Below are 72,089 nucleotides of genomic sequence, written 5' to 3' on the forward strand. Positions count from 1 at the left end.
TAATGGAGTTCTGTAGATGAAAGTACAAGCAAAATGAGTGTGGGAACCACAGCAATCAATCTATCAGAAAATGAGGAGAAGTCTAAGCAAAGAATTATAATTCGGGTAGGTGGTGTGATGGTCACTTTAGAGACAGTGGTCAAGGGAAGACCTAAGGAAGTGAACTTGAAGCTAAGAACTGTAGAAAGGGAAGGAGCCAACTTGCAAATATCTAGTAGAATTTTCCAGAAAGAGCAGAAAATGAAAAGACCTTGATCACGTGGGATTTGGAAGTAACAGGAAAAAGTTATCATATTGATAAGAGTACAATGGAAGGAAGTATTCAGCAAGGGAGTGAGGTCATTTCTCCTCTAAAAAAAATCTTCACAGCAACATCCAGACTGATGTTTAATCCCATACTTGGGTACCACAACATAGCCAAGCTGACAAATTAACCACATGTAGTGTGGGATCATATACTAATTTTGTGAGTTACTCTACTTTAAAAATTAAAGCCCAGCTATATTGTAGAATTCTCAAGTAATTCTCAGACAATATTACTGGCCTGCACATAATGATTTAACATTATAAAATAAACAGCCTGGACCTAGTCAGTAGTGATTCAAGTTGCTCTAGATGCCTTTGAGAGCCACAGAGAGGGCAGTATTGCTGCACACCCACCTGCTTCCCTGAGACCAGCTTCAGACCTCTGGCCAGGGAGCCTGGAATGTTTAGGAAGGAGATGACCTCCTAGGGCTTTATACCCAAAGACCACACTAGAATCAGGGTCTTCATGTTGAGTGTGTGTGCAGAGGGGGCTGACCTGGGAGTGGAGGGATAAATGTCATATGCAGAATTGAATAGTGCCGAGAAATGGCCCAGAGATGACACAGCCATGCTTTAAATTTATTTGGGCTGTCCTGTGCAGGAGTGATTTGTTTTGTTTTATGGGTCCCAGAAGGCAGAAGGCATGAAGATCATGAAGGCGGGAGGTGACTCCAGCTAACATGTATGACCCTGGGGTCCCAGCAGCAGACCGTGCCTTCCATACTCCTGCAGGAACACCTAGGGGATGTGATGGTGGGGATGAGGCCAAGTAGCCCTTGAGATCCCTTCCCCATTATGCGATTCTAGGAGACAATGGTGTGGATAAAGAATAAGGACCAGACATGTGAAACCTTTCTAAGGGAAAATGATAGAGCCAGATCCCACAGATATTGGAGAGTTGGAAGGAAAAGATAGTCAATCTGGGCATGCTGAGTTTGGTAAAATGTCATCCAAGTCGTACGGGCCTCTGTAATGTGGCATTGGAGGGACTCGAGGGGCAGGTTGGAAGATGGGTTTCATGGTCACTTCATAGAGAAGGCTATGCTAGAGGCTGGGTCAGCTCCTCCAGGGGCTGTTAGAGGGTGACAAGGGAGAGCAGAGAGCTATGGGGTCCCATTGCCCCTGAGTCCCAATTTTAACATCACCTCACCTACATCCCAGTAAAGAGAACTATATCAGATCTTACCAGAAGATGTGCTAAAGGAGATGCTACCTTGGCACAGTTCAGGAGAGGGAGAAAGAGAGAGGAAGGGAGGGAGTGAGGAAGGACGAAAGAGAGGGAGGGAAAGAAGCAGGAAGGGAGGTCTCCTTATCTTTCCTTTGACTTACTCATATATATTTAGTTATCCAAAAATATAATGAACATTTTCATAGAAATTAAACTATCTATAAAAGTAAGTTCTTACTGCTTACTGCTCACTTCTATTTTCTTCTATTCTGACTTTCCTGGGGCTTGAACCTGGAGGCCGGGCAGGTGGTGCTGGGCAGTGACCTCAATGCAGCATCGCAGGTTTTGTTTGTGGGATAGAGACAGAGCCTTGGTGTCCCTGGGCTGGTTGGTTGTGTACCCTTCTGGGCCCTGGGAACTCTGAGAATAGTTACTTCTTTCCAGGACTGTTATTTATTGCATCTTTGGGGCAGGTTTATAAATGTGTTATTTGCTTGAACATTGTTATTTATTTTACAAAATTTCAGGCATATCCTGTGTGTCAGCACCATAAAACTATAAAAAATGTTTTAAATAAACGATGCTTGGCAGGAGGGGTCAAGATGGCTGAATAGAAACAGCTCCGTTCTGTAGCTCCCAGCAAGACCAATGCAGAAGGCAGGCGATTTCTGCATTTCCAACTGAGGTACTCAGTTCATCTCATTGGGACTGGTTAGGTGGTGGGTACAACCCACAGACAGTGAGCAGAAGCAGAGTGGGACGTTGCTTCACCCAAAAGTGCACGGAGCCGGAGGATCTCCCTCCCCTAGCCAAGGGAAGCGGTGAGGGACTGTGCCACCTGCCCAGGGTACTATGCTTTTCCCATGGATTTTTGCAATCCTTGGATCAGGAGTTTCCCTCATGAGCCTACACCACCAGGGACCCGGGTTTCAAGGACAAAACTGGGCAGCTGTTTGGGCAGGCACCAAGCTGCAGGAGGTTTTTCGTAATCCAGCAGCACCTGGAACTCCAATGAGACAGGATAATTCTCCACTCCCCTGGAAAGGGGGCTGAATCCAGGAAGTCAAGTGGTCTCACTCAGCGGGTCCCACTTCCACAGAGCCCAGCAAGCTAAGAACCACTGCCTTGAAATTCTCACTGCCAGCACAGCAGTCTGGAGCTGACCTGGGATGTCTGAGCTTGGTGGGGGGAGGGGTGACAACCATTACTGTGGCTTTAGTAGGCGATTTTCCCCTGACAGTGCTAAGGAGGCTGGGAGGTTTGGACTGGGCAGAATTCACCAAAGCATGGCAAAGTGGCTGTGGCCAGACTGCTTCTCTAGATTCCTCCTCACTGGGAAGGGCATCTCTTCAGGAAATCCAGCAGCTACTCAGGGGCTTACAGATAAAACTCTCATCTCCCTGGGACAGAGAACCTGAGGTGAGGGGCAGCATGGTCTCAGGTTCTGCAGACTTAATCTTTCCTGCCTGCTGGCTCTGGAGAGTCTAGGTAATCTGGATGAGAGAGATTCCTTCAGCACAGCATGCCAGCTCCTCTAAGGAACAGTCAGACTGCTTCCTTGGGTGGGTCCCTGACCCCGTGCCTCCTGATTGGGTGAGACCTCCCAACAGGGGTCTCCAGACACCTCATATAGGAGAGTTCCAGCTGGCATCATGTCAGTGCCCTGCTGAGATGAAGCTTCCAGAGGAAGGGGCAAGGAGCAATCTTTGCTGTTCTGCAGCCTCCACTGGTGATACCCAGGCAAACGGGGTCTACTGTGGACCTCTAGCAAACTGTAGCTGACCTGTAGAAGAGGGGCCTGACTGTTAGAAGACAAAATAACAAACAGAAAGCAACAACATCAACATCAACAAAAAAGACCCCCACACAAAAGCCCCATCCAAAGGTCATCAGCCTCAAAGATCAAAGGTAGATAAATCCATGAAGATGAGGAAAAACCAACGCAAAAATGCTGAAAATTCCAAAAGCCGGAATGCCTCTTCTCCTCCAAATGATTGCAACTCCTCTCCAGCAAGGACACAAAACTGGATGGAGAACAAGATTGACAAATTGACAGAAGTAGGCTTCAGAAGGTGGGTAATAAAAGACTCCTCCTAGCTAAAGGAGCATGTTCTAACCCAATGCAAGGAAGCTAAGAACCTCGATAAAGGGTTACAGAAAGTGCTAACTAGAATAACCAGTTTAGAGAGGAACATAAATGACCTGATGGGGCTGAAAAACACGGCATAAGAACTTCCTGAAGCATACACAAGTATCAATAGCTGAATTGATCAAGTGGAAGAAAGGATATAAGAGATTGAAGACCACCTTGCTGACATAAGACACGCAGACAAGATTAGAGAAAAAAATAAAAAGGAATGAACAAGCTACCAGGAAATATGGGTCTATGTGAAAAGAACAAACCTATAATTGACTGGTGTACCTGAAAGTGATGGGGAGAGTGGAACCAAGTTGGAAAACACACTTCAGGATATTATCGAGGAGAACTTCCCCAACCTAGCAACACAAGCTGACATTCAAATTCAAATTCAACATTCAAATTCGGAACACCGCTAAGATACTCCACAAGAAGATCAACCCCAAAACACATAATCATCAGATTCCCCAAGGTTGAAATGAAAGAAAAAATGTTAAGGACAGCCAGAGAAAAAGGTAAGGTCACCTACAAAGAGAAGCCCATCAGACTATCTCTGCAGATCTCTCTGCAGAAACCCTACGAGTGGATCTCTCTGCAGAAACCCTATGAGCCAGAAGAGAGCGGAGGGCCAATATTCAACATTCTTAAAGAAAAGAATTTTCAACCCAGAATTTCATATCCAGCCAAACTAAGCTTCATAAGCAAAGAAGGAATAAAATACTTTACAGATAAGCAAATGCTAAGGGATTTTGTCACCACCAGGCCTGCCTTACAAGAGATCCTGAAGGAAGCACTAAATATGGAAAGAAAAAACATACTGGACATTGCAAAAACACATCAAAATATAAAGATCAGTGACACTATGAAGAAACTGCATCAACTCGTGTGCAAAATAACCAGTAGCATCATAATGATAGGATCAAATTCACACATAACAATATTAACCTTAAAAGTAAATGGGCTAAATGCCCCAATTAAAAGACACAGACTGGTAAATTGGATAAAGAGTCAAGACCCATCAGTGTGCTGTATTCAGGAGATCCATCTCATGTGCAAAGACACACATAAGCTCAAAATAAAGGGATGAAAGAATATTTACCAAGCGAATGGAAAGCAAAAAAAAAAGCAGGGCTTGCAATTCTACTCTCTAACAAAACAGACTTTAAACCAACAAAGATCGAAAAAAGACAAAGAAGGGCATTACATAATGGTAAAGAGATCAATGCAACAAGAAGAGCTAACTATGCTAAATATATATGCACCCAATGCAGGAGCACCAAGATTCATAAAACAAGTTCTTAGAGACCTACAAAGAGGCAGACTCCCACACAATAATAATGGGAGATTTTAACACCCCACTGTCAATATTAGACAGATCAATGAGACAGAAAATTAATAAGGATATTCAATACTTGAACTCAGCTCTGGATCAAGTGGACCTAATAGATATCTGCAGAACTGTCCACCTCAGATAAATAGAGTATACATTCTTCTCAGTGCCACATGGCACTTATTCTAAAACTGGCCACATAGTTGGAAGTAAAACACTCCTCAGCAAACACAAAAGAACTGAAATAATAATAAACAGTCTCTCCAATGACACTGCAATTAAATTAGAACTCAGGATAAAGAAACTCACTCAAAACTGCACAACTACAGGGAAATTAAACAAACTGCTCCTGAATGACTCCTGGGTAAATGACAAAATCAAGGCAGAAATCAAGAAGTTCTTTGAAACCAATGAGAACAAAGAGACAATGTACCAGCATCTTGGGGACACAGCTAAAGCAGTGTGAAGGGGGAAATTTATAGCACTAAATGCCCACATCAGAAAGCTGGAAAAATCTCAAATCGACACCCTAACATCACAATGAAAAGAACTAGAGGAGGAAGAGCAAACAAATTCAAAAGCTAGCAGAAGACAAGAAATAACTAAGGTCAGAGCAGGACTGAAAGAGATAGAGACATGAAAATCCCTTCAAAATATTAATGAAATCAGGAGCTCGTTTTTTGAAAAAATTAACAAAATACATAGACTACTAGCTAGAATAATAAAGAAGAAAAAAGAGAAGAATCAAATAGACACAATAAAAAATGATAAAAGGGATATCACCACTGATCCCACAGAAATACAAACTACCATCAGAGAATACTATAAACACCTCTACACAAATAAAATAGAAAATCTAGAAGAAATGGATAAATTCCTGGACACATACACCCTCCCGAGACTAAACCAGGAAGAAATCGAATCCCTGAATAGACCAATAGCAAGTTCTAAAATTCAGGCAATAATTAATAGCCTACCAACCAATAAAAACCCAGGAGCAGATGGATTCACAGCCAAATTCTACCAGAGGTACAAAGAGGAGCTGGTATCATTCCTTATGAAACTATTTTAAACAACTGAAAAGGGTGGACTCCTCCCTAACTTATTTTATGAAGCCAGCATCATCCTGATACCAAAACCTGGCAGAGAAACCACTGAAAGGAAAACTTTAGGTCAATATCCCTGCTGAACTTCAATATGAAAATCCTCAATAAAATACTGGCAAACCAAATCCAGCAGTATATCAAATAGCTTATCCACCACAATCAAGTCAGCTTCATCCCTGGGATTCAAAGCTGGTTCAAAATACACAAATTAATAAATTTAACCTATCATATAAAGAGAACCAATGACAAAAACCACATGATTATCTCAATAGATGCAGAAAAGGCCTTCAGTAGAATTCAAAATCCCTTCATGCGAAAAACTCTTAATAAACTAGGTATTGATGGAACATATCTCAAAATAATAAGAGCTATGTATGACAAACCTATAGCCAGTATCACACTGAATGGGCAAATGCTGGAAGCATTCCCTTTGAAAACCGGCACAAGACAAGGATGCCCTCTCTCACCACTTCTATTTAACATAGTATTGGAAGTCTTGGCCAGGGCAATCAGGCAAAAGAAAGAAATAAAGCATATTCAAATATGAAGAGAGAAAGTAAAAATGTCTCTGTTTGCAGATGACAAGATTCTATATTTAGAAAACCCCATTTTCTCAGCCCTAAAATTCCTTAAGCTGATAAGCAACTTCAGCAAAGTCTCAGGATACAAAATTAATGTGCAAAAATCACAAGCATTCCCACAGACAAGCAGAGAGCCAAATCATGAATGAACTCCTATTCACAATTGCTACAAAGACAATAAAATACCTAGGAATACAGCTTACAAGGGATATGAAGGACCTCTTCAAGGAGCACTATAAACCACTGTTCAAGGAAATAAGAGAGGACACAAACAAATGGAAAAACATTTCATGCTCATGGATAGGAAGAATCAATATCGTGAAAACGGTCATACTGCCCAAAGTAATTTATAGATTCAGTGCTATTCCCACCAAACTACCATTGACATTTTCACAAAATTAGAAGAAACTACTTTAAATTTCATATGGAACCAAAAAAGAGCCCGTATAGCCAAGACAATCCTAAGCAAAAAGAACAAAGCTGGAGGCATCACACTACCTGACTTCAAACAATTCTACAAGGCTGTAGTAACCAAAACAGCATGGTACTGGTACCAAAACAGATATATAGACCAATGGAATGGAAGGGAGACCTCAGATATAACACCACACATCTACAACAATCTTATCTTTGACAAACCTGACAAAAGCAAGCAATGGGGAAAGATTCCCTATTTAATAAATGGTGCTGGGAAAGCTTCCTAGCCATATGCAGAAAACTGAAACTGGACCCCTTCCTTATACCTTACATAGAAATTAATTCAAGATGGATTAAAGACTTAAATGTAAAACCCAAAACTATAAAAGTCCTAGAAGAAAACCTAGGCTATACCATTCAGGACATAGGCATGGGCATATACTTCATGAGTAAAACACCAAAGGCAATTGCAACAGAAGCCAAAATTGACAAATGGGATCTAATTAAACTAAAGAGCTTCTGCACAGCAAAAGAAACTACCATCAGAGTGAACAGGCAACCTACGGAGTGGGAGAAAATGTTTGCAATCTACCCATCTGACAAAGGTCTAATATCCAGAATCTGCAAGGAACTTAAACAAATGTACAAGAAAAAAACAACCCCATCAAAAAGTGGGCAAAATATATGAAGAGATACTTCTCAAAAGAAGACATTTATGTGACTAAAAAACATATGAAAAAAGCTCATCATCACTGATCATTAGAGAAATGCAAATCAAAACCACAATGAGATACCATTTCACGCTAGTCAGAGTGACGATTATTAAAAAGTTAGGAAAAAATAGATGCTGGTGAGGCTTTGGAGAAATTGGAACACTTACGATGTTGGTAGGAATATAAATTAGTTCAAACATTGTGGAAGACGGCGTGGTGATTCCTCAAGGATCTAGAACCAGAAATATCATTTGATCCAGCAATCCCATTACTGGGTATATACCCAAAGGAATATAAATCAGTCTACTGTAAAGACACAGGTGCACCTATGTTTACTACAGCACTATTTACAATAGCAATGACATGGAATCAACCCAAATGCTCATCAATAATAGACTGGATAAAGAAAATCTGGTACATATATATCATGCAATACTATGCAGTCGTAAAAAGAATGAGAACATGTCCTTTTCCAGGACACGAATGAAGCTGGAAGCCATCATCCTCAGCAAACTAACACAGGAGCAGATAACCAAATACTGCATGTTCTCACTCATAAATGGGAATTGAACAATGAGAACACATGGACACAGGTAGGGGAACAACACACACGGGGGCCTGTCAAGGGGTGTGGGGCGAGGGGAGGGAGAGCATTGGGACAATATCTAATGCATTCGGGGCTTAAAATCTAGATGACGGGTTGATAGATGCAGCAAACCACCATGGCACATGTATACCTATGTAACACACCTGCACATTCTGCACATGTATCTCTGAACTTAAAGTAAAATTTAAAAAAATGCTTATGGTTCCTTCCTAGGACTCTGATTCATAGAAAGATACATATTGAAGGAGAATTCATAAACTTCTAAGATCCTTCTAATATTTACATTTTTGTAGAGGTCGAAAATGAGGCCAACAGACTGGAAATGTTCACCATTGCATGAATGTAGCATGGCCAGGTCACTACTCAGTTCTGTGTTTTCTGGCATTAGAAATGCCGCTTATTATTCATATAATGATCATGGCATATTATTCTCACAGTATAGTAAGGGCCCCGATCCACAGGGGTGTGAAACGTCAAAGGCAAGGGCCTAGAGCTCACGGTGAGTGCCGAAGGATGGCGCACAGCCTGGGACAGTGTAGCTTTTACTCCATGCCAGCCTGTCCTTGCTTATTCCTTTCACACTCAATCAAAGGTGGCCTCCCACTAACAGACGTCTTTCCTGTTAGGAGTCGGGTGATATTGTGATGAGATTAGATGGTGTTTTAACTGAACAGAAATGCTCAAACTCTGTCCCATAGCACAGCTACGCCTGTCTGGAAAATTCTAGAGGGCAATACACACTGAAGGATGTACCTTCAGGAAGTATGTTGGCTCACAGGCTCTTGTGCAGGATTGCCTGGACAAGGGAGACCGAGCGTCCTCCTCCTCCATGGAGCCCAAAGACCCTGGAGAACCACGAGAAATGGAAGAAAGCCCTGAGAAAGCCATAAGAAGGCAGAAGGTACCTGAGACACTGGATAATGACATGTGGGCTGGCAAAGAGTTAGGGCACCTGCAGGGAGAGGAGGGAAAAAGGGTGGGGCAGAGGGAAGGATGAAGCAAGGGAGGTAAGGGCAATACCAGGCACTGCAGAGACTGCCAAAAGCACGTGGTACATACGGCGTGAGGCCTAAGCTGGCACAAATCAGAGATGACACATTGATATTAGGTTTTTTATTTTTTTGTGACGGAGTCTCCACCCAGGCCGGAGGTGCAATGGCGCGATCTCGGTTCACTGCAAGCTCCGCCTCCCGGGTTCATGCCATTCTCCTGCCTCAGCCTCCCGAGTAGCTGGGACTACAGGCGCCCACCACCACGCCTGGCTAATTTTTTGTATTTTTTAGTAGAGACGGGGTTTCACCATGTTAGCCAGGATGGTCTACGATCTCCTGCCCTCGTGATCCGCCCGCCTCAGCCTCCCAAAGTGCTGGGATTACAGGCGTGAGCCACCGCGCCCGGCCTGATATTAGGTTCTTTAAAAGGACCGTGAGGAAGAGGCAAAATTGGAGAATCTCAGGAAGAAGCAATTGAGCACTAATTGAAGACAGGTTCACCTGTCTGCACAAATTTGGGTCAGAAGTTCATCTCCCAAACCTCTTTTAAAACATTGACATGACTTGCTTGTGAAAAGCAAAGAGGAACATCTTGATGTGACTTGACCTCTTCCTTCCAGAGGTGGCCCTGGGAAAGCACATTTATTAGCCGCCTCCTCTTTAACTTGTCCGAGTTGGCCGACATCTGTCCTGTATGCCTTGCTTACTGGAAGTTCTCACCTGCTTAGAGGGCTCTTACACACAAACACACACACGCACGCACACAGGCCTCTCTGGACAGGGAAGTGAGGGAATTGGTGCCAGATGTGCACACGCACCACAGGACGGATGTGTTGGGATACTAGCTTGTCTCTGCACACCTCGTAACCAGCGGCTCTTTCCTTCCGGGCTGGCCATCTGTGACTCTGTGACAGTGGACTGGTTCTGCCTCGTCAGGCTTACCTTCATTGGACCAAGTCATACACTCAGTTACCTGGCTGGGTTTTCTCCTCTGTGCGTTAAACAGGGATGCCCTCAGACTGTATCCTAGAAGGAAGGGATGGACATTAGAAATGTGGGCAGATGGGAAGTGACTTCCTCCTTTTATTCTCAGAAATTGGCAACAAATTTGTTTTGGCCTTCTCATTCCTATGTATTTGGATTTGGAAATTTAAAGCTCTCTTTGGAAAAAAAATTGACAGGGAGCAGGTGGAAGTGGAGTTGCATAACTGGATGGAGGCAGCCCCTATTAAGTAGACTATCTTTATCATTACTTTGCTATCTTTATCATTATTATATGGACAATCATTTATTCTTATTTTTTAAGATTAATAAATGTGGTGTCATTTTCCTTCTAAAAATATTTTTGTTGTAGTGAAAAATTGACTACAACCTAAGTTTCTAGCAATGGAAATTTAGGAATCCATGTAAGCACTTTGGTCGCATTCATGCATTTGCTTGTTTTTGTTCCTTCTCCTTAAGTGAGGTCTAACATACATACATTTCAATGAGTAAAGGGAAATGATCCTAAAAGTACAGCTCAATAAATTCATATATATATAAGTATATATATATCCACATATATATCCACATATATATGTGGATATATATATCCACATATATATCCACATATATATGTGAATATATATATCCACATATATATCCACATATATATCCACATATATATGTGAATATATATATATATATCCACTTCCCAGACCTCTTAGAACATTTATCCTCTAACTTTTCATTGTGCATTTTCATTGTGCATTCCCCAGACCATATACTCCTTCCTTCAGAGATAACACCTATTCTAATTTCAATCACCATTGATTAGTTTTAACTCTTGTTAACCATCATATAAATAAAATTATAGAAGATGTACATTGCTTTGCCTAGTTCCATTTTCTCAATATGGTGCCTGTGAGATTTATTCACGTATTGCATGTAGCAGTGATATGTTCTGAGTCATTTCCAGATTTAGACTACTTTATGTATTTAAAGCTGCTGCAAACATTCTTATGCAAGTCCTCTGATTGATATATGCAATAATTTTCCTTGGGCCGTTTAATTTTAACCTATCTGTCTCTCATATTTAAAAAATGCCTCTTTTAAAGGGCGTATACTTGTTTTTTTTTTTTTTAAATCCAGTCTGAAAATTTCTGCCTTTTAATTGAAGTGCATAGATCATTTACATTTAACATCATCACTGATATAATTGGGTGTAGGGCTTTCGTTTTGGCATTTGCTTTCTAATTATTGTATCCATACTTTTTTATTTGACTCTACTTTCCAGACTTCTATTGGATGAATCAAGTTTTTTCATATTTTATTTCATCTCCTTTACCAGATTTCTAGTTTTATATTTGTTGCTTTGCTCTTTTAGTGATTATTATGAATATTTTAATACACATCCTTGAAATATTGTAATCTACCTTAAATTGGTAATTTTATTGTGTTGAAAATAACGCACAACTTTATAACTGTTATATATATATATTTCCTCCACTCTTTGTGCTATTGTTGTCATGTATTTTACTTCACAAATGTGATGGACCCCACAGGACACTGTTATTGTCATTATTTTAGTCAGTATTCTTTTGTGTTTTCCCCCATTTTACTATTTCTGGCAACCTTTATCCTTTTTAGCACTTCCATCTGAGACCATTTTCCTCCAGACTGAAATATTTTCTTTAATATTTCACTTATTACAGATTTCATGGTAACAAATTCTGCCAGGTTTTGTTCACATGGAAATATCTTTATTTACCTTTCATTTGTGGAGCTTGTTTTCACTGAGTATACCTGTCTTACTTAGTAGTCACCTCCCCCCATACACACCCCGCATTCTTTTAAAGATGGTTTTCCCCTGTCTTGTGGCAAATGCATTCACTTGAAAATATTAGGATTTGCCAATCTTAATATTGGCCCTTTGCAAGTAATAAATGTAACCTTTCTCCTGGCTGCTTAAAATTTTTTGTTTCACCCTGTATCTGTGGTTATCCAAAGCTTGACTATTTTTTCGCCCTGTATCTGGGAAAGCTTGATTTACCTAGTTGTTGGCTTTCTTTTTTCCTTTTCCTTTTTGAAACTGCTTACGCTTTGTCTTAAATGTCTTAAATCTGTAGTCTGATATCTTATACCAGATTTTGAAAATTTTAGTTCGTGTCTTGTTTTTGCCTGTTCTCTCTCCACACCTTCTGAACTTAAATTAAATACATATTAGACCACCTGAAAGCTTTCCTAATGTCTCTTATATTCTGTTCTCTATTTTCAATCTTTTTTCTTCTTTCTATTTCAGTGTGGATGTTTTCTATTTACGTGTTTTTTACTTCATTATTTCTGTCTTCTGCTCTGCCCAGCCTGCTCTGACATGGACTCAATGAATTCTTAAGTTTAGATATTATGTCTTGAATTTTTATAATGACAATTTGATTATCTTATATATTAAAATGTTCTTTTAGACTTCCCATCTTTCATCCATTTTGTTCAATTTTATTTTCTTTTTATATTTATAATAGCTATTTCATTGTTCTTGATTTTTATTATGATTATCAGTCATATTTTTCTCCTATTCATCTGTCTCCTTTTAAAAAAATTTATGCCAGAAGTTGTATATAAAATAATGTTAGAGAATAAAATTGATCATTTTCCTCAGAATGTTCATTTTTTCCTCAGTTAGACAGACAATATGAACAAATGATCACTTCACTCTAATCATAAATTGTGCTGTGTCAGGGCAAGACTGCAGTTTTAGTGAGAATAGGTCAACCTCTATTTTCTTTTTAGTTAATCTAATTGAGATATATTTTACATATCATATAATTCATCAATTTCAAGTGTACATTTTAATAATACAGGGATTTATTGATACACTTTTAATTTTTGTCTATTGATCTATATTCCTAGCCTTATGCCAGTATCACACTGTCTTGATAACTGTACCAGTAAGTTTGCAAATCAAGAAGTGATTACTATCACTTCAACTTCATTATCTTTCAAAATTATTTCGGGTATTCTAGGTTTTCACATTGTTATATACATTTCAAGATCTAATTGTAAGTTTCTGCCAAAGCCTGCTGGAATTTTGATATGAATTTCCTGTAGATCAATTTGTGAAGAATTGCCATCTTAACAATATTGACTCTTCCTATCTATAAACATGGGATATTTTTCTATTTATTTGGTTCTTCTATAATTTTCCTTAAAAATAAGTTGCAATTTTTAAATGTAAAAATATAATATAATATTCTTTTGGTAAGCAGATTTTTAAGTATTTTATTCTTTTTTATTTTATTGTGAAACAAATTATATTCTTTTGTTTTTGAATTTTGACTGCACTTATTTAGTGAACCTAGAGATGAGCCAAGAAATAATGCAAGTCAACATTACAAATTGTATTCTTAATTTTATATTTACTTATGTATTGGAGGAATACAGCTAATTTTTGTAAATTGATATTGTATCTTTCAACCATGCTTTCCTTGTAAAAGTACAGTTCTACATGTTTCTGTATGTGTATGTGTGTGTTTGTGAATTTCTTAGGATTTTTCTACATACATACATCATCTTGTATGTAGAAGAACATTATTAGTTCTTCCTTTCCAATACGAATGCCTTCTGTTTCTTTTCCCTGCGTAATTCCCCTGTATAGAAACTCCAGTACATTGTTGAATAGAAGAGGTGAGAGTTGCCAACCTGTCTTTGTTCCTAGTATCAGAGTGAAAGCTTTCAGTCTTTCACCATTAAGTATAATGTCCTCTTTAGGTTTTGCACAGATGCCCTTTATCAGGTTGAGAAAGTTTTCTTCTTTTCCAAGTTTGTTGAGGGTTTTGGTCATAAATCAGTGTTGCATAATGTCAAATGTGTTTTCTGCGACTATTGAGATAATCAGGTGTGGTTTTTCCTTCCATTCTATTAATACAGTTTATAACATTACTTAATGTTTGGATGTTCGATCAGTCTTGCCATTTGGGATACATCCTTCATGGCCATGGTGTATAATGGTCTTTTGTATGTCCTCAATTTGGCTTGCTAATATTTTTCAAGAAGTTTTGTGCTGTGTTCATGAGGGAATTGGTATGCAACATTCTTTTCTTGTGATATCTTTGTCCAGCTTTTGTAAAAGGATAATAATAGTCTCATAAAATAAGTTGGGAAGTGTTCCTGCCTCCTCTATTTTGTAGAGGAATTTGTGTGTTGAGTAAAACATTATTTCTTATTTAAATACGTGTTTGATTTGCCATTGAAGCCCTCTGGATACTCACCTATCCCTCTCCCAGGACCGTTGTTATTGCTTATCTGTTTAGTGACTTGGTTGTTTCAGTAAAGTCTATGTTCCTCACAGTGTGAAACCTATGATGTTTCTTAGAGAGTGAAGTCTGGGGATACACACAGACCCTGTGGGATAATAGATTTTAGTAGGGCTCCTGTTGGCTCCTGTGTGCTAAGTTGTCTGCCTCTGTTAGTATCACACTCAGCAGTTAGCCTTCACTAATTGCAGGTTAATTTCTCTATTGTTCTCAACAATGTCTGGGGTATAAATCGCTTCATAGTCTGATTTAATTATTTTGGGCCCCTTTACAGGGGTAGTTTTTGAGGTTTCTTTTGACTCCTGGGGGCCTTCTCTTGTCTGCCTGTTTCCCAGTTTGATGAACTAGTTGGTGTATGGTTTAGCTTGTTGCTGTATGGAGCCATCACCCTCTACTCAATTGCCTTAGCTTCTCCACACTCAGCTCCAAAATAATTTCATTTCCTTTGAAGAAAGCTTCAGAGATCTCTGTTCTTATGGTCTACCATCCCCTGGAAAACCATTTTTGAATCAATGCCCTGGAGCTGGGAACAAGCACAATGTCACCCTTCTCTCTGAATGACACCCTGCTTCAGAGGCAGGGCGCTGGGTACTGGTTTCTGGTCTTCTCAGTTTTGCCTCTCCCAGTGTGAAAGTGTTGCCTTTGAGCCTGCTGGATGAGTGTAGTATGGGACTCCAGTGTTCATCTCCTCTGCCTGGGATAGGGCCTCTATCTTGTGAGTGCAGTCTTGGTGGAGGAAGGGAGCTATCACCCTCTCAGTCACACACACATGGAATTTATTCTCTACAACACAAATGGGGGTGGGGTAATAAAAAATGCTGGCAACTTGCTCTTTCCAGGGAGATACAGTAGCCTACTGTAGCCTTTGATTGGAAGCTGGGGTAAAGGGAGCCCCATCTTCTTGGCCACAGCTTCCCATAGAGGACTGAGCTAAGGGGAAGGAGCGAGTGTTGGCTCAAATGTCACAGACTCTCACTGTTCTAGCTGAGATTTAGTAAATCTGCTTCAATAAGTGTTTCTTCATTTGCTGTATGCTCTAAGAACAATTTCAAAAGACTTTAGATGGTTGCTTTTTAAAAAGCTCTCAACAGTTGTAACTATTTCACTGGAAGGCATATTTACAGAGCTTCTCACACCACCATTCTGGAAGAGAGATAATACCTCGGAAAATGTCTAACTAGAACAGCAGAGCTTTGAATACATTCTTGGTATAAATAATACATACATTTCTAGAGAGTATTAAAAAATTGAAGAGTAAACTTTTCTGAAGTATCTTCCTGTATGTCCTCTCCTTTAATCATCACTGCCCTGAGATAGGTATGGCTAATAGCATTTTTCACCTTTTTGCAAATAAGACAATGACAGAAATAGGCATGAAGAAATAACTCAATGTAGAGGTAGATTATAACTCAGTCCTTTGAGATCTCACCTTCCCAGTCGTTCCTCAGTGAATACCATACACCCACATCACAAAACAGCACCCTACATTCTAAGTCAGGCTAACGGAGCCAGGACATGGATTCTTGGACACACATTACAGACGCGTATCCTCTATGTCTATTCTGAGTCCTAAGCATGTAATAAGACTGTATAGAGAAATAATTACTGAGGTTACAGTTCTCATTACTGGGTTCAAAGGAGGCAATAGAGAAAAGGGATAGGAAATTATCCTGGATTATGGGTTCAAAAGGTCAGAAAAGAAACAATGCATTTGACATTTTAAAAAATGATATAATTCTTGGAATAATGAAATGTTTCTATTATTATTCCTCTAGGAAAACTTGAAACTTTTATGATAAGAATCCCCAAGAGTAGATGGGAAAGGTGCAATCTCACCATGGTGGGTTCATTTTCATTGTGTAATTTTATTTACCTGCTCAGAAATCCTCCCTCAACACTTCCACAGAAGCTCAATTAAGATGATCTGGAAGTGAACTTAGTTTCCTGATGCCAAAGCTCAATGAGTTGACAGCATGCATAGTTAGAGATGGCTCCCGCAGTGCAGGTGCCATCAAGGGAGAAAAGTTCAGGAATTTCTTCTCCCTTTTGCCAAAGATGAGACTTTATGTGGGGCTTACATGAAATTGGATACAGAATATGTGCTATATTGGAATAAGGAATTTCTACACTGTTGTCAGAAATAATGGCAAAAGCAAGAGCAGAGAGCTCCTGCAGCTATAGTTTGATCATTGAGCTTTGAGGACATGGATGACCATATTCCAGGCCCATCACCAGGGAGACTGACCTAGAGTTTTTGTGAAGATGTACAGGCTAGAGCTGGCTCAAGAGCAGGACCAAGCATGTGTGGAAGGGTCTGGATATTGTTAGAGAGCACACAGTCACAGCCTGCCCATTCTAGAGCTCTTCCTTGGCCTTCTAAGGAAGACTTCATGGCTGCTCACTTAACCCTTAGGAACTAAAGCTAGGCAGAATGGAGGGGGAGGGTGGTAAAAGTTATACTGGAGGAGATTCTTCAACAGGGATAAAAAATAATATAAACTGGGAGGCAGGGAGTTGGGATTGATTCAAGAATCATTTAGGCTGGATTTAAGAGAGTCAATTTTTAGAGGGCTTGAATTTGAGGATACAGTTGCCTTCTAAGGGGATGATTTTGAGACTAGCGAAAATGAGAAGATTCTAAGTAGATTTTATTATGATTCTTTGTAAAAAACAGTAGGATTGCTCCAATTATTTTTAAAAAATATTTTGGATTGTTGTTCTTTGACTTGACATTGAACCTTATCTTGGCAATAGGGACTCAAAATTATAGCTGGGTTATCTGTGGTTTTGGTATATGTGGCTACGTATTATTCTTCTTTGAGAAAAATTAGCCCAATAAAATCCTTGTCAATGGTGCCACATAATATTGAGAAAAAATATAATAAACACTAAGTAATTAACCAAGGAATTTTTAAAATGCGAATGATTTGTGATGAAATGACATATCTGAAAACTGACTTGCACTTGAGAAGGCACTGTCAAATTTATTGTCATGTTATGTCTTCCTAGAAAGTTGGTGAGAATGCAGCAGATAATATGGTAAGAGTGCTGAGAACAAGGCAGGCACTGTATTAGAGCTTCAAAAATCATGTTGGTTTCTCAAATTCTATGTCTAAGCAAAAAATAAAATCTTGACATGGCAGTTAATTATCATGTGGTGGGATGTAATATCAGACAGTATTAAATTTTAGTGAAAATCTCAAGTACAGCAGAATTAAACAGAATACTACAAACTAATTCCCTTAATTTAAAAGTGAGGTTTTCACCATGTGCACAGACCCTCATACAAATAAAGTATATGATTCCAAACTACCTTCTCAAGAGATGACATCAGCAAAATGGCAGAGTAGGCATTGCTGAGCCTTCATGTCCCCATGGGAACATTAAAAACAAGCAGAAGCGGGTTGGGCACATTGGCTCATGCCGGTAATCCCAGCACTCTGGGAGGCCAAGGCGGGCGGATACCTGAGGTCGGGAATTCAAGACCAGCCTAACCAACATGGAGAAACCCCGTCTCTATTAAAAATACAAAATTAGCTGGGCATGGTGGCACATACCTGTAATCCCAGCTACTTGGGAGGCTGAGGCAGGAGAATCCCTTGAACCCAGGAGGCAGAGGTTGTGGTGAGCTGAGATTGCGCCATTGAACTCCAGCCTGAGCAAAAAGAGTGAAACTCTGTCTCGAAAACAAAAACAAAAACAAAAAAACAAGCAGAAGCTTCCATAACCAACTTTTTTGTTTTTTTTTTCTTTTCTCTTTTTAATTGGGCAATAATTGTACATATTCATGGGGTACATAGTGATATATTGATACATATAATGTGTAGTGATCAATCAGGGCAATTAGCATATCCATCAACTGAAACATTTATCATTTATTTGTGTTGGGAACATTCACTATCCTCCTAGCTATTTAAAACTATATATTATTGATAACTAGAGTCATCCTACAGTGCTATAGCACACCGGAACTTATTCCTTCTGTGTAGCTGTAATTTTGTATTCTTTAACAACCTCTGCTTCTGCCTCCTTTTTCACCACCCTTCCCAGCCTCTGGCATCCTCTGCTCTACTTTTTACTTCTATGAGATCAACTTTTTAAAGCATCCACATATGAGTGAGTACATGTGCTGTTTAACTTTCTGTTCCTGGCTTATTTCACATAACATAATGTCCTCCGGTCTTATCCATGTTTACATGAATGACAGGATTTCATTCTTTGTTTTGGCTGAATAGTATTCTATGATGTATGTATACCATATATTCTTTATCCATACATCTGTCGTTGGACAACTAGGTTGATTTCGTATCTTCGCTGTTACTTGTTGGAACTCTGGAAAAAAATCAAAGGCTTACAGCAACCAATAGAATGCTGATCTAAGGAAAAAAAGCAACTTAAAAATGTTAGGAAAGCTGTGTGATAGGAAACTCCATCTCCTTCCCAGTATGGCAGTGGTGATGAAGTGGCAGCAGCATGTATTTCCAGTGTGAGATCCTGGTCTCTGATTCCAAAGAAAGAACATATCTTATTAACAAATTATTGTGTATGTCTGTTCTACCATGACTGGAGATACCTAAAATACCAGTGCAAGGTGCTTGTCTCTGTTTTGCCTAACTCAGAACTCAGGCCAGAAAAGTGGTGGGCATCGCTCAAAAACAGTGCAAGCTAAATTAATACTCATCATGTGCTTGGGGCAAAAAAATTATGGTTGAAACATAAAATAGACTACCTAAGCCCTAAGAAAAAAGCTGGGGAGAGTTTCTTTGGGAAATTAAGACATTAAAAAGTAGCTGCGTATATAGGGGGGTTTCAAAAGCCATTTGCATGCACAGGAAAAGGTGAAGGGTCACAAAAGACCTATGGCAACCCTAAAGTTTTACCCCAGTGTGATCCCTAGGCATGGAGTAAGCTAGCCAAGTGTAGAAGAAGTTGCCTGACACAGAGACAGTCTTTGAAAAGGGTGGGAAATTTTAGCTTGTTGTAGCTCCTAACATTCAAGGAAATCTCTGAAAATGTGCAAGGTGAACGCAAGCTAAGAAATACAGACTTCAGTGACCACACACAAGAAATAAAATCTTTGCAAAAGTAGTTTTGTAAAGTCACTAAACAAATGGAATACTACAACCTTTAACAACAACAACAAAAAGATAGACAGCCCTGGAGAAAGGGAAGAATCTGATTTCCAGTGAGAACACATTGTAATATTAAAATATCCACTTGTCAACAAAAAAAAATCACAAGTCAAGGAAACAAGAAGGTATGGCCAATTTAAAGAAATAAAATAAATCAACATAAACTATCCTTGAAAAAGCTCAGACATTGGACTTACTTGATGTACACTTTAAAGCAATGCTTTAAATACACTGACAGAGCTAGGGGAAAACATAGAAAAAGAATTAAAGAAAACATGAAAACCAACATATAAACAGAATGAGAATATCAATAGATAGAAATTATTTTAAAAAACCAAACAGCAAGTCTGCAGCTGAAAAGCACTATCTATAAAATGTACACTAGAGGAGTCCAAGAACAGATTTGAGCTGGCAGAAGAAATAACAAAGATAGGACAATCAAAATGATTAAATCTGAGAAGAGAAAATAAGAAAGAATGAAGAAAAATGAACAGAGCATAAGTGAACTGTGCACCATCAAGGGAAACAACACATGCATTATTAGTGTTCTAGAAGAGAAAGGGGCCAAAAAGGTTGAATTATTTTATGGCTGAAAACGTCCCAAATTTGACAAAATACATGAATTTACAAATTCAAGACACTCAATGAACGCCAAGTAGGATAAACTCAAAGTTATCCACAGTGAGACACATTATAATCAAATAGTCAAAAAAACAAAAAACAAAAGGAATTTTGAAAGCCATAAAAGGGAAGTGACTCATACATATCAATGACCGTACAGGGCTCATTGATAAGATTAAAAGATCATTTTTTATCAGAAACCATACAGTCCAGAAGCACTGGGATGACACATTTAAAGAGCTAAAATAAAATCACCCTGACAATCAAGAATTTCTGCGCCCAACCCAGAAATCACTGTGAAATGTCACGATTGGCTTAAAGTGAAGGAAGTAAAAGTAAAATCACTTCAGATCTCTAAAAAATAAATATATAAATGAAGATATCCAGTAAAGGTAACTTAATGGGTAAATATAAATGCCAGTATTATTATTTTTTGACTGATAATTCCACTTTGTGTTTGTTACATGATTTAAATACAAATGTGTAAAATATGAATCTATGTTATGGCTACACAGTGTATAAAGATGTAATTTGTGGCAACAATAACATAAAAGGAGAAGACGGAGATGTACGTGAACAGAGTTTTTGTATGAAATTAAAGTTAAGTTGGTATCAATTCAAAGTATATTGTTGCAAATTAAGGATGTTAAATGTGATCCCCATAGTAACAAAAAATAAAATATCTCAAGAATATACACAAAAGTAAAGGAGAGGAAGATCAAATTGGTTTACTAAAATTGAAAAATTAAAAATGTAACTAACCCTAAAATGAGGCAATAATGGAATAATGGAACCAATGTATAAGACATACAGGAAACAACAAATAGCAGATATCCTTCCTTATTAGTAAATGTAAATGCATTAAACCCTCTAATCGAAAGGTGGATATTAGCAGAATGAATTTTGTAAAAAATGATACAATTATATGCTATCTACAAAATACTCAGTTTAGAACTAAAAACACAAATAGGTTAAAATGAAAACTGGGAAAGTATATCCCACACAAATAATAACCAAAAGAGAGCTGGAAGCCTGTAATACAGACACTCTAGATTTATAAGAGACAAAGGAGATAAAACAATCGGCTAACAAAGGGGATAAAAAATTATAGGCATATATACACCAAACAAGAGCGCTTATGTATATATAAGGGCTTTCAAAGGGCTGTGGGGTGAGTGTGTGTGTGTATGTGTGTGTGTGTGTGGAGAGAGAGAGAGGTAATACTGACAGAATTAAAAGGAAAAATAGTTCTATAATATTAGTTGGAAATTTCAATACCCCACTTTCAATAATGTATAGAACATCTGGACAGAAGATCAATTATAATATGGAAGACCTGAAAGATATTATAAACCAACTAGTCCTAACAGACATAGAGAACACCTTACTCAACAACAGAAAAATATGCATATGTCTCAAGTACACATAGACTATTCTCCAGGATAGATCATATGGTAGGTCACAAAACAAGGATTAAGATGTGTTAAAACATTGATATAATACAAAGTATTTTCTCTAGCCACAGTGGAATGAAGCCAGGAATTAATAACAGAAGGAAAACTTAGAAAGTCACAAATATGAAGAAATTAAGCAACACTCTATTAAACAACCAATGGGTCAATGAAGATATAACAAGGTAAATTAGAAAATACTTAGAGATGAATGAAAATGAAAATAACAACATACCAAAACTTATGGGATGCAATAAACGCAGTGCTCAGAGGAAAACCTAAAACCATAAATTCTTACATTTAAACAGATTTCAATTTGACAACCTAACTTATACTTTGAGGAATAAGAAAAAGAAGAGAAAATTAATTGAAGTCTAGGAGAAGAAATGTAATAATAAAGATTAGAGTGGAGATAAATAAAATAAAGAATAGAAAAAAATACAGAGAATCAATGAAAACAATAGTTGGTTCTTGGAAAAATATCAACAATATTGACAAATTTTACCAAGACTGACAACAAAAAATAGAGAGGAGGCACAAATAACAGTGCTGAACTTACATAAATTAAAAGGAATATATAAGAATACTATGAATATTTGTACACAAAAATTAGGTAATCTAAATAAATTCTCAGAAGCATAAAATTAATTGAACTCCAGAAAAAAAGAGGCATCTGAAGACATATATAACACAATTAGATACATTGAATTAGTTACCAAAAACCTTCAAAAAGGTCAGGCGCGGTGGCTCACGCCTGTAATCCCAGCACTTTGGGAGGCTGAGGTGGGCAGATCACTTGAGGTTAGGAGTTTGAGACCAGCCTAGCCAACATGGCGGAACTCCATCTCTACTAAAAATACAAAAATTAGCCAGTGTGGTGGCGAATGCCTGTAATCCCAGCTACTCAGGAGGCTGAGGCATAAGAATCACTTGAACCTGGGAGGCAGAGGCTGCAGTGAGCCGAGACTGTGCCACTGCACTCCAGCCTGGACGACAGTGCAAGACTGGGTCTCAAAAAAAAAATTTTTTTTTCAAAAAAAGAAGTCCAAGACCAGATGGCTCAATTAGTGAATTCTACAACTATTTAAAAAAGAATTAAAATCAATCCTTCTCATAGTACTTAAAAAACTAGAAGAGGAAAGAAACATTTCTTAATATATAAAGCCAGCTTTACCCTGATTACAAAGCTTTGCCCTGATTACAAAACACCATAAAAGAGTAAAGATCAATACCCTTTGTAAATACAGATGCAAGGCCGGGCGCGGTGGCTCACACCTGTAATCCCAGCACTTTGGGAAGCCGAGGAGGGCGGATCACCAAGTCAGGAAATCGAGACCATCCTGGCTAACACAATGAAACCCCGTCTCTACTGAAAATACAAAAAATTAGCTGGGCGTTGTGGCGGGCGCCTGTAGTCCCAGCTACGCGGGGAGGCTGAGGCAGGAGAATGGCGTGAACCCGGAAGGCGGAGCTTGCAGTGAGCCGAGATCGCGCCACTGCATTCCAGCCTGGGCGACAGAGCAAGACTCCGTCTCAAAAAAAAAAAAAAGAAAAGTAAAATAAATAAGTAAATAAAGATGCAAAAACCCTCAAGAAAATACTAGCAAACCAAATCCAACAACATATTAAAAGAATGGTACACCATGGCCAAATAGGATTTATTTCTACAATGCCAAGATTGCTCAACACATGAAAATCAGTCACTATAACACCTTCATTAAAAGAATCAAGGGAAAAACGCCACACAAACTTCTCAATCGATGTGGGAAAAAAAGGATTTAACATAATTTAACATCCTTTCATAATAAAAATACAATAAATTTTGAATAGAAGAAAATTATCTCAACATAATAAGAGGCACAGATGAAAAATACACAGTCAACATCATACTAAATTGTGAAAGACTGAAAGCTTTTCCTCTAGAACACGACAAGGATGCTCACTTTCACCATAGTTCTGAAAGTCTTAGCCAGAGCAATTAGTCATGAAAAAGATATAAAAGGCATAATGCCCAGGTGCGGTGGCTCACACCTATAATCCCAGCATTTTGGGATGCCAAGGCAGGTGGATTGCTTGAGGTCAGGAGTTTGAGATCAGCCTGGCCAACATGGTGAAACCCCATCTCTACTAAATATACAAAAATTAGCTGGGCATGGTGGTGCATGCCTGTAATTCCAGCTACTCAGGAGGCTGAGGCAGGAGAATCTCTTGAACCTGGGAGACGGAGGTTGCAGTGAGCCGAGATCGCACCACTGCACTCCAGCCTGGGTGACAGAGTGAGATAAATTAAATAAATAAATAAATAAAAATGTTTTAAAAGATATAAAAGGCATACAAATTGGACAGAAATAAGTAAAATTATCTCTGTTGCAGTTGACATTATCTTATATGTAGAAGACTACATTTTTTCTCAAAATAGAATTAATTGAATTAAGTAAAGTTGCAGGATTCAAAATCAGCACACCAAAAAAAAAAAAAGTTGTATTTTAATACACTAACAATGAATGATCTTCAAAAGAAATTCAGCAAACAATTCCATTTGCAATAGCATCGAAAAGACTAAAACCCTTAGGAATATATTTAACCAAGAAGGTAAAAGACTTGTACACTGAAAACTATAAAATATGCTGAAAGAAATTAAAGACACAAATTAATAGAAATCCCATGTTCATGAATTGGAAAATTTAATATTAGTAAGATATCAATATGACCCAAGATGATATAGAGATTCTGTGCAACCCCTATCAAAATCCCAATGATGTTTTTTTTGCTTAAACAGAAAAATCCATCATGAAATTCATATGGAATTTCAAGGGACAAAGAGCACCAAACAATCTTGAAAAAGAAGAACAAGTCAGAGGTTTTACACTTCCTGATTTCAAAAGTACTACAAAATTATGGTAATCAAAACAGTGTTTGACTTTCATAAAGGCTAACATGCTGACCAATCAGATGGAATAGACAGACCTTTAAAACATCCTTGCATATGTGATCAAATTATTTCCAACAAAGGTACCAAGGCTATGCATTGGGGAAAAGCCATTATTTTCAACAAATGGTGGTGCTGGGAGAAGCAAATATACACACATGTAAAGATAAAGTTGAATTCTTACCTTATACCAAATGATTAAAATGGATCAAATATCCAAATGTAAGAGCTAAAACTATAACACTCTTGGAAGAAAACAAAGGAGGAGGCCTCATGACATTGGATTTGGCAATTATTTCTTGAATATGACTCCAAAAGTACAGTCAATAAAAAATAGTTAAATTGGGCTTCCTCAAAATTAAAAACCTTTGTGCATCAAAGTACACTATCAACAGAGTAAAAAGGCATCCCACAGAATGAGAGAAAATATTTGCAGTCATATATCTGATAAGGGATGAATGCACAGAATATCTAAAGAGCTCCCACAACTCGACAACAAACAAACAAATAGATTAAAACATGGACAAATGACTTGAAGAGGTATTTATCCAAAGATGATGCACACATGGCTAATAAGCAGTTTTTAAAAGATTCTCAATATCATTAGTTATTGGGGAAATGCAGAACAAAAACATAATGAGGTGCTACATCACACCTGCTATTATGACTATTTAGAGAAACAGAAAATAACAAATAGATGTGGAGAAACTGGAACCCCCATACATTGCTGCCTGGACTGTAAAATGGTGCAGCCACCATGGGAAAGAGTTGTCTGGTTCCTCAAAAAGCTAAACACATAATTTCCTCGTGACTGAGCAATTTCACTGCTGCATATATACCCAAAATAATTAAAAACAGGGACTCAAATGCTTATATGCCATTGTTCATTGCAGCATTATACACAATATCTAAAAGGTGAAGCAACCTAAGCGTCCATCAGATGAGCATAAAATGGTATATACATTCAGTGGAATATTATTTAGCCATAAAAACTGAAGAAAGTTCTTATACTTGTTAAACTATGGATGAACTTTGAAACACGACGCTAACTGAAATAAGCCTGACATGAAAGAACAAATAGTTTATGGTTTCTGTCAGTCCATCTGTGTTGCCATAAGGGAATACTTGCGGCTGCTGGGTAATTTATAAAGAAGAGATGTATTTGGCTCAGAGTTCTGCAGAGTTCTGCAAGAAGCATGGCACCAGCATCTGCATCTGGTGAGGGCCTCAGAAAGCTTCCATTCTTGGTAGAAGGGAAAGAGGAGCTGGCATATAAAGATCACACGGAGGATCGGAGGAGGTTCTAGGCTCTTTCTAATAATCAGCTCTCACAGCTGTCACAGGAACCATTGCAGCAAGAACTTACTTATATCAAGCGCAGCACCAAGCCATTCATGAGGGATCTTCAGCCATGACCCAAACACCTCCCATTAGGCCCCACCTCCAACACTGGGGGGTAAAATTTTAACATGAAGTTTGGAGGGTCAAGTATGCAAACAATAGCAGTTCCCTTATGTGAAATATCTAGAATAAGAAAATGCATAGTGGAAAAAGTAGGTTAGAGGTTATCAGGGGATGGGTGAAGGGGCAATATGGGGAGTCGTTGCTTAATGGTTACAGAGTTTCTGTTTTGAGCTAATGAAAAATTTTGAAAATAGGTAGTGGTAATAGTTGCACATCACTGTGAAAGTCATTAATGCCACTGAATTGTACATTAAAATGGCAAATTTTATGTTACATATATTTTACCAAACTAAAAATAATTTTAAAAAACATTTCACAATGAAAATGGTGCTTAGAATCTGGAAGAAATTACGCCACAAGGAACATTGGGTTTTGCTTCCAGACCCTTCAGCCTACTAACCACGTGAACCTGGTCATATCACTTACATTTTCTGAGTCTTAGCTTTATTAGACACAAATTGTGTTTCATGATGATTTGTAGAGAACTAAATGTTCAAGTGTTCACTGGGTTCTTTTTAATATAAGATACACTATTTGCCATGCTTACTGTCGCAAATACAGGGAGAAAGGATGGAGTATGATGATAACCACCCTCCCATTCTTGTTTCCTGTTTTAGACTAAGTACTTCTTAATCCAGCCTTTTTTTGTCCAAACCTATATGTAACCCAGCTTACAATGGAGCAGCCTTATTGCCAAGATCATTTTTTTCTCACTGATATCATTAAATGCAGTATTTTTCATTGCCTCTCTGAGGGCCTTTTCATTTCCTCTATGTCTCCAAAATGGTCCCAGAACATTAGCTGGTCCTAACTTCTACTAGGGACACTGAAGGAATTCCTTCTTGTAATGTTGCTAGTGAAGATTTATTTCTAGTTTCTGAACGGAGGTTAGGTAAATCGACCTCCAACATATCCTTTAGCCACGTGATTCAATGATTCTTGGATTCTATAATCTATTGAAGGAATGAGATATGATCCCCTTCCCTCCCCATCTGTCCACCAATAAAATGAAGCTGACAGGGGCCCCAGGGGATCTCACATTTCCTTTCGTGGAAAATGGAATTCAGGTTTTTGTAGATACTGATCTTTATGACTCTTTTTATGGAGCCTGAAAGGGTCTGACCTATTATTTGGACCAAAATCTCCTGTCAACCACCTTGCATTTGATTTACATCTAGCTCAGATATGTGGTGCTGTTGCTTAACCATGCTCTGCTGGGAGAAAGTGAAAATCTGAACTGTAACATGTTAGAACTGCCTTCTGCTAGACTTGCCAACTACAAGGAAGGCATTCAGGGCCAAGGTGACCATGTATCATCCCAGGTACCACGTCTTTTCATCCCTCTTAGACTCCCAATCTTGGGTTCTAGGCGAGTCCTAAATGTAACCCACCTCAGCAAGAGTTTTCCCTACAGCGCTCTCCCACTGCCCAGCAGCAATCCAATTTAGAATCTCCATGGTGGCTGTGCTCATACTCAGGCCTGACTCAATGCTTGCCTTCTTGCTCACCTACCAAGTGTTGTTTCTTAGGCCCCTCAAGTGCCACATATCCAGAAATGAGCTCTCCATTTTATCTCTAACTTATTCTTCTCAACCTTCCTTCTGATCTCTTTCAAACTATTCTACACATGGCCTCCATAATATTAATTGGGTAATTCAAATCAGATTATGTCACTCTTCAGCATCAGCTCTTTGGATGGCGTCCCAGGATTTGATCAAATGAGGTTGTTTTTGCTGTTTTTATTCATTTGTCTCAGTGTCTTTTCCATATTGTCCCTTCTGTCTAGAATGCTGTTCCTGTCTTCTTTACCTGTTTAATTTGTATGAATTGCCTAATGTTCAACTCAGAGCCTTCCTCAAATCTCTACTCTCAGCTTTTTCCCTTCCTCATTAGATTACATATTGTTCTATTTCTATAATATTCTTTGGATGATTTTATCACTGGATTTACCACATTGTGTTGCAACTTTCTTCTTAAGTGTATGTCTCAATTAACTGAGAGTCTTTGAGGGATGAGCAATCTTATATTTATCATGTTGTCCCCAGAGTCCAGCATGATATTGACACATGAAAGGTCTTGATGAAGGTTAGTTAAATGAATGAATGAATCAGTGAGTGATTACCTAACTTGGCACTGCTTTTTCCCTTGTGGCTCTTCCTTGCCTCCCCCACACTCTGCTGAGTTTCTTTGCAGATGGACCTGGGCCTCATTCAACTCTGTGCTTCCCCACCCCTCTCCCAGCAACGGCACACAGTAGCACATCAGCAAATGTCTGCTGAATCAACAAATCAACAAGGCTACTGCTTAGATTCCGTGACTACTGGAGTAAAGGAGACATAAATGAAAGCCGAGCAACCTTTCCGTGCCTAGTAGAGGGAAGGCAGTAAGATTTTTCCCATGAACCTAATGGTTGGACTCATTCACATTAGATTTGCTATGAAATAGACTCAATGCTCTCTTGAAACTTTAATTGGTCCTCCTCAGAAACCATGCAAGCAAGAAGAGAGTGAGTTAAATATTTAATGTTGAAAGAAAAAACCACACCAACCTAGAATTACGTACTCTGTGAAATCATCCTTCAAAAGTGGATGAGAAATAAAGACTTTCTCGGTGAAATATAAATTTAGGAAATTTGTCTCCAGTAGGCCTGCCTTGCAAGAAATGTTAAAAGAAGTTCCTTAGAGAAAAGGACAATAATATAGGTTGGAAACTCAGATATACTTAAAGAAGAGTAGTGAAGAAAGAATAAGTGAAAATAAAATTAAAATGTTATTTTTCTTATTCTCAATTGATCCATCAGATAGCAGTTTATTCAAAATGATAATAGCAAAATTGTACTTGAATATATAGATACATATAATATACATGTGTGACAATATATAAGCAAAATAAATGACAGAAATGATACAATGAACAGGAAGGAGGATTTAGAATTATTTTATTATTATAAGGTACATGCACTACCCATGAAGCAGTATAGTGCTGTTTGAAAGTGGTCTTGCTTAGTTGTAAACATATATTGTAAACTCTAGGTCAACCACTAAAAAGAGTAAAAAAAAAATATATTGCAACTGATATGCTAAGAGAGGTAAGAAAATGGAATCATATAAAATGCCCAATTAAAGCCACAAAGGCAAAAAAAAAAAAAAAGGAGTAAAAGAAGAAACAGGAAGAACAAGGGCAACAAATAGAAAAATATGGCAGATATTATTATTATTATTATTATTATTATTATTATTATTATGTCAGAGTCTCACTCTGTCACCCAGGCTGGAGTGCAGTGGCGCCATTTCAGCTCACTGCAAACTCCACCTTCCGGGTTGAAGCGATTCTCCTGCCTCAGCCTCCTGAGTGCTGGGATTACAGGCACCCCCACTACACCTGGCTAATTTTTGTATTTTTGGTAGACACAGGGTTTTGCCATGTTGGCCAGGCTGGTCTCAAACTCCTGACCTCAAGTGATCTATCCACCTCAGTCTCTCAAACTGCTGGGATTACAGGTGTAAGCCACCATGCCCAGCCAAAATATGGTAGATATTAAACCAACCACATCAATAGTTGCTTTGAATGTCAGTGGTCTAAAGGCATCAAAGAAAAGAGAGATTGTTAGAGTGAATCAAAAAACAAACCCAGCTATAAGCTGTGTACAGGAACACACTTTAAATATAAAGATACATATATAGATTAAAAGCAAATGGATGGAAAGAGATTACTGTAGTAACACTAATCAAGCTGGAGTTGCTGTAATTATTTTAAATAGAGCATACTTCACAGCAAGGAAAGTGTCAGAAATAAAGAGGGGTATTAGATAATAAGAAAGAGGTCAAATCTTCAGGAAGACATAACAATCCTTAAAATGTATGTGCCTAACAACAGACAATCAAAATATGTGAGGCAAAAAACTGATAGAACTGCAAGGAGAAACAGATTAATCTACTATTACAGTTGGAGAGTTCAACACCCCTGTATTGGAAATGGACAGATCGAGCAGGCAAATTGTCAGTGAAGACAGAGTTGAACTCAACAACACTATCAATTAACTGGATGTAATGGATATCTATAGACCACTTCATCCAACAACAGCAGAATACACATTCTTCTCAAGCTCACAAGGAACATTCATTCACAAGAATAGATCATACTCTGGGCCATAAAACATACCTTAACAAATTTAAAAGAATGGAAATTATACAATGTCCACTCTCAGACCACAATGGAATTAAACTAGAAGTCAGTAAAGATAGCTGGAAAATCCCCCCAAATAATGGCAGATTAAACAACATGCCTTTAAATAACACATGGATCAAAGAAGAAATGTCAACAGAAATTTTAAAATATTTTTAAGTAAATGAAAATGAAGATAAAACTTAAAAAAATGAAATGCAGTAAAAGCAGTGCTTAGAAATTTACAGTACTCAATGAATACATTAGAAAAGAAGGAAGAGCTAAAATAAATAAAATAAGCTTCCACCTTGGAAAACTAGTAAAACAAGAACAAATTAAATTGAGAGTAAGCAGAAGAAAATAAATAATAAAAATCAGAGCAGAAATCCATTAAATTGAAAACAGAAAATCAATAGAGAAAAGCAACAAAATCAAAAGCTGGTTATTTGAAAATATCAATAAAGTTGATAAACCCCTTGTCAGGTTAACTAAAAAAAATAGATCACAAATTATTAATATCATAAGTAAAACGTAGGAATTTACCTCAGATCCCATAGTCATTAAAAGTAGAATCAAGGAATACTATGAACAAATCTGTGCTCACGAATGGGATAATCTAGATAAAATGTACCAGTTCCCTGAAAGACACTATCTGCCAAAATTAATACAAGAAGGAATAGACAATCTGAATGGACCTATATCTATTAAAGAAATAGATTCAATAATTAATAATATTCCGCAACAGAAAGCACCAGGCCCAGATGGGTTAACTGGTAAATTCTACCAATTCAAATTGAGGGCTATAGACTTTCACTAAAATTCATCAATATTACATCAATATATTCTTGTACTCAAGACAGAAATCCTGAATACCAATGAACTAAGATAATTATTCATTTGCTTTATCTCACCATGTATGGTGGACACAAGTCTTCAGATAACAGACAGCAACACTACCACAAACAATGTTTCCTAAAATCTGTTTAAGATTTTTGTTTGCATCTTTTTGTCCTTAGAGTTTATCCCACTAAAGTTAAATGACTGTGTTTTAAAGTTTTTGAAATAGTTTCTCTATGCACAGGTAGGCCACCAGTGCAATACATAGCTAAGTACAGTTGTTTTATTTTGCTTTCACTTTTCAGGGCTTTTTTTTTTCCAAATATAATTTTGTTTTGTAATTATGCAAAACATTTACATGGTGTCAAAGGCAAATTTATAAAACCAGAGACTTTCTTTTTTTTTACAATTTTACTTTAAGATCTGGGATGCTTGTGTGGAACGTGCAGGTTTGTTACATAGGTATACACGTGTCATGGTGAAAACCAGAGACTTCCAGGCAGGTAGATTTTAACCTTGTCTCCTGCACCTTGTTTCTTCTCTCCCTCACAGTAAATTGTACTTTTTTTATGTTTTAAAAATTATTGGCCGGGCATGGTGGCTCAAGCCTGTAATCCCAGCACTTTGGGAGGCCAAGGTGGGTGGATCACTTGAGGTCAGGAGTTCAAGACCAGCCTGGCCAACATGGTGAAACCCTGTCTCTACTAAAAGTACAAAAATTAGCCAGCCATGGTGGTCCGCACCTGTAGTTCCAGCTACTCAGGAGGCTGAGGCAGGATAATCGATTGAACCTGGAAGGTGGAGGTTACAGTTAGCCGAGATCACACCATTGCACTCTAGCCTGGGTGACAGAGCAAGACCCCATCTCAAAAAAAAAAAAATTTCTTCTAATTTTAATATGGGAAAATATATGCATTTATTTATATACTCCTATTTCTTTGGGAAATAGTAGCATACTACACGTAATTTTTTAAATTTTCTTTTTCTCTCAACTATCTACCCTGACATTTGCTCTGTAGCAGTATATAGGGGTATTATATTTTTTCAACTGCAGAATCTGTGTGAAATATAGTTCATTCAATCAACAAACTACTGATGGATATTTGTGTCTTTTTAAAAACAAGATGCTACAACAAAGACCTTTGTGCATACATCTTTTAGAATATTTACTAGAATTTTAGAATTTAGTTTTTGTAATAAATGAGTTTCAAATTTTGTCAAATGCCTTTCTGCATAGTGGAGATATTTACTGACTTTTTTTTTTCTTAGCTTTGATAGTATGATGGGTTATATAAATGCTTTTCCAACAGTGAATCCATCACATATGTAGACTATATCATTATTTGCTACCATGATTTTAAAAAATATGCTATTAGATTCTGTTTGATTTTGTTTTATTTAGGATTTTTGTATCTACATCCATAAGCGAGACTGGTCCGTGGTTTCCTATTTTGGTTCAACCTTGGTCAGGTTTGGGGATAAATGTTAGACCCATGTTCTAGTTTTAGTTGTCATCCGTAAACTGAGCTCTCACAAATGTTTACCAGACCTCTGCCCCCGCTTCCAGACCCCTCTGTCCAGCCATCTTTTTCACATCCTTCCCCGGATATGTGACAAGCACTTCAAACCCAGCACGTCCAAAACTGAGCTTGCCCTTCTCCCCACACTTGTTCCTCCACAGTCTCAGCATCTCCTGAAATGTCAACTCCATCATATTAGTTGCCCGGGGCATAAGCCTTGGAGCTCTCCCTGGCCTTTCCTTAATTCCACAACAGTTCCATTGGCAACTCTTGTCAATTCCACCTGAATGTATCCGGAAGATGATCTCATCACAGCTGTTGTGCCATTGAATCCTTCCTCACAATCCTCTGTCTCCTCCTCCTTGGATAATTGTGCTCCTCATTTTTCTCTCTGCTTCTGTCCAGACTATTCTCAACACAGCAGGAGGGTGATCCTTTTTAAATCAAGTTGCATGATGTCTTTTTAAAATTTCAACTCTGCAGTGGCTTCCCAACTGATACACTCACTCTTTGCATTGGCCTGCAAGGCCCTATGTGACCTGTTCTTTGTCACCTCAAGATCTTTTCCTGGAGGTCTCATATCCACTTACTCAGCTCCAAATGCACTGCCTTACTGCTACTGCTCAAACACACCAACTCCTCTGCCCAGAAGGCTCTTTCCTCTTCTATCAACGCAAGCTCTGTTCCTCACACTCTTAAGATGTTTGATCAGATGCTGCTCTCTCAGTGGGGTCGTCTCCGGCCAATCCTTCCCTTGCAGGGTCATCTCAGGCCAACCCTTCCCTGTCTCCCCTGTTTCATTATTCTCCAGAGCATTTACCCTGCAGGGCTGGACTATGGATTGTATTTATTGGTTCATGGTCTGCCTTAGCTCCATGTAGGCAAGGGTGTTCATTTTGTTCACTGCAACATTTCCGGGCACCTAGGACAATATTACTTACGGCAGCATTCAGTAAATATTGATTGAACTTGCTTTCCAGGGATTAATCCATGTGAGTCATTATTTCATTTATAATAATTATTCAATTAGGTTTGCTAACACTTTAAGAATATTGTTTCTATGCTCATGAGTGGAATCAGTCTATACAATCTCTCCTTATGTGGTTCTTGTTTTGTTGTCAAAAGGAATTTGAGAAATATTTCCTCTTTATCTACTCTTTTTGAACATTTTGTGTAATATTGGAATTGAAAGTGAAACACTTGGGCCCGGTCTTGCTTCTCTAGGAAGATTTTTAAATAAAGATATACTTTAAATCTTTCTCTTTTTATGAGTAGTTTAGCAAATATATTTCTCTACAAATGTGTTTTTAATTAAGGTTTTATATTTATTGACATACTCATATGACTAAATTTAAATTAATTAAAATTAAACAAAAATTAACAACTTAGTTTCTCAGTCACACGAGCCACATTTCAAGTGTTTGACAGCCACATGTAGTTAGTAGTGACCACATCAGACAACACAAACATAGAAGATTCCTTCATCACAGAAGTTCTACTGGCCAGAACTGGCTTATAATATTCTCCCTAGATATTTTCCTAGATGGATCTCTTTTGCCCATAATAACCTAGCACAGACATCTCCACCTGAGAGACAGTCTTCTGACTACTCAGTTTGAGGTAGCCCCCATAATCCACAATGACATTACTCTTTTTTATTTTCTTCCTGGCCTCCCACTTTCCGAAAGGATCTTACCTCTGTCTCCCCTTTATTGATATATACAATCCATAAGAACAGGGACCTTTCTGACTTGCTCACCAGGAATCTCTGAAGTATAGAACAGTGCCTTGAGGTATTCAAAAAATATATATTAAATGAATAAAGTAGATAGAGTAATTGGAAAATCTTCCTAAAGAAACAAACAACACTACGCCCATGTTTTACTTTCAATTCCAGTCTTATACAAAATGTTTACAAAGAGTACATAAAGAAGAAATACTTCTTAAATTCCTCAAATAAAGTAGATTGAGCAATTGGGAAACTTCATCAATGGCAAACTAAGCTTAAAAAGGTAATAAAATGGTACATAATATTATAATATTTTCCATCTCAAGTGTCTCCTCATTTTATTTTTCATTTGTTTTCTTACTCTCTTATTTTTCTCATATTAATCAGTTTCATCAAAGGCTTGCTTATTTCATTAGTTTGTTAAAAAACACAATTTTGATTTAATTAATGATACCTATTGTATATTTGCTTTTTCTGTCATTAACATTTGCTTTTTTGTTATTTATTTTCTTCTGCTGTCTTTGGCTTTATTCTACTGATCTGATGCTAATTTTTAAAAACTTGGCCAGGAAGGGTGGCTCACGCCTGTAATCCCAGCATTTTGGGAGGCCGAGGCAGGCAGATCACCTGAGGTTGGGAGTTCGAGATCAGCCTGACCAACATGGAGAAACCCCATCTCTACTAAAAATACAAAAAATTAGCCAGGCATGGTGGTGCATGCCTGTAATTCCAGCTACTCAGGAGGCTGAGGCAGGAGAATCGCTTGAACTAGGTAAGCGAGGTTGCAGTGAGCCCAGATCATGCCATTGCACTCCAGCCTGGGCAACAAGAGAGAAACTCTGTCCCAAAAATAAATAAATTAATAAATAAATAAATTAATTAATTAAAAGCTCAATAACATAAGGCTTTTTGGTTTTAATATAAACAATATAATTTATATCTCTTTTGAGGTAATGCTTCACTGGATAGTATGTTTAGATATGTTATTTTATTTTTACTAATTTTCAGTCTTTAAAAAATTTCCATATCTTCTTTGACCCATGAAGCAGTTAAAAGTTTTTTTGGGGGGTGCAGATATTATTTTTCTTACAAAATGTATGAAGTTGCTTCTGATTGTCCTGCATCAGATGATTTTTTTCTGAAGTTACAAACTCTGGAATTTGCTAGAACTTGCTTTAAAACCTGACACTTGGTCAACTTAAATATATGTACATACATGTATATATATATGTATATTTTTCCATGTATGCTTAAGAAAAAATGTTGATTCCATAATCATTGGGTAGAGTGTTCCATACATCCATTGAATATTTAATTGGGAATTTATTATCACTGCTCTCCTAGAAATGAGACTGGGATGACCCTGATAGGAAAAGAAGCAGCAGGCAGGAGGAAGAGCATCCTCTTTTCCAGCTCTACAGCCTTCCTGAAGCTCCATCTATTGGCAGAGCCCAACAGGAAGCTGCCGGCCAAGGAACAATGCAGTTTCTAAGTCCCTGCCCCAGCCTTGCAAAGATAGACGGGTGGGTTTATCCGCACCATAAGACAGGGTGAGAAAAAAAAAAAAGAGGGTGGGTTCAGAGCCAAGAGACAATGTCTCAGTAATTGTCATACTTGCCAAGAAATAAAAATTGTAATTAGCTTATGTGCATCTGAGGTTCTAAAATATTGCTACAGATAGCATCAAGCCATGATAAATCCATAGTAGTAGGGCCAAATCTCTAATCTGGATTTGTTAAAACAGTGCCTGAAGGAAATGATGGTGTGGTGACTCAATAATTCTTTTGGAAATATTTTTCTTTTCTCATGTTTTATCTTCCCAAGTATCTCTGTTAGCCTACAACTATCTGAAGTACAGTCATGTGCTACTCAACAACAGGGATCCATTCCGAGAAATGTGTCCTTAGATGATTTCTTTGTTGTGTGCACATCACAGAGTGCACTTACACAGTCCTAGAGGATAGAAGCTACTACACATGTCAGCTGTAGGGCATAGCCTATTGCTCCTAGGCTACAACTTGTACAGCCTGTGACTGTACGGAATACTGCAGGCAGTTGTAACACGTGGTAAGTATTTGTGTATCTAAACATACCCAGACAGAGGAGAGATACAGGAATAGATAGAACAGGAATTTTTCAGTTCCATTATAATCTTATAGGACTACTGTCCTATATGCAGTCTATCATCGAGCTAAACGTCATTATGAGCTGCATGACTCTATTTCACAGTCAGTAATAAAAAACCCTTGATCCAAAAAATATATAGGATTTCCTCAAGAGGGAAGAGTCACCAACACAGTGGGTTTGGATTTGTCTGTGGGGTCTGCACCATCCTGTCCACATGGCATTTCTTGGATCTCATTGATGGATGTTACTAATCTCAGGCACTCATGGCTAATGAACAGAGCCATTGCCACACTTTATGAACTACAACAAGAGATGTTTCCATTATACTCTGTTAGGTGCACTGTGCCAGGCATAAGGAGCGGCAGAGACAAAACAGAACCTGCCTTTAGGGGTCCTACAATCAAACAAATGAGACAAGACATGCTCAGCGTTGTCTACAATAGAATAACTTCCATTGCTTTCCAAGGTAACATCATATTTCCTTGTTAGTTTGGCCGGAGATTTCCGAGTTACCCAGCTCTCCTGCTGTCTCTGTAGTCAGCTAGTCATCAGATGTAGCTTATTTTCATTACAGCATCTTCAGGAAGCCCCAGATATTTTGTTGCCAACCACCCCTTTAGAAAGCCTCATCCACCCAACCCTAGTTCTGTCTTTATTTTCCAGCTCCTTACTCCTCAGCAACCCCCGGAACACCACTTTCTGATTAATCTGCATGACTCAGCACTTTCATAATGTTCCTTCTTGCAACAGAAAGCCTCGGGAGCTTTTCCTTGACTTGAGTAGCTGACCCTCCCATCAGCATAGCCAGAGAAGAAAAAAAAATGCTGATTATTAATTTAGACATCTTTCAGAATACATATTTTTAGGAAAATAGTCCCTTGGGATCCTTGCATTCACAAAGGACTTATCCTGATGATCTTATCCAATGCTTTGATTTTTGACTTCTAGAATGATTTCTACATGAAAGAACTTGCTTTTTCATTCTCTGGAACAAAATGCATAGTCATTATTACCCACAATTCCAAAAATAAATACCCATATATCTGAGAAATGCTTCCTTGGATATTTTATATCTTTTTCAAGAACACTTGCATAATTTTCAGGGTCCAGAGCAAAATAAAAATGCAAGACCTCGGGTTCAAAAATTATTAAGAATTTCAAGATGGCAACAACAGAGCATTAGGATTTCTGAGTTTGGTGCCTGAGACAGCTGCGCACGTTGTATGCCCATGAAGCCAGCCCTGATCCCTCTATTATGTTTAGAGTTTATTCCTTGGAGAATAAGAAAAAATGAACTAAATGCAATTTTGAAGCACATGAACTATATTACCTAAGGCTTCTGATATCTCTGACAGTAGCAGACAACCCTCTTGGTGAAGGGAACAACCTGGAAACAAGATTATGTGCACATAATTTTGATGTCACCACTTCCCAGAAGGTTACTTAATTTCTCTTTGACTCAGGTTCCTCATCTGTAAAGTTGAGATAGTAATAATAACACCCACACCGTAACATAGGGTTCTTATATGGATTTAATGAAATAATACAGGTAAAGTACTTAGGACAGTGCCTGGACAGAGAATGCTCTATCACAGTTTGGGCTATTAAAATTATCTCTTTCTTTACAAAGTTTTCTGATTTCTGTTTTTATTCTTAAATTATCTCAGTATGTAGCTACATTTTATTATAAGGCATGAAAGTATGACTTAGAAAAAAACCATGCAAATTACAAGAAACATAAATCTACTTAGGGTACTAGGATTGGGGCATAAACAAAAAGAAGCATGTAAACCTTGGTGCCAAGCTTAATCAATTGATTGGTTGATTCGAGTATTCATTCTTTCAAAAAGCATTCACCTTTGCCCATTAGTTTCCAAGGAGTTGGAAAGGCACAGATTAACAGATTATAGTCCCAACTCATATTACAGGGTCATGCAGTACCACAAGAAAAGTAAGAAAATACAGTTTGAGTTGCCCAAAGGAAGGAAACTTGATTAGGTCCTGGATCAGGGTATGGTGGAGAGAATTTGGGAATTTGTTTTAGAGAAAGTGATGGTTATCTCTAGAAAGATGAATAGGCAGTTCCTAAGGTAGATTCCTTCAGGATGAAAGTATATTCAAAAGGCTGATGATACAAAAGAATAAGGCATGACTGGGATTCTCTGGAAGTTTAGTGTAGTGGAAGTTTAAGCTACAGGTAGGGTGGGGGCAAAGAAGTGAGACACAAAGTTGTCAGCTAAGTGGTTTCCAGACCTCAGGAATAGCTTCACACTCCACATTCAGGAATCTGTCTGCCATCTCATGCACCATGTGGAGCCTGAAAGGTGTGGAGCAAGAAGGAAGGGGGTGCAGGATTGGCAGTGGGATACAGCAATGTGATTGCTTAGAAGGCAATGAGCTCTCCTTGTCTAACAGTATCTTGAGACTCTGGGACCCTGTCCACTGCAGGTGACCCTGCTTCCCTCCTCTAAACAAGTGCTCTTGTTTGGTGGATTTGATTTAATTTTTGCAATAGAGGAGACACTTATTGCACTAGATCCAGTACCATATAAAATTTTGAATTAAAATAACCATTATAATTGATGTTACCATAGTATAAAAACTAAATTAATAAAATTATTTTTAGTAGACTGTACATGATATTTTCTTTTTTGATCATAGAATTTGAACAGGAATTTTGGCCTGGAATAGTAGAAAAGGATGTTGTGTGATGTATATTTGCACTGAAAACAGGTAAGTTTGTTTTTTTCATCAAATGTCAACTATTTGACTGTAAGTGTGCATTGAGTGTTCTGCTTCAAAAAATTAATTTGTAAAAAAAAAAATAGAAAGAATGCATAGAAGAAATCCAATCTACTTGCCAAGGATGGATGATTTCTACTGTGGATTTGTACTCTTGCTCTCAACTCCCTGAGAGCTTCCACGCTGGCTGTAGACCCCATCAATTCAGTTTTCAGTGGACAATTCAATACAAGGCTGCCTTTTGAGTTTTGGAATGGTTTCCAGTCCACATCGTGGTGATTTCTGTTGGTAGAATATCACTGAATACTGCTCTCAGAATCAGGCGAAACATACAGCAGGGCCAAGAACTTATGGGGAATTAGGTACCTGTAACATAGGTGATCCTGCGTATCATGATCTCAGAGCAGATGAAAAGGGAGTTGGGGGTGAATTATGGGTGCTGAGTTCTTTTCAGTGTGATTACCAAAGCCCCCTGCCAAAGTCTGCAATATCAAGGCCTTGCTAATGTCAGGTTTTATACGCTTTGGAAGTCACAGATTAGTTGGAAATTGCCATTTCTTATCAAATCAATTTGGATATTAGTTGGGAAAAGTCCTTTACGAAGTGCCTTTGTACTGGTCATGCCAAATGCCCATGGGATTAAACAGTTGCACATATATCTGGCTATATAGATATATGGATCCTGTATGTATAAACAAGAGATAAGGATCCTATATGTATAAACACAAATCCAGTTTTCAATTATCTTTGACAGAGTTGTGGCATAGCTAATACAAGTTATTTATCTTTGCACATAGTTCATATTAGATTAACTTCTGCATTCGTGGAGAAGGAAAAGCCTGCATTTGAATGCCAACACCTATATTGGTTCACTTGCTTTACTACTTCCCAGCTTTGTGATCTAAATGTCTTCATGTTAGAATTTCATCTGTGAAATATGATGTTTTGAAGGTTAAAAGTCATTAGGAAATTTTTTATTTTAATGAAACCTAATTTATTAGATTTTTCTTGTGTTGTGCTTTTGTGTTCTAAGACATTTTTGCCTAAACCAAGATCACAAAGATTTTTCTCCTAAATTTTATTCCAGAATTTTGCAGTTTTAGGTTTTAGGTCTATAATTCATTCCAAGTTCATTTCTGTATGTGGCACGAGGCAAGAATTAAGGTTTTAGTTTTGCTTTGTTTTGTTTCATGAAGTTGGTCATCTTTTCTGGCACCATTTATTGAAAATACTATCATTTCTCAATTAATTACCTTAAATTTTTTGTTGAAAATCAATCGACTGTCTATTCTATATCATTCGTCTATTCATTTATCTAATTTTACCTTGTCTAGATTACTGTAACTTATAGTAAGACCTGAAATTGGGTAGCATGAGTCAACTTGGCTCTTTAAAAAAATATTACTGGGTGGGTGTGGTGGCTCACGCCTGTAATCCCAGCACTTTGGGAGGCTGAGGTGTGTGGATCACCGAGGTCAGGAGTTCGAGATCAGCCTAACTCTACTAAAAATACAAAATTAACCAGGCGTGGTGGTGCAAGCCTATAATCCCAGCTACCAGGGAGGCTGAGGCTGGAGAATCACTTGAACCCGGGAGGCGCGGTGAGCCGAGATTGCGCCATTGCACTCCAGCCTGGGCAACAAGAGTGAAACTCCGTCTCAGAAACCAAAACCAAAACCAAAACCAAAACCAAAAACAAAATAGTATTAAGAAAATGAAAAGGGCTGGGAGGTGGCTTACACTTGAAATCCCAGCACTTTGGGAGGCCAAGGTCAGTGGATCGCTTTGAGCTCAGGAGTTCGAAACCAGCCTGCCCAACATGGTAAAACCCCATCTCTACAAAAAAAACAAAAAAAAACAAAAATTAGCTGGACCTTGGTGGCACGTGCCTGTAGTTCCAGCTACTTGAGAGGTTGAGGCTGAAGAATCACATGAGCCTAGGAGGTGGAGGCTGCAGTGAGCCGAAATCACACCACTGCAGTCCAGCCTGGGTGATTTAGTGAGACCCTGTCAAACAAAAAGAAAAAGAAAGGAAAAAGAAAAGATAAGCCACAGACAAGGAGAAAATATTTTCAAAGCACTCATACGATAAAGGGCTTGTAACCAGATTATCCAAACAATTCAGAACTCAGTAAGACAAACAGCCCAATTAAAAATGAGGAAAATATTTGTATAGAAGAGATAACAGATGGCAAACAAACATATGAGATGCTCACTATCATTGAACATTACAGAAATGCAAAAAAAATTATAAAATGAGATACCTCTACATACATGAATACCTAAAATTTAAAAAGACTGGCAATACCAAGTGCTGTCAAAGACACAGAGCAACTGCTGGAATGTTCATATATTGCAGGTGGGAATGTATGTATGCTTATATAAGATAAATGTTTTTCTCTCTTTTAATGCTTGGGGAAATTCTGTTTTGAACCCATTTGAGTCTAGAGTTTTCCTGTAGGTTCAATGTCTTTACAAATGTTCAATCAATCATATTTCCTATTTCTTCTTGTTAATTTGTTGATCTGTTTTTTTGTGTGCTTTTTTTTTTTTTTTTGAGACAAAGTCTCACTCTGTTTCCCAGGCTGGAGTGCAGCGGCACGATCTCAGCTCACTACAAGCTCCACCTCCCCAGTTCACACCATTCTCCTGCCTCAGTCTCCTGAGTAGCTGGGACTACAGGTGCCCGCCACCACATCTGGCTAATTTTTTGTATTTTTAGTAGAGATGGGGTTCCATTGTGTTAGCCAGGATGGTCTCGATCTCCTGACCTCATGATCCACCCACCTCGGCCTCCCAAATTGCTGGGATTACAGGCATGAGCCACCACTCCCAGCCATTTTTGTAGTTCTTTAGTAACTTGTCTACTTTATCTAAATTTTCAAATTTACTGGAATAACATTTTTACAATAGTCTCCTATTTTTATGAACTTATGAACTAATGATATCCAATTTTTTACTCTTGATATTAGAAATTTGTGCCTTACCTCTTTTTCTTTTTAAGAATTTTCAGATGGTTATCAATTTTATTTTCCTAATACCAAATTTTGGCTTGGTTAATTCTCTCTGTATTTGTTTTCTAATTAGTGTATTTCTGCTATTATTTATTTTATTTCTTTCCTTTTACTTTAATTAGGTTTATTTTGGAGTTCTTTCTAACTTCATAATATTTTTTCTTAGATTGTTAATGTTTGACTTTTAACCCTACCTTTTAAATAAATGCTTTTATATTGCTTTAATTGGATACAATGTTTTGTAATAGTGTTCATTCATTATTAAATTTAACATTTTCTAATTTTTCTCATTAATCTTTCCTTGACATATGAATTACCTAAAAATGTACTGCTTAAATTTCAAACATTTAAGAATTTTCTTTTTGTTGTTATGTTGCTTAATCTCACTCTGGTCTGTATAATTTCAACATTGAAATTTGTGAAATCTCACCTTATAATTCAGCATATAATCATTTTTTTAGGAAGTGTCACGTACACTTGAAAATAATTTGCATTCTGTATGTGCTGGGTGTAGTGTTCTACATACCTTAATCAGGTCATGTTTGACAATCATTTGTTTATGCATTATTTGTCTTTAACTGAGTTATTTTTTTCTGCAAGTTTCTCAAAGACGTATAGCCAACTCCCACATAGTCAAAAATCCACCTATAACTTCTAACTCTTCCCAAAGTTTAACTACTAATAACTTACTGTTGACTGGAAGCCTTATTGATAATATAAACAGTCGATTAACACACATTTTTTATGTTATTTGTATTACATATTGTAGTCTTACAAGAAAGCAAGCTAGAGAAAAGGAAATGCTATTAAGAAAATTATAAGGAAGAGGAAATATTCACTACTCGTAAAGTGAAATTGGATCCTCAAAAAGGTCTTCGTTCTCCTCATCTTTACAGTTGAGTAGGCTGAAGAGGAGGAGGACAAGGAAGGGTTGATCTTGGTGTCTCAGGGGTGGCAGAGGGGAAGAGGTGAGGAGATGAGGCAGGAGAGGCTGGGAAACTCCATGTCACTTTATGGAAATACATAATAATTTCTGTCTTTTTTGCTTTTTCATTTTTTTAAAAAATGTTTTTATACAGCACCATGGTTTACTTTAGTTTCACTGCCTGTATCATAGAAAGGTCTGTGTCATAAAAGAAGTCAAAAGCAGTCTTGACTCATTGGAATGCTCCTGCTGGATTGTCTAAGATCAGCTTGTTTCCTAGAATTGCTTCTGTTTTGTGGTCTTCTTCATCATCTGGCACCAAGTTGTCTTCTGTTAATTCCTCTGGTGTGGTGTGTATTAGCTCTTGACTTTCTCCAAGAAATCTTGAAATCTTTCACCCCATCCCCCCCAACCCTTTTTGCCATATCCACAATCTCTTTCATGATTTCCTTGATTGGCTCTCTCGTAAATCCTGTGAAGTCATGTGTAACATCTGGACACAGTTTTCTCCGGCAAGAATTTATTATTTCAGGCTTGATGGCTTTCACAGATTTTTCTATAACAACAATGACATCTTCAATGGTGTCATCTTTCCATACTTTCTTGATGTTCTCTCTCTCTAGGTTCTCTCCCATAGCTTTGACCATCCTTTCCATAGAGTACCATGTGTAATGAGAGTTAGAGGTCCTTTTTACTCCCTGATCTAGAGACTGAATTAGAGACATTAGGTTTGGGGACAAGTAGTCCACTTTGATGCCTTCAGTGTCAAAATCATGGGGTCCTGGGTGGTTGGGGCATTGCTCAATATCAAAATAACTTTAAGAGGAGTCCCTTACTGGCCAGGTACTTCCTGTCTTCAGGGACAAAGCATCAATGTAATAAATTCAGAAAAAGGGTTCTCATTGCCCAGGCCTTCCTGTATACAATCAAAAGACTGGCAGCTGGTGTTTCTTTTCCCTTCAAGACTCAAGGGTTAGCAACTTTATGGATAAGGGCAGTCCTAACCATAGGCCTGATTGCATTTGAACAAAACAGTAGAGTTAGCCCATCCCTTCCTGCCTCAAATCCTGGTGCTCGCTTCTCATCCTCACCAATAAATGGGTTTTTTTTGTGGCATTTTTTTCCCAAGAATGGAGCACTTTCACTGGTATTCAAATTCTGTTTAGGCAGATATCCTTTCTCCTCAATGATTTTCTTAATAATGTCTAGGAACTTGTCTGTTTCCTCTTAGCAAAAGCTACTTCTTTTGCTATCTTGACATTTTTTAAGCCAAACTTTTTTTTCCATAATTATTTAACCCTCCTTTTTCTGGCATTAAATTCTCCAGAATTAGATTGTTCACCTGCCTTTTGCTTTAAGTTGTCATATGATCTCTTCACTTTTTCTTAAATCATATGAGAGTCTACAGGTATGGCTTTCTTATAGCAATCCTGCACTCACATTAAAGCTGATTTTCAATACTAGATAAAAAGTTATTACACAAAAAAGTGCAACATTTTTGCATGTGCTGGTGTAGCTGCAGTGATGGCTTCACAAACCTCCTTTTCTTTTTTTTACAGTGATCCTTATGCTCAATTCATTTATCTTGAAATGGTGGGCAACCACAGCCGCAGACTTCAACCTATGGTACATAACAAGCAATTCAACCTTTTCTTGTGATGTCATGACTTTTCCCTGCTTTCTGGGAGCACTTCCAGTATCACCAGTGGCACTTTGCATAGGTCTCATGGTATTATTCAAGGTTTATGACGTTGCACTAAACACGATGAAAAGTACACAAGAACTGCAATAAATCACTATTTACTGTGATACCTGATTTACTGGAAAGACAAACTGCTCATATGGAAGTGATTTAATGTCACTGGGCATTTAAGCAGGTACTTGCAACACTGCTCAGTGCAATAGCAACAGAAGATGTGTACAAAATTATTATAGTAGTGCAATATGTACTACAATTAATTTCTGCAGTTATTATTTAATACTGACTGCCTCTTTACACTTGTTTATATTCCCTTGACTGCAAACAGTTTTGTGTATAATCTGTGTTTGTGTGTGTGTATGTTTTGATAAATTTTAACTTTTATACTAGATTTGTGTATATTTTATAATAATAAATGGTAAACTGATATCTACATATATATACATATATTTTATTATGACATACTTAACTTCTTCTTAATATTTTTATAGTTTTAGGCTATGTAGTTCATCTGTGAATTTTTTCGAATAGTCACAAATCTCCAAAAAATGTTCCAATATATTTACTGAAAAAAATTTGCATGTAAGCAGATCTGTGCAGTTCAAACCCATGTTGTTTAAGTCAAGTGTATTTTAAAACCTCCCACTATATTGCTTGATTGGTCTATTGCTTCTTTTAGTCCAGTTAACTTTTGGTTTATATATTTTGAGGCTATGCTATTAGATCCATAAATGTCTTGAATTTTTATATTTTTTTACTTTTTTAAATGTTTTAAAATCACCTTTAAGTATATTATCTGCAGTAGTGCTTCTTGCCTTAAAGTCTACATTATCTGATACACTGGCTCTCTTTTGGTTAGTGTTTTTATATGTCTATTCTTTATTTTCCAATTTTTTGTTTCATTATATTTAAACTGTTTTTGAGCACTGTGCCATTGGATATTATTTTTTCCTAGCCTGACAATCTTGGACTTAAATTGTAGTTTTCAGTCAATTTACACTTAATTCCTGAAATATGTGTAGTAAAGCCTATTGTTTTAATACTTGTTTTCTACTCCCTCTGTTCTGTTACCTGTCTACTCCCTTTATTCTATTTCCCTCTCTCCTTCTCTCTTCTTATAGATTAAGCAAGCATTCTTTTATTATTTCATTTTCCCCCTACATTAGCTTGTCAGTTCTGTATTTTTCTAATGGCTTTAATGTATTTTTTCTAGAGATTAAAATATAAATTTCTAGAGTCTAAAATAACTTAGTACTTTTATACTATTTACCAGAAAATTGCAGAGGAGGAATCTTAAAGCCCTTTAACCCCTTTAACTGCGTTTACTTTCCTGGTCTCCAGTATTACTGTTGTGTATTGTATTCTTTAAATATAGTTTAATTTCTATATGACATGAATTTATATATTCAACATTAATTTATAAATATTATAATTCCTTTATTCTTCTTTTTCTCCTGCATTGCTATATCCTTATCTAGGATCATTTCACTTCTTTCTGAGTAACTCCCTTTAGTCCATATTTTTAAGTGCAAATCTGCTGGTGACTACTTCTCTTTAGTTTTGTTTTCTGAAAATGTCTTAATTTTATCTTCATTTTTAAAGGTTATGGCTGATGATTTAAAAATTCTAGGCAGACAGTTATTTTCTTTATCCTCAAATATATCATTTCATTGTCTTCTGGCTTCTTTAGTCTTTGTTGAGAAATCTTTGTCAGGCTTACTGTTGCTGCTCTGTAGGTAAAATGTTTTCCCACTTCTGGCTTATTTTAAAATTTTCAGTTAATTATAATGTTTCAGTAGTGTTACTATGATGTGCCTAGTGATTGTTCTGTTTATGTTTAATCCTTATTTGTGCCCTTTGTCATTCTCAAATCTGTAACTTAATGCCTTTAATTGTTTTAGAATATTCTTGGTCAGTATTTTTCAAATAGGGTTATTATACCATGTTCTTTCTTCTTTCTGGTCCTCAATTGCTGTGTGGTAATTCATACCTTAATCCTATATTTCATTTGCGCTTTTCTTTGGATTACACCTTTCGAGATCTACCAGGCTTTAATGTGTATATTTCCCTCTGACTTATCTTCCATTTAACTAATTGTCTGCTTAGCTATTTCTAAAATACTGTTAAATCCATTCCTTGAGTTTTAATTTCTGATATTTTATTTTTCATTCTAGAATATCAAAAGTAACTATTTGTAGTTTTCAATTCTCCAGGTTGTTACTTAATTCCTTGATCATAGTAGTCACATTTATCTTAAGTTTTGTATATAATAACCATGAAATTTCCATCTCCTCTGGCTTTCTATTTTCTAATTTATTTTCTTTTTTATCTGCTCTTGTCTGTTTGTAAGCATCAGCATTTTAGACTTAATATTTGTCTTTGAATATTCTAGAGACAATTCAAAGCTCTAGAGATTACTACCATCATCTAGAGAGGATTGCTTTTGCTTCTTTGGACAGCTAGGTAAAGGTTTGATTATCTTAATGATGATTGCAAATGCATGTTTTCATCTTTTTAAGTTAACCTCAGTGTAGTTCATCCATGAGCTATCTGGCTGTCACTGGAAATGTTATTCCCCTCTTCAGTGTCTTTTTTTGTGCTCAATTCTTAGCTCACTTATTTTTCAGGCTTTTTCCTAATATAATATTTAAAGATAAAAATTTCCTCTCTATTATGCTTTCTGTGCACTAATATTTTCTGATATCCTATATGAGTTCTTCTTTTACTCCCATTTTTAAAGATATGTTTATGTTTTACAAATACATGAAGTTTTTGGTTATCTTTCTGTCATTGACATCTAAACTCATTTTATTGTAATTAGAACATGTACTCTAAGTGGTAACAATCCTTTAAAAATGTATTGAGAATTTCTTTCTTGTTTTTAAATTTTATTTTAGATAAAGAGTCTCACTCTGTCATCTATCCTGAAGTGGTGCTGTGGCATGACTATAGCTCACTGCAGAGTTGAACCCCTGGGCTCAAGTGATCCTCCTATCTTAGCCCCTTGAGTACTTCTGGCTTCACAGGATCCTCCTGCCTTGGCCTCCCAAAGTGCTAAGATTACAGACATGAGCCACCATGCCTGGCCAGGAATCAATTTAGTGGTCTGGCACATTGTCATTTTTTAAAGTTATTCTTACATTATTGAAAGGAATATAAATTCTCCAATTTGGGGGTGTAATAAGTCTTTTAGGTCAATTATCTGTGTTTTTGAAATCTTCTATATGTTCAATATATACCAGTAGATGTTCAACATTATTAATGATCAAGACAAAAAATCATGCATACAATGAAGTATTATTTTAACTTTATTCCATGCTAAATTATTAGAAAGTCTGGATAGGGTATTGTTCTCCAGAATCTCTTCTGCATTGATGGCCATGTAAGTGCATGAACCCACTTTGAAAAACAGTCCCTCATTAACTTACAGAGTTAAATATTCATATAACTTCTTACACACAATTTCACTCTTTGTTTATCTTTAAGCAAAACTTTCACACAAGAAAATTCATAGCAGTACTATTTACAGAAATTATAAAAACAACACAAATGCTTATCAACAGGAGAGTGCAGGAATCAACTCTGGTATGTTTACATAAAAAATGTAAACAAACTAGACAGCCATGCTACATACAATATGAATAAAGCTCAGCTATATCCAGTTAAATGTAAAAATAAGCCCAGGAGATTATATATAGCATCATACAACTTTTATAACGTTTAAAAAATGTAAATACAAAATATAACTTCATGGCACACATAGGGATGCAATAAAACCATACAAAAAGGAAATCACACAAGCAACGTCCCTCGGCAGTGGGTGCAGGGGGCAGCCAGGGAGTTCAGGCACCTGCTTCCTGCTCACGTGGTTCCCACAGCAGTGGTACCAGTGCACAGCCACTGTGGGCTCGGGAAGCTCCATGTGCATTTGCTTCTCCAGCTTCATGACTGAAATAATCTCATGCAGTTTTAACATCGGGATTAACGTGCTTTTCTCCTTTTGCTACTCTATGTCCTCTATCATATTTGTAGCCAGTTCTCTGTATTAAAATTCCTTCCTCAGAAGTGCCTAGGAAAGTTTTTGCTTTCTGGATTAGACATTTTCTACACAAAGAATGTAAAAAGATATTTCAGGAAAATTCTAACTGAAAGAAAGCTTATGCTGAAAAATGGACTTAAAGTAATAAAAATTATTAGGCATCAAGAGAGTCACTATGCAGTGATGAAGTGTTCGTGTCAAGATGACATAAGAATTTTAAATATGTCTACACCTAGTGTAATGGTCTCGAAACGTGGAAGGCAAATATTGATAGAATTCTAGGGAGATTTGAAAAATCATCCATATATTATTAACTTCAAAATGCTTCTCTTAATTATAAATATGTAAAGCAGACAAAAAATAAGCAAGAATATTGAAAATAAAAACAACTTAATTGAGCTTACATTCAATATTTAGAGAATGTACATTATTTTCAAGCACACAAGGAATATTAGAAATTTGATCAGGCACTATCTGATAAAGCAAACAGCAATAAAATCCACAGCATATGCATTACAGACTTCATGTTTGTTCGACATAACTAAATTGAAGCTAAAATAAAATATCTAAACTTAGAAACCCTGCATATTTTGAAATTTTAAAAAACTAAAAACTTATGGTTTAAATAATAAACTATAATAGAAACAAAATTCCTAGAATTATATAATAAGTACACTACATATCAACATTTAGAGATGTGCCAGACCATTAAAGAAGCAAAAGATGGAAAAATCTGTTTTATTTTCATTTTTTTGAGACAGGGTCTCATGATGTTGCCAAGGCTGGAGTGCAGTGGCACAATCATAACTTTTTGCAACCTTGAACTCTTGGGCTCAAGGGATCCTCCCACCTCAGCTTCTCAAGTAGCTAGGACAACAGGCCCACGCCATCATGCCCAGTTAGTTTTATTTTTTTCACTTTTTGTAGACATGGGGGTCTCATTATGTTGCCCAGGCTGGTCTCAAACTCATGGCCTCAAGCAATCCTCCTGCCTTGACTTCTCAAAATGTTGGGATTATAGGCATAAGCCACAGAGCCTGGTTTAGGTTTTATTTAACAGTCAGCAAGATTTATCAAGAAAAATAAAAATAAAACAAATAATATTTTAAATATAAAGAGAACATAAATAATCTGAATTGAATAATATGACAGAGCTATCAACAAGCAGATAGCAAAAATTTAAAAAACATTTCAAAAGTCATAAAAATATAACATTAAAACTGCCACTAGAAGAAATAAAGCATAGCAAAATTGAAGCAAGTTATAAATCTTCTGAAGAAAAAAATATATACTGAGATAATTTTGGCCATAAGTCCTACCAAGCTTTTCAGGTACAAATTGTCTCAATCTTTTACCAATGATCCAAGACATGGATGGGAGGAGTCTTTGTCAGCTCACTTTTTAAGGTTAGCATGACCTTTATACCAAATCCAAACACTGGCAGTTGGAAAGAGGACAGTTAACATACTGCTTGCTCATTAATACAGATTCAAGAACATTAAATAAAATATTAGCAAAATGAATCACACCTTATAAAAAGACAACCAAATGAGATAACCAAATGACACACCACTTGTGTGTAAAGCACATATTTCACCATATTAATACATTAAAAATCATAAAACCATCTCAATAGATTGAGGAAACCCTAAAATACTATCCGACATACTTTCATGATTATAAACTTTAGTAAACTAGGAGTAGAAGGAAATTTTTTAAATCTGATAAAAGGTACCTATAAAAATACTCTAATATATTTTTATCATATCAAATGAGGGAAAATTATTAGTCTTCTCATTATTCTTACTTCCACTTGGCATGGATTTTCTCAATAGCACAATAATTAATCAATATATTAATTGTTTTTAGTAATATTATAATTAATAATAATTAAGTGAAAAATATTAGGAAAGAGGAAATTAACCAGCCCTTATTTCCAAATGATGAAATCTTTTACATAGACAAATCAAAAGATCATATAAATGAATTAGAAATGATGGACAAAATTCATTTATCCATTTATTTTATTATTTGTGTTTAAATTGCAAATGTCTATCAACTACCAAAAAATAATAAAAAAAAATTTAAATGCCATTTAATAGACACAATAATAAATGAAAAAGGGGATATCATCACTGACCCCACAGAAATACAAACTATCATCAGAGAATACTATAAACACCCCTATGCAAATAAACTAGAAAATCTAGAAGAAATGGATAAATTCCTGGACACATACACCCTCCCAAGACTAAACCAGGCAGAAGTCAAATCCCTGAATAGACCAATAAGAAGTTCTAAAATTGAGGCAGTAATTAATAGCCTACCAACCAAGAAAAGCCCAGGACCAGACAGATTCACAGCCGAATTCTACCGGAGTTTCAAAAAGGAGCTGGTACCATTCGTTCTGAAACTATTCCAAACAATTGAAAAGGAGGGACTCCTTCCTAACTCATTTTATGAGGCCAGCTTCATCCTGATACCAAAACCTGGCAGAGACACAGTGAAAAGAAAACTTCAGGCCAATATCCATAATGAACATCAATGCGAAAATCCTCAATAAAATACTGGCAAACCGAATCCAGCAGCACATCAAAAAGCTTATCCACCATGATCAAGTCAACTTTATCCCTGGGATGGAAGGCTGGTTCAGTGTATGCAAATCAATAAACATAATCCATCTCATAAACAGAACCGATGACAAAAACCACATGATTATCCCAATAGATGCAGAAAAGGCCTTTGATAAAATTCAACATCCCTTCATGTTAAAAACTCTCAATAAACTAGGTATTGATGGAACATATATCAAAATAATAAGAGCTATTTATGACAAACCCATAGCCAATATCATACTGAATGGGCAAAAGCTGGAAGCATTCCCTTTGAAAACCAGCACAAGACAAGGATGCCCTCTCTCACCACTCCTATTCAACATAATATTGGAAGTTTTGGCCAAGGCAATCAGGCAAGAGAAAGAAATAAAGGGCATTCAGATAGGCAGAGAGGAAATCAAATTGTGTCTGTTTGCAGACGACATGATTCTACATTTAGAAAACACCACCGTCTCAGCCCAAAACCTCCTTAAGCTGATAAGCAACTTCAGCAAAGTCTCAGGATACAAAATCAATGTACAAAAAGCACAAGCATTCCTATACTCCAACAATAGACAAGCAGAGAGCCAAATCATGAATGAACTCCCATTCACAATTGCTACAAACAGAATAAAATGCCTAGGAATACAGCTTACAAGGGATGTGAAGGACCTCTTCAAAGAGAACTGCAAACCACTGCTCTAGGAAATAAGAGAAGACACAAACAAATGGGAAAATACTTCATGCTTATGGATAGGAAGAGTCAATATCATGAAAATGGCCATACTGCCCAAAGTAATTTATAGATTCAATGCTATTCCCATCAAACTACCATTGACATTTTTCATAGAATTAGAAAAAACTACTTTAAATTTCATATGGAACCAAAAAAGAGCCTGTATAGCCAAGACAATCCTAAGCAAAAAGAACAAAGCTGGAGGCCTCACACTACCTGACTTCAAACTATACTACAAGGCTACAGTAACCAAAACAGCATGGTACTGTTATCAAAACAGATATATAGACCAATGGAACAGAACAGAGACCTCAGAAGTAACACCACACCTCTACAATCATCTGATCTTTGACAAACCTGTCAAAATCAAGCAATGGGAAAAGGACTCCCTATTTAATAAATGGTGCTGGGAAAACTGCCTAGCCATATGCAGAAAACTGAAACTGGACCCCTTCCTTGCACCTTATACAAAAATTAACTCAAGATGGATTAAAGACTTAAATGTAAAACCCAAAACGATAAAAATCCTAGAAGAAAACCTAGGCCATGCCATTCAGGACATAGGCATGGGCAAAGACTTCATGAATAAAACGTGAAAAGCAATTGCAACAAAAGCCAAAATTGACAAATGGGATCTAATTAAACTAAAGAGCTTCTGCACAGCAAAATAAATTAGCATCAGAGTGAACAGGCAACCTACAGAATGGGAGAAAATTTTTGCAATCTACCCATCTGACAAAGGTCTAATATCCAGAATGTACAAGGAACTTAAGCAAATTTACAAGAAAAAAACAAACAACCCCAGCATAAAGTGGGTAAAGGATATGAACAGAAATTTCTCAAAAGAAGACATTTATGTGGTCAACAAACATATGAAAAAAAGCTCATCATTACTAATCATTAGAGAAATGCAAATCAAAACCACAATGAGACACCATCTCATGCCAGTCAGAATGGTGATAATTAAGAAGTCAAGAAACAATAGATGCTGGTGAGCTGTGGAGAAACAGGAGCCCTTTTACACTATTGGCGGGAATGTAAATTAATTCAACCATTGTGGAAGACAGTGTGGTGATTCCTCAAGGATCTAGAAACAGAAATACCATTTGACACAGCAATCCCATTACTGGGTATATACCCAAAGGAATATAAATCATTTTACTATACAGACACATGCACACATTTGTTTATTGCACCACTATTTACAATAGCAAAGACATGGAACCAACCCAAATGCCCACCAATGATAGACTGGATAAAGAAAATGTGGTATATATACACCATGGACTACTATGCAGCCATAAAAAAGAATGAGATCATGTCCTTTGCAGGGACCTGGATGAAGCTGGAAGCAATCATCTTCAGCAAACTAACACAGGAACAGAAAACCAAACACCACATGTTCTGTCTCATAAGTGGGAGTTGAACAATGAGAACACATGGACAAAGGGAGGAGAATATCACACACCCAGGGCCTGTCGTGGGGTGGGGGAAAGGGGAGGGAGAGTATTAGGACAAATACCTAATGCATGCGGGGCTTAAAACCTAGACGATGGGTTGATAGGTACAGCAAACCACCATGGCACATGTATACCTATGTAACAAACCTGCACATTCTGCACATGTATCCTGGAACTTAAAGTAAAATTTAAAAAGTAATAAAAAACAAACAAACAAAAAACCTTCATGTTTATCATTGCCTGTAAATGTTGGAATTTGAAGTAAAGGCAAATATGTGTATCAATGGAAATTCAACATGAATAGAAAGTTGTGAATCCTTGTCTTATTTGTAAGAAATTCCTTGCTTTATCAACTAAGTTAATATAATTTCAAATTGGGATACTCACCAAATCAAATAATAAATCCACGTCAATAAAAAAAATTTAAATGCCATTTAAAGTGGTAGAAATAAGAGTAGCAGGACCTAATAATAATTCTAACAAGAAGTGTAATCTTCCACAAGAAGATTCTAGATGGCAGAGACATTAGAGATGGCCTAAGTAACTAGAGATACACATGGTGATCATAACAATGAAACAACTCCTTGACTATCACCTGTTTAAAAGTTAATCTATAGATTCACTATGACTCCAATCCAAGTCCCAACAGGATTTTTTTTTTTTAAACTTGACAAACTGATCCTGAAATTTAGGTGAAAAAATAAAGTTCCAAGAATAACCAGCGTATTTCAAAAAATAGTGAAAGGAATCCTGTCCTCATCAGTATCAATCCCATAATAACTGAGGCAGTGTGGAATTGGCCCCAAAATATATTATCAAGAAGAAAAAAATTAAAAACTCACAAGGAGATCTGTGCATATTGGAACTTTGGTATGGGAGACACGTAGTGAGCAAACCAGGCCAACGAAGGAGAGAAAGGGGGCTGAAAAATAGTTATCCAAATAAACGAAAGTAAAATTGCATCCTGATCTCACGTCACTTCTGTACATAAAAATATATTTCAGATTAATACTTTAAATGTCTAAAAAGGAAACAAAATTTTAGTAGAAAATATAGTTGAGAAATTTGTGGACATCAAAGTTTAAACAAGAACCAAAACATACTATTATACAAAAAATGACTGAAATTTGACTAAATTTTAAAATTAGAAGTTTTTGATCATCAAAGGACACCTTGTGAGGTAGTTTTAAACAGGGAAACAATATTTGTCATATGCACAACCGACAGTATCAACATAGATACGTAATGTGTAGGAACGCCTTTAAATCTATAAGAAAAGTCCGTATCACCGTATTTTTCTTAAAGGAGAAAAAAAATCATGAATATGCTCTTCACAGAGCAGAAGGCTCTTCTGGTAAAAAGCTCATATGAACAGATATTTACATTCATTAATGACCAGGAATACATAAAGGAAGATGAAGTAAAATACCCTGTTACACCGCACAAATTCACAAACTCCCAAGTGCAGGGGTTCGAAGCCAAAAGCCTCTTTAGGGATAAAACTTGACGGAAGAATCATATTTTCCTAAAAAGTTACCTTGTTTGTTTAATGGTGGTTAACGTTAAAATCATCCTGTGTCCAACTGCCTGTGTGTCCCCTGACGGGAAGGTCCTTTCTCAAGGCACCCTGCTCTGCCATGTACAGTTCCCTGGATCCGTTCTAGGCCACCACTCCCTCCCTCCACTAGCACCTCTGGCTCCCACCAGGCTCCCAGCAAACCACGCCCACCGGCCTCCCACCCCATCCTGCCCACCCCCACCTCTCCTCTCCTTGCCCCCAGGCTCTCGTCCCTGCCTCACCTTGTCCATTCTCCACCCACCCTCTTCGCCCAGGCTCTCGCCCGTCCCACCCTCCCCATCCCCACCCCATCTCCCCATACTCCCAGCACCCAGGCTCTTTCCCCTACCTCCCCACCCGTTCCACTGCCTCCCCTCTTCCCCAGTGCCCCTCCACACCCAGTTCTCTCCCCTGCCCTACCCTGCCCATCCCCCACCCATCCCCCTCACCCAGGCTCTTGCCCTTGTCCCAACCTGCCCATGCCCCCACCCACAGACCTCCCTGCCCATCCCTGCCTTGCCCAGGCTCTCGCCCCTGCACTGTGTTGCCCATTCCACTTGCCCATCTCCCATGCCCAGGCCTCAAAGCCCCTGCCAATGCCTCTCTTAGGCTGTTATTCCTGCCTCACTTTCCACAAGGACATATATCTTTGGGGAACCAAGACTAATAAATTTGGACTTAGCAGAGGGAGCAAGGAGAATCTGGGGCTTGACCACTCTCCTGCTCATGGGTGCTCCTATCAGGGCCATTGTGCTTTCGATTTTCAGCTTGTGTCTATTTCAACAAAGTCAGCGTTTCCTGGGTCAAACTTGGCAGATTTACATTTTTGTCAAAAGATTTTATTTTTCTATCACTTTTTAATTAGTAACATATTACGCCACGGGTGGTAACATATTATACCATGTTTCAATTAGTAACATATTATACCTATTAGCAGCTGGGGCTTTTACTTAACGGGGGTGGATTTTTCTAACAGTATTCATTATTAATTACTTAAAAATTAACTTAGTTTATGTTACTTCTTAACAAACCCAAGTGTCAGACTGAGCAATTCTGCCGTAGACAGACACAGAAAGGCTCAGTAAGAGATCACAAAGGCAGAGAAGCTGCAGATGTTCTGAGAGTCCTTGTTGCTAAACCCTTGAATGCTTGGCAGGGTCCCAGTGTGGCCTACATACTTCCCTTTGCATGAAAACGTGCTCCTTCCGTAGCCATGCCCAGTAAGCTGCAGTCAGGGTGCATCTGTCTGGTGTGGCTTAGTCTCCTCCCCTAGGAAGCCCTGCTGCCAGCCTCAAACAGAAGGAGACAGGAGGCTCCCTGGCGCCTCTATCAGAGGCCCGTGGGCCAGCCTCAACTTGCAAGGGCTCTGAGTGATTGTGCTACTCTTGAGGATCTGTGAAGCCTGCGGCCAAAACCAATCTCAGTGCAAAAACCATACTGGAACCCTTCCATTCATGCATTCATTCATTCACTCCTGTGTGATGCATTCTGACCATCACTCAACAAGCCTGTAGTGAGTTTTACAGTGTGCTGTTGTCAAATGTGGCAAATGGAGTGGATATGCCATAATACCAAACTTCACCATGCTTAATTCATCAAACCAAGAAGCAGTAAATCTATTGAATTCCCAAGAAGCCACGGAGAGCAGAGCAGCCACCAGGATTCTCCTTGTATTAAACTCTCCAAGAGCCTGTGATCAAAGTGACTCAGGGGACAGAGAGCTCACTGCTCAGCACAGGAAGCCCACAGCATTGAGTGGTTACCTTCAGTGAACTAGAGAAACTCCAATCACCTCCCCTTCTCCTCCTCTCACAGCCAGGATACCCAGGGGCGGGAGGTGCCAGGCCTAAATGCCTTTTGATGCTTAGAAAAATTCCTTATAAAGCTATTCACACGTGTGTGTGTGTGTGTGTGTGTGTGTGTGTGTGTGTGTGTAGGTCAGGGTTTAATAAAAGTCTGTACAACAGCCAAATTTCCAAAATGTTAGGAACCCACAAATAAGTGGCTTACCTCCTAGAGTCTTTCTTCTGTTTTTCATGTCACTGACAATTGAGATGTTAGAATCGCCAAGTTAAATGTGAGAGACAGCCATGGTATAGCCACTCCCGCTCCCCAACTCCCCTGGTTCTCCTACACTCCCCACAGAAAAGGGCTCTTCCAGGTCCTGAGCAGGGCCCCACACCCAGGACATGTCCTTCGAGGTTCAAGTGCATTTATTTACTAAGTAGGATCCACCTCTACCCACTAATTAGAGTCAACACGAGACTCAGACGCGGGTGGTTGGGGCAGCTCCTTCTCCCGCCCCCTCCCACACATCACTCCTGGTTCCTGGTGCTTGTGTCTCATCCTGGCCAAGGCCATGATCAGCTCTCTTTTTCTCATTTCAGCCTCGACTTGCCCAGGCCTTGGCCCACTGATCCCAAGTCTTTTCTGGTGCCTTACCCCCCTTTCTAGTTTCTTCTTGCACTTCTATTATTTTTGTCTAAAACCAACTATACTCCCTTTTTCAGGGAGCTCCTCTTGTCTCTCCCTGCTTTTTAAAAGGAGTGGTGAGCCTTACAGGTAGGATCCTGAAGGATTTGTTCACTCCAATTCCAAAGCTGTGGATGGGGCTGGAGATGGCTGTGCCTGGCAGGAGGATCACAGGTGGGGAGCACAGACTTCTGGGGAGCCCAGTGTGTGTCAGCAAGGAAATGGCACAGTGGAGACAGGACTCTACAAGAAGATGGGGGAGAGCTACTCAGCAGGTGTTTGGATGTAAAACTTTAGGGAGAAAAAGAGTTTTCTCAAGAGAATTTTGGTAAAGGTTTTCTGTGCATTGTGCTATGTAAAATCTACGCTGTCCGTTCTAGATAACTTATGATAAAAAGCTTGATCGTTCTCATGGTTTGGAGGAAATCAGATACCTCTTTGGTAGACACAGCAGACTATATAGTCTTCCTTTCCTCTCCCATTCTCTCCCCTCCCTCCCTTCCTCCCTCCCTCCCTTCCTTCCATCCTTCCTTCCTTCCTTCCTTCCTTCCTTCCTTCCTTCCTTCCTTCTTCCTTCCTTATTCCTTATTATTCCTTCTTCCACTCTTTCTTGTAGGATTACTGCATTTTCTTGCAATCTTAAGAAAGCAGCAGTGGAGAGTTGGGGTTGGGGTGATATAGCTGAGACCTTTCGTAACATAAATCCTGAGATCTTGGCAAACCAGAGACTGTAAAACAACTGTTTTCAGTTCTAGCCCTGCACCTTGCTTGCTCTGTTTTTGTTTTTTTTTAACAAATCACTCAACTTCTCTAAGCCTCAGTGTCTTCAATTTAAGTGAGGATAATAAATGTCTCTTTATATTGTCACTGTGAGGGTTAAATAATACAATAATGAGTTTGTTTATTTAAATTACAAAGTGATTATATTTTAACCGATTCTTATAATTCGTCAGAACGCCTTTTCTGAAATCCACTGATGTAATTTGCAGAACACGTTTTTTAAAAGAGCCACCATTACTCCAATGTTTTATTCTAGCCTCAGTGAATCTGTGTCAAGGCATCAGCCCAGCCTGCCTTCCTTGTCTTGGCCCTTGGTGCTGCTGCTGTGTCTCTGGCACATCGGGAGGACCAGGGGAAGGAGGAGAGCTCTGGAGCCTGGTGTGGAGGCAGGGAGCATTGCCAAAGCAATATGCTCAGGGAAGCCAGAGGCAACAGAGAAATGTGGTTTTACTTTTTTGAGCTAAGAAGTTTTAGAAAATAATTTCCCCATTTTTTTGATGTGATGCCTGAAGGAAAATAATAATAAAACAAAACTGGAGGAGGGCAGATTATCTGCCAAATGACATTTTCCCCTATTCTTTCTGCTTCTATTCCTAGAAAAAAAGAAATTGAAAACTGCAGGGAAAGTGTTGGCAGCATCCCAGACTTTCTTGTTTTGCTGCTAATCACTCTGACAGCGGATTTCTTTTTCAGAGGATGAAAGGCCAATGCCTCCACCCTGCTGTTGTCTTTAGACAATAAGGAAATATGATGATGGTGACATTTATTAGTTGCTTGCTACGTGCAGGCAGCATGCAGAATACCTTGCCATAGTGATGGTGATTTGTCCTTGCAACAGTACCATGGGGCTGGCCTAAAGTGAAGACCCCAGGCTCAGCATGGAAGTGATACAGCTAGGATGCGGACTCATGCCTGGCCACACTGAGTCATTCTGAAGCATGATGCTGCCTTCCTGATTTGGAAACTACAAACAATTTTAAATCTTCAGATTCAGAATTTCAAAATGCGCAACCCCAAACCATAGATACAAAAGAACTGGAAGCCACAACAAAAGCCCTTCAGTTCACCTTCTTACTTTACTGCAATCACCCAGCACTGTGAAGCTAGTCATATTTGAGCACAGGAAGCTAATCCAAATCACGAAAACCCCTCTGAAGATCTGGTTTCTAATGAATAAAAATAGCTTATGCTGAAGATCCAGTAGCACTCCTCCGGACTACTTCAGTAATACCTTGCATACTTAAACAGTCTTCCTACTCTTTCTGGTTTTTGAAGGAATGGAATAAGAAGTGATTTGGGGATAGGATTTGTTAATGGTCCAAACTCATTGAAACAGGCCAAGGAAAACTAGAATTCTCTGCCCAAGGGCAGCTACCTGATACTGACCCTTCGGCCACCCTGCCTGCCTGAGGATTTCCTAGTGCAGCCTGTAAAAGAGATGGCTTACATGGCTCCACATGGAGGAAAGCCATGATTAAGTATTATAATAAGAATGTGTGCTGCACTTCACAGTTTATAATGATTGTGGATATCATGGAAACTCTCCACCATGTCCATTAGGCCCCTTCCAGATGGACACACTCTCCCTTCTCCACAGCGCATCCTGGCTGCCGCCCAGGGCAGGGGAGCGCTGCCAGCATGACTCCTCTCATGACTGTCTCCCTTCCTCGCCAATTCTGTATGTCTTTCCAAGGGCCAGCTGTCTTCTTCCCCACACTTGATTATGCCAGTTGTACTTACATTAATTATAGAATGTAATACTTTGTAAACTGATGAAGTAGGGGGTAAATGAAATGCATGTGTGGAAAGAGATATTTATCAAATCTAAGACATTGTCAGTTTTGAGGCAACCAACGATTTTATGTATCACTCAGAAAAATTACCAACAATTAAACCATGAGATGTCATTGATTTCAAGAATATTCCTATTACAGAGAACTTAAAATGTGGGTAAAAAGTGCATGTTAGAATTAATGAAATATGAGGCCAGGCACGGTGGTTCACACCTGTAATCCCAGCACTTTGAGAGGCCGAGGCGGGTGAATCATGAGGTCAGGAGTTCGAGACCAGCCTGGCCAACATGGTGAAAACCCATCTATACTAAAAATACAAAAAATTAGCTGGGCGTGTTGGCGGGTGCCTGTAATCCCAGCTACTCAGGAGGCTGAGGCAGGAGAATCACTTGAACCCGGCAAGCAGAGGTTGCAGTGAGCCATGATCATACAGCCCAGGCAACAGTGTGAGACTCTGTCTCAAAAAAAAAAAAAAAAAAGAATTAATGAAATATGGTATGTCGAATACTTTGGAAAAACTGCAAAAAACAGAAAACTGTTAAATGTAAAACAAACATACAGTTGACTATTCACATACACTGTGACCACCAATTAAACCACAGGACACATCCCCAGAGGAATACTTATATATACACCAGAGGAGACACATACAAGAATGTTCGTAACAACACTGTTTATAATAGCAAAAACCTGGAAGCAATCCAGCATCCATAAGAGGAAACAAGATGAACAAAATGTGGCACATTCACAAAGTAGAATATTATGTAGCAGTCAAAATTAATAAACAATGACAACAGTGTGAGTGAATCTTAAGAATATAATATTAGGCCGGGTATGGTGGCTCACGCCTGTAATCCTAGCACTTTGGGAGGCCGAGGCAGGAGGATTGCCTGGGGTCAGGAGTTCGAGACTAGTCTGGCCAACATGGTGAAACCCTGTCTCTACTAGAAATACAAAAAAATTAGCTGGTCATGGTGGCATGCGCCTGTAATCCCAGCTACGTGGGAGGCTGAGGCAGGGGAATTGCTTGAACCAGAGAGGTGGGGGTTGCAGTGAGCCAAGATCATGCCACTGCACTCCAGCCTGGGCGACAGAGTGAGACTCTGTCTCAAAAAAAAAAAAAAAAAAAAAAAAAAAATATATATATATATATATATATATATACAAAATATTAAATGATAAAAGTTACCTCCAAAATTATTTACAACATGATAATCTTCTCATGAAATTAAAAATAATTAAATCAAAAATAAACACACACTTTTGGAATATGTATTGATGCTATCAAACCAAAGAAAAAGAAAACTAAGAAAAAAAGAACATGGTATTTGGGATGATGGCTAACCAGTTGGAGGAAGCAGGGAGACGGGAAGGGGGAAGAAACTATGGTTATGCATAGGTAGGTTAAAGTCAAAGTTATAAATGAGTAGTTGTATGAATGTATTACATTATCTGGTGTAATGATGTATTACATTATGAAATACATGAAAAATTAACTGAATAAAGGAAAGTCATGCATTGATCAATGATGACAGTGTGTTTTGGAGCAGAGACTATGAGAGATGTAATTCTGCACAACTGAGGTTCAGTGAAAAGAATCAGCATATAGGTCAAGTGGACTTTTAAGTGCCCTCATTTGGAAATTGAATTTAAAATGTCTTTGTTATTAATTTATAGAGTTTTAAAAATATATTTTGGGTACAAGTCCTCTGTTGACTATATGGGTTGTAAGTATCTCATCCTACTCTGAAGGTTGCCTTGGATGAACAAAATTCTTAAATTTTAGTAAAGATTGATTTATCACATTTTTGTCCTTTTATGGACAGTGGTATTTGTGTCTATTTTTAGGGGGAAATTTTTTCTCCCTATCCCAAGATCTCAAGTACATATTATTATGTTCTCCTCCAAATAGTTTTACTTTTTACATGTCGCATTTAGATCTGAAGTCCATCTGGAATTGATATTTGTGTTTAGTGAAAGAGCATGGTCTAGTTCCATTATTTTTGCCAATACCAATAGTTATTCTATGCCCAGGACATTTTTTGAAAAGACCATTGTTTCCTCCAAGGAACTTCAGTGTCACCTTTGCCATAAATATATGTGAGTTTGATTCTGGACTCTTATGCATTCTACTGTTTCACTCAGATCTGCTCTACTGTACTTCCTGATATCTGGTAGTATACTACATTCGGCAGTAGAATGTTTTCCAATTTTATTTTTCTTCTTCAAGATTGTTGTAATTATTCTAGACTTTTTGCATTTCTGGATGATTTTTAGAATTGGTTTGTCAATTTACTCTCCCCACTTGGTAATAATAATTTTTTTTATGAAACCTGACTCTTGACAATAAGTGTGATATATTCTTTCATTAATTTAGGTCTAATTTAATTCTTCAGTAAAGTTCTTACTTTTGGTATAGAAATCCTTTGCATCTTTGTAAGTATTTCATATTTTTGATGTTATTATAAATTACATCTAAAATTTAATTTTGGATTTTTGTTGTTGTTGGTATAGACAGACAATTGACTTCCATAGATTAACTTTATCTCCAAAGATCTTACTAAAGTCACTTACTAATGCTAATATAATTAATCAAATAATTCTAACAGATTTTCTCTACAATCTCTTGAATTTTCTAGGTAAACAAGATCATATTATCTGCAAATAATAATTTGATTTATTCCTTTTCAATTCTTAAACTCTTTATTTATTTTTCTTGCTTTATTGCACTGCCTCCAGTACAATGTTGAATAAAAGTGATGTAGCAGCACCGCTTGTTTCTAATTGCAAGAATAAATTTTCCATTATTTTGCAATGGAGTATAATTTTAACCAGAGATTTTGTAGATTCTTTATCTGATTAAGCAAATTCCCATCTATTTCTAATTTGCTAGGAATTTTTTAACTCATTAGTGGACATTGAATTTAATACATACTTTTTCTGCAACTATCAAGGTGATCATATAATTTTTCTCCTTTTTCTATTAAAGCAATTGGTTGCATTTTTTGATTTTGTGTTGGCAAAGCATGCATGCATACCCAGAATTGTTCATCTAGTCATAAAGTATTATCTTGTTTATGTTGTTGGACTGTACTTGCTAATATTTAGTTCAGAATATTTGAATCTATATTCGTAAGAGTGATTGGCCTGTAGTTTCCCTGTTTCCTAATATCCTTGTCAGACTTCAGAATCAATAGTATGCTGACTTCATAAAAAGCATTAGGACATGTTCCCATCTGTTACCGCACTTCTATGGAAGAGTTTGTTGCAAAACTGTTATATTTCTACCTTCAATGTATGTAAGTATTCACAGGTGAAGCCATCTGTTGCCAGGGATTTCTTTCCGGAAAGAAAGATTCAATTTTATGTATATCAGAATATTCATATATCAGCATATTCAGAACTTATGTATGTCATAATTTACAGATATCTATAATATGTATAAGGATGATCCTTTTTATTCTGCAACTTGTGTTTCCCTCTCTTTTTATCTTTATCAGTTTTCCGAGGTTTAGTCAGTTTTATTAATCTTAAATCGCTCTTAGGTTTGTTGATTGTTTTTCCACAGTATGCTTGTTTTTTTTTTTGATATATGCTCTTATATTTATTATTTATTTCCTTTTCCTTTCCATGGGCTTGCCTTATGCTTTTTCACTTTTTGAAATACAATTTTAAATAATGGATTTCAGGATTTTTCTTTTCTATTATGTGCATTTAATGCTATATATTTTTATGTAAGTACTTATTTTCATCCCATAAATATTGGTAAGTAGCCTTCATTATAATTTAGATTAAAACATTTTCTAATGTCCCTTCTGGATTTTTTTCTTGGATCCATAGAATATTTAGAATTGTATTAACTTCCATATATTTGGGGTTTTTATAATTATCTTTCTGTTGTCAATTTCTAGCTTAATTCCATCGTTGTTTAAAAACATACCATAATTAATTTCAACCTTTTGTCAGAGCATATAGCCATTATGTAAAGTACTTTTACCCTTTTAACCTTCATTTAGTCTAAGTTCTGCCTGAAAACTTATATTTAATGTTCACCCCCAATCTCATTGTCAATTTATATCCAGGCATTTTGTATCATGGGATCTTGTTTTGATTTGCATCTCCCTAATGAAAAATACTGTTGATCTCTTTTCATATGCTTATTTACCATTTGTGCATCTTCTTTGGTGAGATGTCTCTTCAGTTCTTTTGCTCAGTTTTTATTTATGTTGCTTTCTCGTTGTTGAGTTTCAAGAGTTTCTTCTGCATTTTGACTCTCAGTTCTTTATCAGATATGAATATTTTACAAATATTTTCTTTCGATCTGTGGCTTGTCTTTTCATTTTATTAACAGTCTCTTTGACAGAGGATAGGTTTTTAAATTTAATAAAGTCCAACTTAAGTTTTTCTTTCTTTCATGAATCATGCTTTCGGTATTTTATCTAAAAACTCATCACCAAACCAAGGTTCCTAGATTTTTCTCCTATATTTACATCTGGATATTTATAATTTTGTATTTTACATTTAGATATATGATCCGTTTTGAATTAATTTTTGTGAATGGGGCTAAGGTTCATGCCTAGGTTTACATCTTTCTTACAGATGTTAGTTGTCCAAGCCTTTTGTTGAGTAAATCTTTTCTCCATCAAATTGTCTTTGCTCCTTTGCCAAAGAACAGTTGATTACATTTGCATGAGTCTATTTCTGGGTTTTCTATTCTGTTCCATTGATCCATGTGTCTATCTATTCTTCCACTAATCCCATGCTTTCTTGATTAGTACAGCTTCATTGTAAATCTTGAATTCAGATAGTATGGATCTTTCAAGTTTGTTCTTCTTCAGTATTGTGTTAGCTGCCCTAGGTATTTTGCCTTTCAATATAAGCTTTAAAGTCAGTTTGTCAACAACTACAATGTAATTTCCTGAAATTTTTAATGGGATTGCATTTATAGGCCAAAACGGGAAGTATTGCTATGTTAAGAATATCGTATGTTCCAATCTATGAACATAGAACATTTCCTTATTTATTTAGATATTCTTTTATTTCTTTTGTCAGAGGGAAATTGTCAGCTTATCTCAGAGATTTTCTCCCATCTGGAATTTTGGCTCATATACTTTCTCTTATTTCCATAGCTCTCTGACAGGTATTTAAATATTATTGATAAGAATTTATCTGTTTTTTTTCTAGTTGCTGCAGCTGGAGTGTTGATCAACCCAGAAGCAGGTTAAGGAGCCATTTGTATTTACTTTGGGGACTTATATTTCCATTTAAAAACATATACACAAATATATATACATATATATGTGTGTGTATATATATTTACCTACCTACCCCTTTCTTCAGTAAACAATGGCACACTATATGCATTTTTTCTGCAAATTGTTTCTTCCCCACTTTGTAGTAATTCCTGGAGTTCATTTCACATTATATGTAAATATTCCTCACTTCTTTTTACAAGTGGATGTACCATAGTGTGTTCACTAGTTGTTTCCAGTCTTTTGATAGAGAGTACAACTTTGAAAACCTTGTTTAAAGGTTTTAATTTCCTGGCAATAAAAACCATTACATTTTTAAAATAAATCTATTTTTATTGCTCAAGAAATTTTGTTTGTATTTTTTCTGTTCTTTGAAATGTATAGAAGTATTCTTGTGGCCTACCATATGGTCAATTTTCATGTGTACTTGAAAAATTGGAATATTGTCTGTTTTAAGAGTTCAGAGTCAGTGATCGATCAATAAATTCTAGTTTATTAAGTGTTTTTTTGATTAGATCTGTTTTGAAGTGGCAAAGTAAGTTAAAATATCTACTATTCATGTGATCCTGTTTTCTTTTGCATCTACTGAAGTTTCTGCTTTTTTAACATTGCTATTTTGTTGTAAGATTCAAGAATATGAGTAACCATTATGTATTCATTGTGAATTACATGGCCATTACATAAGATATCCTTTGTTGTTTCTTTTAATCCTTTTTATATGAATTTTACTTCATCAGGTATCAGGATTGTGACTTTTATTTTCTTTTTGTTTACATTTGGCTAATATGTTTTTGCCCATTAATTTTGTTGTTGTTGTTGTTAACACTCAGAATTTCTTTGTTTTAGGTGTGTCCTTTGTATACAACTCATTATTTGATTTAGTTTTGTTAGCCAACCTAAAAATCTGTAACTTATGTCATTCTACATTTGTGTAAGATATATGTCATATTATTTATTTCATGTCCCATACTGTTGATTGTATATGTGTTTATGACTTTTATTATCTGGCCAGTTTCTTACCCCTTTTCTCCTTGACTAATACAATACTGATACTCAGGGGTATTTTTCCATTTTTTAATTTTACTGCTTTGGTTTTCTTCTTTGGAGACTCCTATCAGCATAGATCACATTTTTGTTGCTTATCTTCTGTATCTGTCACTTTCTCTCACATAATTTTTATACATTCATTTCTTCCCATCTTCTTCTCCTAAGGCATAACCTATGATAGTTCCTTATCCTTGTGTTTCTTCTAGTTTTGTATTTGTTTCTGAAATAAAATTAGTATTTAATTCTGAAACAAAACATTTGTTTTATTTCTAATTATTTCCTGACTTCTGGTAGCTGTCTTTTAAAATCTTTTTTTGAATTATCTAATATCTAAGTTTTCCTTAATCTTGACTTATACTATTATTTTATATCATCTATCATTTTCTTAATATTTTTAGCAAAATTGTATTATTAAGTTGGATCATTTACCTATTTTATGGAGTTGTTAATTATCTGTGAAGACATTATTTGGTTTCTTATTTCCTTTTCTAAAAATATAACTTTCTGTGTAAGATTTGACACCACTTCTTTTCTACTTCTTCTATTTAAGTGAGATGAGTTTTACTCTTACAAGGAAAGGTAGGCACTGGGATGATTTCTTTAAGTCCTTAATACAAAAGCTCTTTCATCTACAGTTTCTGCCAACAGTTTGAAACTTTGCACGACTTTCTGGTTTTCTTCCCCTGTCCCGCTCTTCTATTTGAATCTTGTCTTTCCTTTGACCCTTTTGTCCCTTTTCTCCTTGATTTTGATTGTACTCCTTGGTTCAAGCTCATCTTGGAAGGGAATATTTTCATTGATCTGAGACTGCACAGGACCCAGAGCCCTTCATCAGCCATGTGACGTTCCTATGGCCTCTTAACTCATCCTTGGATTAGAACCTGCAAAGGACCCTTCCCACTTTTGTTGGATGGCTTCAGAATACCCTATGACTCATCCAGTAACATCTGTTTATAATTGAGGGAGTTTCTAGTTGTAAAAGTTATTAGAAGTCCCTTTGCCCTCCTTCTACTATCACAAATGCTGCTCTAATGACAGAAGAATCTTGCCGCATTTGGCAGTTTGTCCTGACCCACTAGTATTCTGAGACATGTGGGGATATCTTCTCACAAAATATTGGGATAGAAGCTGTCTGAGGCATTTTGGTTTTTCTGTCCTGGGCGTCCAATGGCTATTCAGATGAATGACCCAATACACTGCACTCACAAAGTCCTAACCTCTACAGTTCTCTAGGAGTCTCAGCTCCATCCCACTTCAGGTGTTTACACCAATGGCAAAACCTGTTTAACATCCAGAAAGTCTCTGTGGCTGAAGTTGCAAATTAGATGTGATATTTGCATCTTTCTCACTCTCTAGCATCCGCACTCCCTCCACAGCTGTGGTTTAAGCTTTCAGAGACCACCAGGCTGCTGTTCTTTCCATGTTCTCCTAGTTAGTCTTCTTTCTCTCTCCCTCTCTCCCGCCCCTCCTTCCTTTCCTTCATTCTTGCTCTCAATCTCTCTTTTAAACTGGCTTAATTTATTATTTTTCCAACTTGAGCCTTCATGATCCTCATGATCACCTGATTTTTTTAATCACCATTGTCCCCATGTCTCTTGTATGACTGTCCTATTGATGAATTAATTCATCCAGTATCAGTCCTATCTGGATCAATCCCTATCTCATCTGTAGCTTTACACTGAGGCTACAGATCAAGGTTAGGCTGGAAATTCCATGAAAGATATAGCTACCTTTTGTCCCCAATAACTGACATAAAGCTGGACACATCAAGGATGCTAAACAATTATCCGCTGGATGATGAAGACTATTTCACAGCATAGATAAAGGCCATCGTGCAGATGTGGCCTCCACCTCAGCTGGTGTCTCACATCTGTACTGTTATTGCTTTTTGTTTGCTTTTGGTCTGTTTCATCTTTTGTTTTTCTCAGTAGTTATTTTAAACTTTCAGTTTTAAAGTAAGTCTCTTACCAATGACTCATTATCAAGCAATCTTATTTATTTATTTTTCTACTTATTAATTCTACCAAGTGCCAGAAACTATGTTTGGCACTGGGGGCCCAGTGGTGAGCCAAGGCAGACATGGTTTACACCTTCATGGAGTTACAATTTAATGGGGGAGACAAACCTTAATCAATTAATCAAGTGAAAATTGCAATTACAGTAAGTGCTCTGAAGGAAAGAGACTTAGCGTTATGAGACCAACAAACAAGCTGACCTAGGTAGGAACATTCCAGAAGCCTTCTCTGCAGAGCTCCAACAGGTATGTTGAAATTAACCAGAGGGAGGCGGGAGAGTAGCAGAGAGCATTGCATCTAAGTCAAGTAGCACTATCAAGGCCCTGGAGATTTTCTTCCATTCACATGCCTAACGGAGATTAAAATATGCAGTCCAAGGATGCCAGTTACCTCTTTCCCTGGTCTATCCATTAGTCTCTCCTAGCCTTGGTGATAGGAATCTGTCCTGAGAGATGGGTACTTCTCCAAGCCTGTTTGCCTCACCTTATCCCCTCTGATTTCACCACACCTTTTTTCCCTAACATCTATAGTAACTAAACAGATTTGGCTTTGTAAAACTCCATGTACCTCTCCAGGCCTCAGTTTTCCCACTTATCACATGCAAGGTTTAGATGAAGGGGGCTCCATGGCCATTCTCAGCCTCCACAGCCTCTGAAGGAGTTCTCTTCACTGGTTGGAAGGCCATGCCCATTTACATAATAGCCCACAGAGAAGGGGCGTCACTGTCTCATGCAGATCTGCCACCAAAGCCCTTTGCATTGCATCATGGGTCTCCTCTGGGCCTACAGCCCCAAAGTCCTCATGACACCTCATTCTTTCCTAGAAGTACAGGACAAATCTGGTATCAACCGAAATCTGCCAAATATATGCCCTTTTGGGCAGTGGGAAGTGAAAGAGGCCTCTTGGGTACAACTTACTAAACTGAGGGACACACTGGAGTCAGGCAGAAGAAGACAAACAAAGAAAGGAGTTGTGAGACTCTCCCCCGGGGCCTATGAAGGCACATCCAGGGCTGGCCTTGTCCATCAGCTTCTTGGGTTTTCACGATTAATCCCCCGGTTAAAACACCACCATCTATGTTAAAACAAACAGCACTATTGCCAGGTATCATTTGCCCGGCAACAAAAGCAAAGCAGCTACTGCTGTGTGTTAATTGATTCCAGGGAACAAACATTGTACCCACTTTTCCTTAGGATTGAGGACTGAGGTCACAGGCAACTGGGAAAACCTTTTTTGGCACCATGGAGTTTAACCAGGAGGAAAAGCTTTGCATTTCTGAGTGTTCAAGACCCTTTGTCCCCAGGTCCCTTTTCCATCCCCACTTCCCCTCATGTGCTCCCCGGTCCCCATCATGCACATGTACGTCGTGGCTTGGCCCTCAGGTGCCCAGTCCCTTCCTCATGCTAGTCCATGCTCCATGCATTTCCTCCCACTCTCTCTCTCTCTCAGTGACCATCTTTATGTCTCTTTCCCTGATCTTACCCAGGCCTCCAATCACTCTTAGACCTCACGTCTCTCTCACTTTTTACTTCTACCACATTTTATTCATCACACAAAAAAAGCCTCGCCTTTTTATGTAGTGGTTCACTGTTTACGCATCTGTCTCCCCGACCAGACATTGATCTTGTCAAGGGCAGGAATCATACCATGTCTTTTCTCCTCCACACTTAGCGCTAGACCCAGGACGTCATGATCAGAGTTGAATATTTGCTGAATTGGATCATTCTTACTCCTTCAGCCTGGGAAATGGTTCAGGAGCAGCTGCTCCCTTAGTGCATAGATGGTGTTTTGGAAAAGATCAGCCGACAGGCCTGCTGCACTGTGTCCAGCTATAGGCTCTTTGGGACCCCCTGACCCAAATGTGGAGCCAGAGCCCACAACTCAAGGCCCAGCTCTCACCCAGGATGCAGCTCAAATCCTAGCATGGGCCCCTCTGAGGCTACTAGGCTTATTCCTGAATCTCTGGTTCTCAAAGAGCATCTCAATGCTGCTTCAAACGGAATGGCCTCTGCAGATGGAGCGGCAGGACAAGAAGTGAAGGAGGTTTTCCAAGCCCTAGACAGAGTCGTTATTGTAGAGGAAGGAGCCTACCTTCAGTCCCTGCTCAGGTGCCAAGAGGCTGATTGTTGGGAGGGGGCTGTGTCGTGGAGGGTGAGGATGGGGGGAGGGTCGTGGGGTCCTAGGCGGCTGTGTCATGGAGGGTGAGGACAGGGGGAGGGTCGGGGGGTCCTAGGCGGCTGTGTCATGGAGGGTGAGGACAGGGGGAGGGTCGGGGGGTCCTAGGCGGCTGTGTCATGGAGGGTGAGGACAGGGGGAGGGTCGTGGGGTCCTAGGCGGCTGTGTCATGGAGGGTGAGGACAGGGGGAGGGTCGTGGGGTCCTAGGCGGCTGTGTCATGGAGGGTGAGGATGGGGGGAGGGTCGTGGGGTCCTAGGCGGCTGTGTCATGGAGGGTGAGGATGGGGGGAGGGTCGTGGGGTCCTAGGGGGCTGTGTCATGGAGGGTGAGGACGGGGGGAGGGTCGGGGGGTCCTAGGCGGCTGTGTCGTGGAGGGTGAGGATGGGGGGAGTGTTGTGGGGTCCTCATGCAAGTTATTCTGCTCCCCTGGACTCCAGATCTGTCATCTGTAAAAGAACAGTCTTGCTTCCTAAAATTCTAAGATTCTAAATGAAATAATTATATTTTCATATGTAAAGCTGAGATAACTTCTGTCCTGATCCACTTATTGTAAGATGACGTTTTCTTGGACCAGAAAGCATATCCAAAATAAACCCACTCACAGGCTTGCAGTCCATATTGCCAGAAGCAGGTGAGAGAGCACCCTGTCTCCCAGGTGTAGAAAGTCCAGAGCCTCCCGGGCCTGGATTTTCAGCAGTGTTAAAATCTTTAGGGCTTAAGCCCACTTATTTGCATCTAAAAATGGAGACTTCCTGTTCTGCAGCATCCTGAATTTCTGATAGACTCCCACAAAAGACAGTGAGATAAATTTATTAAAAAGAGCCCAAAGTTCACAGATTCAATCTCCCTATAGGCATGCACACCTGTTCATAACCTTGAAGGAGAGCCAATATAAAGGAAATTCTAGTCAGAATTTATGAAAGCAAAACTTTTAAGAACTATTTTTGAAACATTTGTTGAATTCAAAGCTGTAAATATATTGACCCCAGTGCACTCTTTACTTGTATCTTTTTCTGAAAACAAAAGGTTTACGGAGGTTGTTCTCTATTTAAGCCCTAAATGTTATGTAAATTTTCAATCAACACATATTTATGAAGCATCTACCCTAGGCTAGGCCCTCTGTTGGGTGCAGGGGATACAGAAATACTCAGGAAACCTGTAGAAT

At 37.9% G+C, this 72,089-nt stretch overlaps 1 long non-coding RNA gene across 1 annotated transcript in view, besides 1 other annotated feature; it reads right to left on the reverse strand.

The window, feature by feature from the left end:
- Positions 1-10,383, reverse strand: part of LOC124902534 (uncharacterized) — a 10,947-nt gene extending 564 nt beyond the window's left edge. Inside the window, exons 1-2 of the long non-coding RNA XR_007062358.1 lie at positions 10,218-10,383; positions 1-10 (exon numbers count right to left, since the gene is read on the reverse strand). The exon at positions 1-10 is cut by the window's left edge and continues 564 nt beyond it. This is a non-coding gene — a long non-coding RNA (uncharacterized LOC124902534). The remainder of the gene's footprint in view (positions 11-10,217) is intronic.
- Positions 36,653-37,852: an enhancer, noted in NCBI's record as "MED14-independent group 3 enhancer chr10:45123875-45125074 (GRCh37/hg19 assembly coordinates)". NCBI's record gives its function as "activates an origin of replication core promoter dependent on BRD2, BRD4, P300/CBP and CDK7 cofactors, and independent of MED14, by STARR-seq in HCT116 cells {active_cell/tissue: HCT116}" and the evidence as "EXISTENCE:reporter gene assay evidence [ECO:0000049][PMID:35650434]".

This window comes from Homo sapiens, chromosome 10 (assembly GCF_000001405.40).
Source record: "Homo sapiens chromosome 10, GRCh38.p14 Primary Assembly".
In the NCBI taxonomy this organism is placed as follows: Eukaryota; Metazoa; Chordata; class Mammalia; order Primates; family Hominidae; genus Homo; species Homo sapiens.